Consider the following 72,089-nt stretch of genomic DNA (forward strand, 5'->3'; position numbering starts at 1 on the left):
TCACAGCAATAAAATACCCAGACACTTTATATTGGTATTGATTGTTTATTGTTCTCTTAGTAATACTAAGCTTAGTATTGTGAGAAAATCTAAGAAAACACCTATATGTTCACCGCCCGCCCACGTACTGTACAAAATGTTAAATGAGTCTTCAATTTGCATGAAAAGTTTCTTACCATTTGCAGGGGAAATGTATTTTCATTGCCAAAATATAGCTGAACATTCCCAAGAACAGCTGGGATGACATTTTTTTTAGGGTGTTTCAATAATACCATGCCCCTGCTGTTTTTTTCCTTTTCTTTATCACTCTGATTTTCTTTTCTTCCCTGTAGACAGAAATTTAATTTTAGTCCATTTCCTTGGTAGAAAAGTTATTTTATCAAAACACAACATTAATATTAAGCTATTCTCTCTTACCCAGTGCAGTGTTTTAAAGAACTTAATGGCTTCTCCATATTTTTAATGGCTCCAATATTATGCAGCTAACAAACAATTTCAGAATTAAGTTGCCACAATTAGGAATTAGAAGCAGGTGGCCCAATAATGTTGCTTTTTCATTTCATTTATTAGAAGGACGTGATGGCGGAAGAACCCGCCCCCCCCCACCTCAGCCAAATAAACAATGCAGAGCTTCAGTTATTTCATCAGCTCTGGGATAAGTGAGGCTCAGCAATTCACACTTCCCCCATTGATTCCAGTCAACTACATCCTGCCTTTCGTTTTCTGAGTTTGCAAAGCTTCTTAGCAGCCATCCCAAATGTAGAAGGGATACTTTCATTTCAGATTTACCAGCACAAATGTGGACGTCAGCTATTAGATTCCATTTACAATCCCTGTTTTGTCATTTCTAAATCTAAAAACAAAAACAGGAGCAGGAGCAGATGGGTTGTATTTTCCCTGCCAGGTGATCCCTGAGGTAGGTGTCTAAGTGAGACACACAAACACACACAGGCCTGTGTGTGCGTTAAAATCTTGCAAAGTGCTATAAGACAGCAGAGAGACATTCTTCTAGTTTGCTTGTTTCTGTGTTTCATTTCCTTTGCCTCTTTGCAAAAGAAGGTGTTAAACTGAACCTGCAGTTCTCCCCAGGTTCAGTGTTAAAAACGAGGCAATAAGCAAAGAAATATGACCTATAAATACATCGCTTATGTAAGGAGAAACTGTTGTCCCCAAGAATAGGAAAACGTGCAACACACCTCCCTCTCTCTCCTTCCCTGCGCGGTTACATTCATTCTTTCCGTAAGCAGGGCAGGAGACTGCAGTGGCCCTGGCACGCCCTCTAGCGGTCTGAAGCTCAGCAACATTGCTCTAGGTCTAGGCGCAATTCCTGAGAATTAAAGAGTCATGTGGGAAAGCTTGGCTTTCTTGAGAGAAATTCATGCTGACTTATTGTCCCAGGGGTAGACCTAAACTGCTTTTTAAAAATCCACTTTTCTTTTAGTTTTAAAAAATATCCATTGTTGCAATATTCCTTTTCCTTTGCTTTTAAAAACTCACTGTAACCTTATTTTTGGCACACATTACAGGAGAGATGTTCAAACTGTGGGTCATGACTCTGGGAGGTCAGAGTAACTTAGAGGAGGGCCTACAACATGTGTTTAAAGCTGAGTAGGCTTGCACAGAGAAAGTGGGAGTGCAGTCAAAAGGCACTCCTGTTTTGCTTGGGTGAGATCAATAGGTCCTGGAATGAGTTTTGAGAGATGGCTAAGCCCGCAAGCCTACCCATCGATCCCAATGATCCAGCAATCAAAGCAATGCCAGCTAGTGACTTTTGGTTTAATGGGTAGTAGTAGATTACTTTAAACATCTCACCTTCCAAAATGAAAAAGGGTTTACCGGGGGGGGGGGGGGGGGAGAAAAGGGAAAAAAAGACAAGAAATCAAGCACTGTCTTGTTTTTTTTTGGCACTTCTCAATGTGATGCAAAAAAGGCCTTTAAGGGCTCCATGTGAAGCTGGGCCTCAAGTTGTACCCACCTATTATGTCTTAGTTCTAAACACTTCCCACACCCTGTGTCTTACTGCACAAAGTGAGACTTACCACTCAGGAAGTAGGCAGAACATCATAGGAGTGCTTGGTATATGTCATCCTGAGTATTTGTGATGTGAATGCAAAACCAGTATCTGACTGAAGACACACTCAATTGTGCTTTGTCCTGTACTAATGATAATTGTAATACTTGCAAATTCGCAAAAGAGTGGCTCACCGTTTTTTTTTTAAACCTCAAGAGAAAATGTTCATCATTCATATCACTGATATCTGTTACGAGCTGTATCTGTAGGATGTGATCCAATGCCATTTTTTTGTATTGCTCCATTTTTCCTAATATTTCTTATTACAATTTTTTTTCAGCCCAGTCTTCCCCTTTTCCTAAGCTTGTTTCACACACAATGGTTCAACTGGTGCTTTGTATTAAGTCATAACTGTTACTTAACCATCACTGGTGGATGAACTGGGTTTGCAAAGCACACTAAGTTATGCATTAAAAGTACCTATCTTATTCTGGGCCAAGGGATGCAATCTGCTTTTGAGGAGTGTCTTGTGGGCTGCAACTAAAAACACAGGCTGATACAAAGAAGTGGGCAAGGACAATCATTATGTTTAATATAATCTAATTTAATGATACATTGTTTTAATAAAATAGAATAATGTGAAATGGGTGGTATAAAACACTGAAGGAGTGCTTTGCTTCACAGAAGATTTGAGCAGAGCAATCTTCTCTATTGTGGTGCATTCCAGATGTACAGTAATGCCCAGTCACATGGCCAAAATTAGTTCCGGATGGGTCTGTTGGGAATTGTGTTGCAAGTCTGGGGGTGGGGGTGGGCACCAGACTGGGGAATGCTAATCTGAAGGACTGTAGATAATGCCAGTACTGCATTACACTAGATTGTTCTCATCATTACTGTAGATAGTGAATTGCTATGAAAGGCATATGACCATTCCAGTAGCAAACTATGAGAACACAAGGGATAGTGACAAATAAAGAGGAAAAATAACACTTGGGATAAAAAGGGTTTCAGAAGATGGGGAAAATAGTTTGGTGTAAATCTGAGTCTTATTATTTTTTGTCAATTTGCATGGCAGAGTTCAATGGATATGTGTGTGGAGGGCTTTACTAAAACTCTTGGCATACCTTCTCTGGACAGTTTATTTCTGAACCTGTATGAGGTGGGTGATTTTCCCCCCTTTCTTTTCATAATAAAATTGCCATGTATACTCACTGCAGCAGGGGATCTGTGCAAAGACTGTTTCCATGATCTTCCTAGGCAGACCATGCAACTATACATTGTGTGATCAGTTTGTCATTCCAGGAAGTGCTGCAAAGGAGAAGTAGCCTGTTTGGAGAACTCTATGCTCAGCATTTTTGTTGTGGTGCACTTTTACTGTGAAAAGAAAAACCCAAGTGCCTCTGCTATATCATGTTGGATTTTCTCTCTCTCTCTCTCTAGATGGCAAGATGAATATTAGCAGGACTGATTCCTCCTACTGTTCATCCTGTCATGAACCTACTACAAGTGAAAACCAAATCTGCTCCCAGCAGGATCTTTGGCAAACTTTTCTATATCGCTATCAGGAGATGGAACTGACAGAAAGACAGCTTTTGGTAAATTAGTTAAGTATGTGACTTCTAGGTGTATAGGGCCTATGCACACCCATGCACACATGCACAGGTAATATGATACAATATCATGGGTTGGACCTCACTGGTTCCCATGATGGGGTCCCTAAATCCTTTACCCACAACTTCTGTGAAGAGCTACTTCAATAATGCTGCCACCACTTTTCTCCAGAGAAAATCCCTCTCTATCCTGGTTTATTTGGAAGGGGGCAAGCAATAATCCTTTCACATAGTGGCAGGGTGTAAGATGCAGGCAGGAACAGCGTACACTGAATGGCACAACCAAGTAGCTGGCATTGTCTACAGGAACATCTGCACAGTGTATGGGCTAGACCCTCCCAAGTCCAGATGGGAGATTCCACAGAAGGTTGTGGAGAAGGACAGGGCTAAGATCCTGTGGGACTTCCAGACAGGGAGGTACTGGCCAATCAACCAGACATTGTGGCAATAGACAAGGACCAGAAGACAGTAGTGGTGATAGATGTAGCAGTACCAAGTGACAGCAACTTCAGGAAGAAAGAGTATGAGAAGCTGGAGAAGTACCAGGGCCTGAAGGAAGAACTGGAGAGGATGTGGTAAGTGAAGGCCAAAGTGGTCCCAGTGGTGGTAGGGGCACTTGGGGCTGTGCCCCCCAAGCTGGGAGAGTGGCTCCAACAGATCCCAGGAACAACATCAGAGCTCTCTGTCCAGAAGAGTGCTGTGCTGGGAATAGCCAAGATACTGCACAGAACCCTCAAACTCTCAGGCCTCTGGTAGAGGACCCAAGGTTGAGGAAGACAGATACCACCCATAGGGGTGAGAAGGGAATTTTTTTATAGGAAGGAAGGAAGGAAGGAAAGAAGGAAGGAAGGGATTTTCCAAAAAAACAAATACTCCTCAAATTTGTACAAGACTCTTTTTTTTTTTAGATAAGCAGTCAAATAGTGGAAGCTTTCAGATGGATGACTTTTACTACTTCAAACCTTTAAGCCATTCTATGGCTGCTTGTCTTTTCCTCTTAAATGGGAATCTAGTGGAGAAAAAAGAGAAAATATAATGGTGCTTCTAAAGGCATATAACATCTGGATCCACCATAAAACTCCATGAATGAGACAGAGCACCTGCATCAGAAACACTTTATTTAGAAAATCCCATGGCTCTTTTCACAAACTATACTATGTCATGTTGTGATCTGTTTAGTTTTGGCTTAGCGTGTTGTGTGAATCCATTCATTGTGGTTTCCAAACTGTGGTAGATAATTTACCATCCATAATTGTGGAATTGTGGCTTATTCAAGAAGCCACTGTTAACAGATTAGGGCTACCTAGTGTAATCCATGAATCCAGCTTGCATTTCCGTACATGTACCCCACCTGAGCAAAACGTAAGTTTTATGCACATCTTATTCATTACACTCTGAATCATGGGTGCATACTCAACATCTGTCAGAGTGCAATGATTGATTATCTGCCCATCTCTTCTCCCCAGTTCTAGCATTCACAGACATTCATATTTTAGAATTTATATGTTACTGAAGTTGGATCAACACCTAAATAGTTGACAAAGAGAATGAGGTTATTGTGCCAGCTGCAAAATAAGTTCTTGCAGGAGAACATCAGGTATAATACAAAAGAAGAAATACTTCATTAAGTCAGGAGAGAAGTAAGTGCCATATTCACATATTACTTCTCTGCAGCTTTATATCTTGGCAGAAGCATTTCACACTCCTTTTAAGAGTACATTATTATTTTTGCTGTTTGCTAAAATAGACCCATATACAATGTAACATGTTTTTATATGGTGGCGGTGATACCAATTCAACACATTTAAAAATTGAAATTAGATTCCAGATCACTCTAGAATGGTTTCAAATGGATATGCCTACTTTTCAGAACAAGTTAAAGATCCCTTTCTTCTTCCTTCCTTTCTTCCTTCTTACATGTTGATGGCTGCAATTTGATTATTATTAGAGAAAAAAGCACAGATGGAAATGATATTTACATTTCAGCAATGTGTTGGTATTACCTGGGGGATGATAAAAATGTTTAGGGGACTGTTTTTGTAATATTGCCAGTTCTGTTTATTTATCCCACGTCAAAAATGCAATAGAAATTGTTTAAAAAATGGTAGCATAAACCTTCCCCAATCCTTTAAGGAAATAATAACTACTGCACTACAAGCCAGCTAATGTATTGTGCAGCTACTTTACATCAGAGGAACTGCATACGCAAAACATTTTCTTAAAAACAGAACTTATATAAAGGGTTGCACTAATCACATTCCAGTTTCTGAATTATACCAGGAATATCTTAGTTGGCTCTGGCCCACTTCTTTGCTGTACCACATTCTACACTTGTGGAAGAACTATGTATTGTAATCAGTAGTTACCTCCCCCAATTAGATTTTAGATCAGGCTTGGAAGATCACACTAACTCCCCTTCAAAAAAAGCCCCAGAAAATAGTTCAGTTTATTGCAAGCCAATATTGGGGCAATTTGGACATTATCACATCTCCCGATGATGATGTCATTGGGAGTGTAATGGAGTCTGATTTCTCTTGCAGCTCCATTTAGGTCTTGCCATGGAATTGGGGGAAGTGCATTTCCCCATGATCCTGGTACCTAAGTTCACAGCCATATTGGTATGTTAGATTCCAGAAAAGGAAAGGCATGAGAATTATCTGACTCTTTTGGGAAGACACTTAGCCCTCTCACTTACTCACCTAGTTCCAAGGCCCTAATGCTATCCTTGTATTCAAAGTGAGCCTTAAAAACCACAGGAAAGAGAAATTTATTTATAATACCCCTAAATGAGCAATGATGGTCTACGACAAACACATGAGTCGTCAAAGTGCACTTACTGAAGAACTTTAAATGTGCCAGTGCATGAATTCGTACATCACACATAATGATATTTGCTTGGCCTTCATTTGTGCGAACCCAAGCACTGTGGTTTGAAAACCTTAGTATAGCTTAGCATACTGCCACTTGCTGTGTAGAAAGAGATGAAATTTGCATACATTCAGTTTGTATTCATCCTGTTTTCTAGGAGATAATATACAATACTGCACTATTTCAAAATGATTGCTTTTTTCTGTTTAGTGTGATTGGTGTCTGAAGTCCTCTCCTACAGGCCATACTAGGGATGGAGTAATTAGATGTGATGGGCTAACCATTTGTCTTCATTTTCTGGATCTTATGCATTCCTGGTTAGCATACATTCTTTGTGATTTAGTAGATCCAGATTTAGAGTGAACTCAGAGAACTCAGTGGGATTTGGTTGTGACTAATAGAAGATCCACTGATTCAGTGAGTTTATTCTAAGCATAACTAAGTCTGGCTCCAATCAAAAGCAAAGTCTACCCTGAGTCATCTTAATTTATTACAACTTAATAAAATGAATAAATAAGAACCATGTGCTTAAGTAATTATTTGTCATTGCTTGTAATACTTCATCAATCAGTTAGGCAATTCTAAAGGGAACAAATATTATTTCCTATAGTATAACCAGTAGAATAATTCTCTTTGCATCTTCCTCCTTAAATCTCTATAATTTTGAAAAAAGGGCTGGATATTTACTTTAAAGAAAAAAGTAAGCTGAACATTTCAGAAAAGACCTGGAATATTCCAGAAGAGAATACAACCAGCTTCTGCAAATAACATGTAGGCAGGGGAAATATCTTCCTTCAAAAAAGAGTCTGGACATCGATCTCCAGTCTGTTCAGTACACAGCCTCTTTTGCAGGGAATGGCTGGAGTGCCAACAAGCACACCTCTGCCAACAATGACAGTTGCTGGTGTGAGAGGGGACATCTGTCTACAGAGAAATCTGGAGTGGGATGACAAAATTATTTCCTGGAGGCCACCAAAATGGTCATCAGATTGTAATAACTTCTTCCTATTACTTCTTCCTATTACTAGCTTGGTTCTGATGTGACCCATTGCCGCATCAGAGGAGAAAAAGTTCTAATCCTCTGAAAAGTGTACTGTAGTACATAGTGTAGGGGTTTTTTTTTCATTTTATTTTTTTGCTAACAGGGAAAGCAATCTCTTGGAAAGAGTCCCTCCTTGGGAGGGAGATGGGCAGTGATAAAGTTTGATAAATAAATAAAAAAACAAATAAAATAAGTCTCTTCATTGACAGATGGATAGCTGTGTCAACAGTGTTTTGCTTCTATATTTTTTCACGTACTGTGAAGTGTAGGGCATATGTATAATATATATGTTATATATGTAAAAGGATCCTGGACCATAAATTTCACTACTAAACACACACAAACACCGACAAAAATCCCGCCATGCAGTTCCTTGTTTTGGATGTGAATCCTATTGTACTTCTTGTGGTTTGTGATATCAGGGATATCCTAATCATTCTGGGGATCCTTTCAGAAGCTATTAATAGTTGGTATCCTGAACCAAGAAATTAAAGAATGCATTTCAAATTTTAAGAGGAGGTAAAATCTTGATTTAATTTATATACTTTCTTCCCAGCCCCCTCCCTAGGTGTGTGTATATTCATGTCTGATTTCAAAACAAAGTTAAAAATAGCAGAATAATAAACAGACTGAGCCAAAAATTACAGACACACTTTTCACTTGCTCAGAGCAAGAGGCACAGCAAGATCCAACATTCCGAAGGCCCATATTTAAAGAAAACACATTTTAAAGCTGTTCTCACAGCCAAATACAACTGAATTATATTAATCTTAGCCTGTTATATTAACCTAATCAGGGCAGTTGGCAAACCATAGTTTATAGCTTAGCATTGTAGCTTCTGCTTTAACGCAGAAGCCATCCTAAACTGGACTTGTGAGAAGCTAGCAATCCTACTTCCTTTACACACCCAAATGCACAACAGATTGACAGTCTCCTTAAAGGTGCAGTACATTTTAAACAAACAAACAACCAACACCCCCACCCTACCCCCAGCCTTGCCAAAAGCACAAGGCAACAGTTGGGCTGTATAACATCCTGACTTCCTTTGCCTGGCTGCTTGATCTTCCCTTCTGGGTCAGATCTCCCTCATCCTGGCCCTCTGATCCTTCCACTTCTCTTCTTGGCTTCTTAGATCTGACCCTTCCCCACTCCAGTCATTGGGTGATTTACAGCTTCTTTTCCTCCCCTGCCAGAGCACTGCCAATGGATCCTTCTGATCCCCTTGCATCCTCAGCTGCCTCTCTCTCTTTTATCGTGGCAGGGAGGGGAACCCTGGCTGGATGATGTGATGCAGGCAGAAAAGAACAGCCTTGTGCTTCCTTTTCCCCCTCTTTCTTGCTCAGAAGTAGTGTCTCTTTGGTTAGAGAACAGGCCATCCTTCCTATTCTTTAATTCCCCTTATCTCCTTAGGCTTCCCCTTTCTAGGCTAACCTTTACACATTGTTCTTTTTCCTAGCCATGACATCAGGATAAATTTATTCCACCCCATCCCTTTCTTTCCCTGCCCCCACACCCCTCTCAAACTTGGCTCCAAAGCTCATTTCAATACTCTTCCTAGCTCAGGCATTTTGCTTTCTGCCTCTCTGCTCCTTGGGACAAATCCCTGCTTCATCTGGAGGTCCCCTTTTTTCATTTCCTTCACTGGCTCCAAACTCTCTAACCTTTTCGGACATATCCACAGTGACCATTTAAGCTGCTCCTGCCAGATCAACTCAGACTCTGGGCCGAAACACTTTGGCAATAGTCCACAAGGGATTCAGTCTGGGCAGCAGGCTACCATGACTACTCATGGGACCAGTCCCTGGCTGCTGTGCCCTCTCACCTTCCCCAATTCTTTTCCTTCCTGTGGGTAGAACTTCCTGGACGTGTATACTTCTATATGTGCATGTGCATTAAATTTATATGTACTGAGTTAAAGCATCAAAATGCACATATATGCAGGCACAACAAACAGCTTTAAAATAAAAATTGCTTTCTTCCTGCCCTGTTTCTTTTTAGTGTCTTTTACAGCTGTTCTTATCATTAGTACTAAAACAGAACTGTTTATTTATTTAAAGAACTTATATGGCTACCTATCTCACACAGTGATTCTAGTTGGCTCATAGCAACCAGAAAAAAGAACAACATAAAACATATCATACCCTTCCCACCAAGGTGCCAGAAGCATCCATACTGTTGACCCCTGACTAACTCTAACCCTAGCCCAATGCTTGGGGGAAAAGCCAAATCTTCATGGCCTCCTGGTCCAGGAATGGGTGCAATTGGTACACAAGATGAATTTGTGCAAAGCCCCATGGCCACAGCTACCACTTGCTCTTCCAGTAGGAGCCATGTGTACAGGAGGACCCCCAAATTGTGCACCAGCTCTGTATGAGAGAGTGCTACACTGTAAATATGCCATCTCTCCTGACTCTGGGAGCCAAAAACTCACAACCATTCTAGAACTCATTCATTGTAAATAGAACAGGGCTAGTCTGAGACCTGGCAGAATAATTTTTAATTACTTTTTTTCTTTCCTAGAGCTTCCTACTTTTCTCTCTGCTTTTTTTTTTTTTGTTATTTGTTTTCAAGACTAGTGGTGCACCATTTCATTTTCCAGTTAGCCTTGTAGAGCACACCAGGCCAAAGGGACCACAACACTTGAAGTGATATAAGGGGAAAACAGTATTTTTGTGTTGCATTTGTGATGGGAGGGAGGTGAGTAAAGAGCAGTATCATTTGTTCCTGCCCTCAAAACTTGGTTGCTGACCTGTTCTGGCAATTGGGCCACCAGGCAATGCAGATAAGCTCAAAGTAACAGCAGTTACTGTTGGAACTATACAAGAGGCATGCACTTTAGTGTATAGAAAGGGATTTAAAAAAAAAAGATTGTAAGTCAGTAATAGAGCACATGTTTGGAGTTCAGGGGATTTGGTATTCCCAGTTAGGACACACAAAATATTTTTTTTTCTGAAACCTTGGAGAGCTATGATCAGTCAATCAATCTAGGCAAAACTTGAACAAGGTAGTCAAATGGCTTGGCTTGAAATACAACTGCTTCCAATTGAACTAAATGTGATAAAGTTCTTGATAATCTTGCAGTGCCACCCATTTATAGGGCAAAGATGCTAATACTTCCCAATCATCTTAGCATTTCTGAAGGGAGGCATCGGGGTTTTTTTTGTCAGTTCTCATTTTTGTAACACAATATCAATCTTTTCATCTCAGTGTTTTAGATGGGGGGGATTGTATTGTAATTCTGTCAAAAAAAATTGAAACACTTTAACATGTGATTGGCAGGTTGATTACAAAAGCGTATGTGATTAAACCCTTGGTGTGCTCCTAGAATGAATGAGAGGATATCAGTAGTGATTAACTAAGCATGTGTGTATCTGAGTGAGCTTGAACTTTAACTTTCTGAGTTGAGATAACCTGTGCACACATACCAGTAGGACACCTGTGGATGAGCTCTGCAGAGGTTTCATGTCTGGTTTATCTGAAAAAGAAAAAAATAAAGATGCCAAGAAACAAATCTGGTAATCAGAGAATCAGGAAATCAATGAAATGAGCATTAAGTAAGTAGAATACTTTATTTACATCGGATATAAATTATTGTGGGTGAAAATAGAATAATACAAGTTTACCTGCAGGCTATACTTGAGTGTAGGGGAAAGCAAAGTATTGGTATTTGTCCCAGGTCAGTCTGTTTTTCAAAGATTTCAATAGGATGCACCCATGTGGATGTTTTTTATGTGGTTGGACATCCAGTTGTGACACATTCAAGCCACAAGGTTTTAGTTCCTCTAAAACTGTGAGGCCACAAGCATGTGTTGCTGGAGGTGGCTGGCTGTTGCCACATTTTCATTGCAACTCTAGCTACCAAATGGGTAAATAGAAACAAGACAAAAAAGAAAGATAGCCTGGAGAGAAATACTCTAATCCTAGATTCTCAGTGGGGAAGCCTGGGATACTAACAACCTTACAAATACTTTCCTTGGCATATTAAAAAAAAGTGAGAGTCCAGCATACTGAAAGCAAAACACCAGGCTTCAGTACTGTATTCACTTCATTTCCAAGAATAATAGGGCTCCAACTAAAATGAAGTGTAACTATAGCCCATTGCTTTGCTGGGAAATGAGAGAAAAGCTAAACAAAGATGGTAGGTAGTGCTTGACAGATAACGTTTTGGGACAGTAATTGTTTTATATTCTGGTGGCAGCCATTTTGTGAAGTGGTAAGCCCCACCCCGCAGCTGCTTGCCTATTTACAAAATGGTTGCTCTGTTCTCAACATTCCAAACATACCCACCAGACAAAAACATTTAAGGAAGTTTTTTGCAATGAAATCAAGGCAAATATACTCCCTTCTTCAAGTAGACTTACAACTGAATGATCAACTTAAAAATAATTTGATCACTTAAAGAACAATCAGGATGCAGACTTTTTTGGACCTCCAAGTGGCTGAAGTAACCTCTATTAGCAAAAATTAAAAAAACAAACTCCCTTGCTGTATTGTGCTAGTCCTGATTATCTCAAGGAATCAGTCTTTGACCAGCAAAACTTTAGCACTGTAAGCCAAACACATTTCATTCAAGAGTTTTATTACTTCTCAGCTATAACACGTAGTACGTAATAATTTTTTTAAAAATAGCTTGTATAAAGAATACTGCTTGCATTAATATAGTGATGTGCAGAGGTATGGTAATGGCCACAAGGAATTTTTGAAACCTTCATTATATGCTTTAATCACTGGTTGGAGATCAAAAACCACCCTGTGATTTTATACAACATGGGCAGCTTCTAGGACTGTCTTACATGAAAACCAATCAATGGCAAAATTGGTAGATACAACAAAAGATTTGCAATAAAAGCATTTTATGTACCTTGTTCAAAGCATGCTAGTGCCTTTTAGATCACTGATTGAACTGTAGACAGTATGAAGTGGAACCTTTTAATACCAAAATAAACTTCCAGAGTAAAAATTCCATTATAAGAAAAAAGTGTTTTTGCTGCACTGGGATAGATAATAATTCTTTCATATGTAATGGGATTCATGAAATATTTGATGATAAGCAGAACTCGTTTGTACTTCCAGAGTGTGTCTGCATTGCTTGCGTGGGACTGTAGAAGATACATGCGAGTGCCTTTTTTGAGATGATTAGAGGAAATGACTAACAATGGGGCTGATAGGAGAATAAGAAACCAGTGTAATCAAGGCAAATCTGGAGCAGTAACCAAAAGCAAAACACCTTCCAAAGTTACTCCTCCACCCTTTAATTTGGATTCAATTTAATTTCACCAACTTCACCAAGAGAGCATGTCTGTTGGACTTGCTGTGCTTGAAGCCAACTTAGCTACCAACACTGATGCCTTTTGCTTCCAACGTGGCATATCTAGCCAGAGTTACCATCTCCAGCCTTCCTGTCCCCACTTCCCTTTAGCCTGCACTGCTTTCCTTGAGGTAGAAGAAGGAAAGGAAGCCCTGGGAAGATCAGAGGACAGAGGGGGCTGATCGGGTCTGCTGCTGTGCAAGCCGTGTTTTAATGGGAGAGAGGGAGGGTGGGTAAGTGGAGGTAGGCTGAAGAAAGCCATGGGGAGGTTGGTACATAAAAGCTAGTGCAGAGGCATGCAGAGAAGGAGGAGAAGAAAGAGGGGTATGAAACTTCAGCTACTCACTTCATAAGACCCCCATAGATTTTGTTTTGGCTGGAAACAGTTCTGACAAACCACAACCCCATCTGGAATGTTTTGGCAGAACTTCTAAAAGAGAATGTTTTGTAATACCTTCAGAACAATATACACTTTCCATTTCATGCACATAGCTACTTGAAACCCATTTCTAAACTTGTAATACTTAAAAAAGAACATCCAGTTGAAACTTTTGAAGGGAATCATTTATATATGATGATTACTCTGTTTCCTCCCTGCTTGTATAAACGTGCATAGAAACAAAAGTGGTGGTTTTGGGGCATCATTAGCTGAGTTCTAGTTCAAGGGTTTTGGGGTTTTTTTGGTCAACTTGTCTTTTTACAGTACCGCAAGGCAGACTACCATCCCAGGAATTTCCCCTTATAAAAATGTCCCTCAGGGATCAGTCCTGGATCCTATTTTGTTACCCTTTATGAGTGCCCTGATTCATGATCATGGTTTTTAGTTTCAGTGTTGTACTGATGATATTCAGGTCTTTGTTTTTGTGGTCCTTAATGATGATGTATGGTCAACTGTGAAGGAATGTCTTACTAGAATTTTGTCTTGGATGTCTTCTCATCACTTCAACTTGAATAAGGTATGTGGCCTTATCGGTGCATGCTTTAGTTTCATGCTTAGATTACTTCTGTAGTTTTCTGGCAGGTGTTGCTGATTCTTTCTTCATTACCTGATCCTAGTCTAGAACAGAGCTGTTCTGGACCTTCAACACTATTCCCCTGTTTTGTTACTTCTCAGTACCCTTCACTGGCTCCCAGTTTAAGCTATTGCCCTCCGGTGTCTGTCCTTATTGCTCCCTACAACCCTACTCATTTTCATATTCTTCTGGACAGAGTCTTTCTGTTTCTGATTCCAGGGTTGGGGTCTCCAGCTCTGGACTTTCAGGGAACTGGCCCTGTGATTTGGAATCAGCTCCCTCCTTCTCTTCACCTCTGTGATGGTCTGATGGCCTTTAAAAGGCGCTTCAAGATCTTTTTATAGGTAGGTTATTGCAGGGCTTGGTTATTTTATCCCAGCCTTTCTCAATCTTTTGACCCAGGAGGAACCCTTGAAATATTGTTCAGGCCTCAAGGAACCCCTGCACATTCAGGCTCAAAGGTAGGCCAGAAGTTACAAAATTATATTCTTTTCATGTGTAGGCCTGCTTATATGCATTAAAAGTGTTCTTAAACTAAAGAATGAGACTTACTTCTTTAATGTGAAGTTGCCCGAATTTGAAATACTTTTTAAAATAAATCATGATCTCCCAGGGAACCCCTAGTGACCTCTTGCGGAACCCTTGGGTTCCATGGAACCCTGGTGAGAAACCCTGTTTTATCTTACAAGTGTATCATTCATTTTGGTAGTTTTCAGATTGCATTTATTTTATATAAATTATGGTTGTACATGTACTCTACAATATCATAAAGTGTTTCTTTAAATAGGTATGGGTATTGTTGTTAAGTTGTAAATATTGGTTTTACTGGGTTTCTTGTTGTGAATTAATTTTACTGGAATTTTGTACCTAGTATGTCTCTCTCTTGATCCATATTGTTCCTTGGTAAAAGTGTCAACTAACTAACTAACTAATAAGAATCTCAGCAAATGGAAGACTGGGCTTTCACCATGCAAACCATCAATGGCTTGCTGCAATGTAGAAACTCAAGCATTATGACTTAAAGTTTACTATGTTGAACAATCCACCAACTGTGCTTAATTCAATAAACCAGTTTATTGGCATACATAAAATAGTGATGAAAGGATGTGGAGACCTGGAGTGCCTTACTGAGAACTGAGTGGGCAGCAATTGAGATGTAACCCTATCAGAAATATGCTTAGTTGGGCTTTAGTTCCTACAATCCCAAGGTTGAGGAGAAGAGGTTGCTATGATGGAGCATGAGAATTTAGCAGTTGTAGAGAGTACTGAACAGGAGATAACTGGTTATGTGCATTTATGCATGCAGCAGGGCTGTTCAGACAAGCTACGGCTGCTGTTGGTGTACCACCTGCCTACCTCCTAACAGCCCTCTGAGTCCTGATTCTGAATTCAGGGCTAGTATTTGAGTTCCCAAGGCTTCTAGTTTTCAGTGGTTTCAACCTCCTTGCAATGGAGGAGAGGTCCAGTGGAGCATGTGTGTTTATGGCTGCCAAAGCAACCATGGGCTTATAATAAATAATAGTATCTCAATTCATGTGGGAAGATCCAGAGCAGAGGAGTGATCTGAAGATGAAGGACATTAACTTCATTCTTTTGCCACGGTGAGTTCACTTCCTCATCAAATTGCAGATAATGAATATCCTGGTCCTCTAAAAGGGTGGAGAACCAATTATAATGGTCCACCCCAGGCACCATTATAAAATGTGATAGAAGTACAGTAATACATTATCTCAAGCAACAACCACAACATACAAACCCATACCAAGAGACTCCCCTCATCACTGGTCTACTCCTAAGTCTCTCTGGAGAAGCCAGGTTTCAGTGACTTGCAGTAAAACCAACAGGGTGGGAGTGAATCTAATCTCACGTAGAATGTTGCTCCAAAGCAGGGGGCAGCAACAGAAAGGCTTTCCTCTTTCCTGAAGAAGACATTCCATCATGGTCTAACTGCTTCATTTCCTTGGCTACTCAGTGAACCAAGGACCATTCTTATCCCCGAAATATATGGGGACTGGACTAGGTGGCAAGCTTTCTCCATTGTAGTCCCCACTTTGTGGAATGCTCTTTGCCCAGAGTTACACATGGCCCCTTCTTTGGTAGCCACATGTAAACAACTTAGCTGTTTTGTTTCCATGTGCCTTTAGCCTTGGGTGATTAAAAGGTGGTGTCTATCCATAAAAGTAGAAGTGCTGTGTTTACATAATATGTAATAATATACATAATATGCTATAAATAAATCATATTAGAGCTTAATGTGATGGCATGGTTTACACAATATAGTAAGACTAAGATTAGGTTTCCTACAATATACCGAACTACAAGCTACTCGATTCCATTTTAACCAGATCAATAGTATTGTGGAAATGCAACCACTGCGTCTGGTTTCCTTTATTATGTCAAGCCACAAATTATTTATTTCACTTACTTGTTAACAATATTTATAACGATATTTATGAACTCAACAGTACAAATTTCTAAGTGAATACCCATAATTTTATACCTCTATCTACTGTACCTTGCTGGTTTTGTATTGTGGAGAGATGCACATAAAATTATGTGCACACAGAGTGCTCCTTAGTTCTCTGGAGATTTTTTTCAAAGTCTTTGCATCAAGGCCATTCAGAGGGTATCTTCAAGTTTAAGGATAAACATTTGTTAGTGCTTCATAGAAATTACATGTAGACACCTTTTGATATAAAATGCAGAATGGGGTATTGGAAGAGCAAGATTTTTAAAAACTGTTTTGTAGTGAACTAATTCATGACTAGCTTTGCTGGATGACACTAAAGCAGTATCTTGCGTAGTGACATATCACTGTACTGTAAACTGTGATTGAAAGTTCATAACAGCTCTCAGCACTAGATACTTTGAAGATAAACTATCCTGAAGCATTTATTTAGCCAGCTGATAGCAAGCTTCTAAGCATATTTACTTATAAAAAAGGCCCATTAAGCCCATTAGGACTTTTACCATAATAGGAGTCTGTATTTAGAAAAGTTAAGTTGGTTGTAAACTACGTTGACTTCAAAAATAAGATTGCAACTTTATTGCACATCCATGAATAAGCCTCATTAAACTAAGAGGGAATTTATTTTTGTAGGATGATAGAGCTGAACTTAGTTACTTGATAATCTATTGCTTTCTGTTACTTATTTAGTGATGATGATGCTATCTGTTCAATCATGTCTGACCAGCTCTCTCCACATTTTCTGATCTTGTACGGCTTCTTTTAGTTGTTTTATGTTCTGGCTGGGGTTGGCTTTGATGGTGTCTAGCCATTTTGTTATTTTCTACTTCTAAAATATTAGATATTCTCACCTAATACATTCATTATCGTGTTATAAGAGCCAGTTTAGTCTAGTGGTTAAAGTGCGGGACTAGAAACCAGGTGACTTGAGAGTTCTAGTCCCGCCTTAAGCATGAAAGCAGGCTGGGTGACCTTGGGCCAGTCACTCTCTCTTAGCTCACCTCACCTCACAGGATTGTTGTTCTGGGGAAAATAGGAGAAGGAAGGAGTATTAGGTATGTTTGCTGCCTTGAGTTATTTATAAAAATAAAAAAGGTGCGATAAAAATTAAATAAATAATCATGGTTGTTAAAAGACAACATATTTCAGTTCTACATCCGGGGGAAAAAAAGAACACCATATACAATTTTTAGAAATTTTAATTTAACTATTAAACCTATCCCCTGCCTTCCCACCAAAAACTATATTCCTGGGGCAGAACAGTAGGAAGTAGATACAATGCAATCTAAGGACACAACTAAAATAAACCCACTTTAAAACACCAAGGAAAAAAACGGGTAGTTCACTTGCCTTGCAACAGATAAATCAGTGTAATTTTTCTGAAAACAGTAATAAAAATCAGGCGTTAATAGAAAATGATTGGTACATGAAGATTCCGGGTATAATAAATTAATTAGTGTAAAATATCTTTTTATTTCGCTTATCGTTACATCGTTCGCAAACAAGATTTAGAAAGAAGGGAAACTAAGGTCAGGGCAATAGAGAGGAAAAATGGAGGAACAGAGTCGAAACTGACAGGAACAAACTCGATTGAAAATAATGGGATTTACATCTTAGTACGCCAAGGAACTATGCAGATGATACCACTTTGATGGCTGAAAGTGAAGAGGAACTGAGGAGCCTTATGATGGTGAAAGAAGAAAGTGCAAAAGCTGGCTTGCAGCTAAACCTCAAAAAAACCAAGATTATGGCAACCAGCTTGATTGATAACTGGCAAATAGAGGGAGAAAATGTAGAAGCAGTGAAAGACTTTGTATTCCTAGGTGCAAAGATTACTGCAGATGCTGACTGCAGTCAGGAAATCAGAAGACGCTTAATCCTTGGGAGAAGAGCAATGACCAATCTCGATAAAATAGTTAAGAGCAGAGACATCACACTGACAACAAAGGCCCGCATAGTTAAAGCAATGGTGTTCCCTGTAGTAACATATGGCTGCGAGAGCTGGACCATAAGGAAGGCTGAGCGAAGGAAGATCGATGCTTTTGAACTGTGGTGTTGGAGGAAAATTCTGAGAGTGCCTTGGACTGCAAGAAGATCAAACCAGTCCATCCTCCAGGAAATTAAGCCAGACTGCTCACTTGAGGGAATGATATTCAAGGCAAAACTGAAATACTTTGGCCACATAATGAGAAGACAGGACACCCTGGAGAAGATGCTGATGCTGGGGAGAGTGGAGGGCAAAAGGAAGAGGGGCCGACCAAGGGCGAGGTGGATGGATGATATTCTAGAGGTGACGGACTCGTCCCTGGGGGAGCTGGGGGTGTTGACGACCGACAGGAAGCTCTGGCGTGGGCTGGTCCATGAAGTCACGAAGAGTCGGAAGCGACTAAACGAATAAACAACAAAACACGCCAAGGAACAAGAACCGGTTAATTCGCGGGCTGAAAGTAAGATGAAGCCATACGGCTGAAATAAACGTATGGAATCAGTATGAAGTTATGATTCGAGCTTGCACGGGAACAAACCCAGGAGCCGGCTCCCCCCACCCCCCCCGGCTGCTTTATCTAAACTCAAGCCTTTCGGGTCGAGCGTACTGACGGCAGCTGCAGAGACGCGCCTAAAGCCCTTCCCCCGGCGGCCATGCGGAACTCCGGTCCCGCGCGTAGCGTAGCCTGACACACGGGACCCAGCGCCAAGCTGAAGCCACGCCCACTTTTTGGCGCGCTCCAGGCGAGTCCTCTCCCTCGATTTGCAAATTATCGGATTGCACTCCGATAGGAAAGCGGAAGCTCTCTCTGCGCGGCAACTCCGAACTTCCGCCCTCCCACTTCCGGTGTGGATTGAGGACCTCAGTTTTGTCCGTGGCTGGTCGTGGTCGCGCTCAAGCTCTACCCGGTTGTGACCTTTTTTTGCCAGAGTCCGCTTGGCTGACGAGGTATGGCCCCGAAGCGCTCTCTCTCGCTGTGGCTCTGAGTGGCGAGAATTGCATCGCTTTCCCGCCCTGGGATGACAACTAGGGAAGCCCGCCGTGACCCATTTTCTTTGCCTCCTAGATGGGTCTTAACTGCTTTTCCCTATAGCTTCTCTCTTGCTGTTTGGGAGCCCTTTTTAGGAGGTGGTGGCCACAGAAGAATTTTGTGTGTTTCCTTTCTTCCGTCCTTAGCTGTGGAAGTCGATGTGAAAATAGTCAATTAGCAATATAATTGAAATATCCAAAGGTTAGTTTTTTCGCGATCTGGTGCGTCTTTCATCGCCTCTTTCTATTGGCTGTGCAACGTTGGGCGTGCTGATAGTCGATCCAGTACTGTACAAGAGATCTAGTCTAAACTGCATGCAGCTCCCATGAGCCCTAAGTCAGCTTGGCTAACAGTGAGAGCTAGGAAGAAGTCTAGTATAACAGCTGGAAGGTCCCAGAAAGGGAAAAACTGCCACAAACGTTTTTGTTTTCTCCAGTTTTGTAAATGGTGATCTCTTATTAAAATAAAGCAAGATGCACAGACTTTTGTTGCCAAGGGCAACATGTAACAATTGGGGGAAGCTAAGTGAGTAGGGCTACAATACAAGGGTGCACAGGCTGGTTGTGGGGGGTAGGTAATCCCACCTGAAGGTAGTGACAGACTTAGCCATTAGTTTTCAACAATCATGGTTAGAATTCTTCGATCTCTGCAGAGAGACTCTGTGACTGTAGGTTGGCTGAAGTAAAATATAAGCCAACTTTTCCTCCTCTTTTAGTTGGGGAGGTGGTATGTCCTCTCTTCAGTGAGGAATCTTGGATATTTTCAGGTATGCAGTCTTTTTCATTTCAAGCCTGTTTGACAGAAGGGAGCTGAAATTAGTAACAGTTTGTGATGTATTAGAGAACCATCAAATGAAGGACATACTGTAAATTGTTCGGGCATTCTTTGTTTCACACTGTAGAAACAATATGGTTGGAAACATTTAATAGGAAAAAGCTGTAAAGAAAGTGGGAGAGAAGGAAAAAAAATAATGGCAATAGCAGTGAAGCTCATAACCCTATTATGGACCAGCTAAACTAACAATTACCAACGATAATGATCAGAACTGTTTCTTGGTCTGAGAAATGCCAAATATATGTCTTCAGTGATATTCAACTATTAAAGTTGCTAAAGTTTCTTTGTTTACTCTTAAGCCTCCCTCATGCTCTCCAGGGTCTTAACATTTATCTTAAAAACCATCTGTTTAACAACCAGGGCTCTGTTGATATCTCCTCCTACCACACATGCAGGGAATTCTAGGTAGTGTCTGGAAGATACAGGATTGGTGAAAGCTGAACTAGGTCCTGGAACAGTGGCCCATAGAATTTATTTTAAGCTGCTGTGACTTTTCTTTCCTATTTGTATTATATTAATTAATTAAGCCACAGCTCATTAAAATATATCAGTTAATTATGGAAGCTGTCTTGAATGTTTTATAGAAAAATGTAATTTTTATTTTACTAAAATCATGTTGAAACTTGTAGTTTGGGTACTACAAGAAATTGGGGGAAGGATCAGCAGTGTGGTTTATTTTTATGCCACCTCAGGATAACTCTAGGTGGCTTAAATATTGTGGTTAAAACAACCATAGGAATTATTTTTAAAAGGCAAGCAAAAGAAGAGAAAGCTAAGGGGAGACATGATAGACTGCTATCTGCTGGTTTGCCAGTATTTGAAGGGATATCCCAGGGAAGAAGGTGTGGATTTATTTTCCAGAGCAGCTGAAGGTAAGCCAAAAATGAATGGGTGGAAGCTTAAAGAGATCCAAATTTGAAATAAAGAGGAATTTCCTGACTGTGAGATCTATTAAGCAGTGGAACAGCCTACCACCTGAAATGTAGGTGCTCTATCAGTGGAAGTGTTGAAGAAGATTGGACAGCCATTTTTCTGGGATGTTAATGAGGATTCCTGCTCTGGGCAGAGGGTTGGATGAAAAAGCTTCCAAAGTCTCTTCCAAGCCTATGTTTCTGTGGAAAAATCCAGACCATAGTACGTACTGTGCTGCTATTGTCTTTTTCTGTATGGATTCTACCCATGAAAGATGCTGAAAGAGGACTCAATTAGTCAGCTATCCTAAACCTTTACTTATTGATGCCCGTATATTTTTCTCAGTTAAAATTCTGTGAAGCACACCTTTTCTAGACACGAGAATGAGTAACTTAATGTCATTATTGTGCTAATTTTCAGGTAAGCAAAATAGCATCCTAACCATGTAGACATGTACATAGGAAAGAGAGTCTATATACCTGATGGAGAAAGATGAGGTTCAACTTTTCTTTTTTTCCTTTTTTTTTTCTTTTCTGCTTTTTCTTTGTTAACTCTCCTAAGCAAGCATTGATAGGTTTATAGTGTTTATGAATCAAATTAATGTCATCTCATTTAAATGATACTACAATACAGCAGTAGCTATTTCTGTTGTAAGACACCAGTAAGCAAATAGGGTATGCAGTTCATTATATACTGCACTCTCTTTTTGTTGAACAGTTTCAAAGCAGCGTTGAGATCCTTACCTAGTCAAAGGATAAGGTCATCTGGCAGGCTTGGTGCATTCTGGGTTCCATTGATTAAACAATGCCACCTATCGGGACACTAGAAGCACGCCTCCCCGTAGCAGTGCCAGCCCTCTGAAATGAGGTCCAAGATTTGAATGGCTCCCACACTATTGGTATTTTGAAAGGCTGTGAAGACCTGCCTCTTCGCCCAGGCCTTTGACAGTGACAGTTGATACCCTTTCTTTCTTTTCCATGTTACCAACCAGGTCTATTTCCTGTGCTGTCTCTGCTGTTTTGTGTTGTTTTTGTTTTGTTCCTTGATTTTAGATGTTTTAAACAATTTGTATACTGCCCAGAGTCGCTGAGAGTCAAGTGGCTTATAAATTTAATAAATTATATTATTTTTATATTTATATTTATTATTATTATTATTACAAATTCTTATATTTTTAGGGGCAATGCATCATCTTCATCAGCCCAAATCAGTTCACTGCAGGAAGGAGTCTTCAACTTCTTTCCAATTTCACCTGCACATTTGCCTAGCATTTCTTTGGGTGTTTTATGGGTTTTTACATGTCAAATGATATCCAGCCAAGGATTGTGTTGTCCTGCTTTGATCTGTTCATTGTGCAATATGGCTAGCCCATTGCATTTCTGAGGAAATTGTTTAATTGGTATACTGTGCCGACATACAGTTGTGATGCTTGGACATTAAATGCAAAAGCAGTACAGAAATTGAAAGTTACATGAAGAAGCATGGAATGGCAAATGCTTAACATAATGTGATATGATCAAAAAAAAAAGGGTCTGCCAAGAGAAAAAAGTCTGAGCAATGTATGGCCCTCCAGATGTTATTGAATTCTTGCTCTCATCAACCTCTTTAATATAACTAATGGTGAGAGAAGGTGGAAGTATCAATTCAACATCAAGAGGCCTCTGTGTTTCACAGCCTCTGTTTCAATAGTAAGGATGGTTACTATTGTCATGAATAATATTAGGACAGAAAAAACTTGATCTCTTTGAATGATGAATGGTTCTGCCAAAAATTAGGAAGTCTTGCTATTTATGATGAGTAATTTGCTTTTCATACTTATCAGAAGTGCTAGTATGAAACATTAAGAATTCTGGAAAGCAAAGCTCGTTTGCCTGCCTGATTGTATATGATTGAACTGAGACTGTCAGCCATGCTTTGGAAGAGTTGGTATTGCATGTTAATGGCAATAGTAGGGGTAAAACTCATCACTGACTCTCAGCTTAAAAGACTCAACTCAAAAATGGCAAAGATGAGAGAAGACAGTTTTTGCTAATTTCTCCTTTGTATGAGAAATGCCTCAATTGAAAGGCACATCAAAATAAAGAAAAGCTGTTATAAAAGAAGAGTATAATTTGTGAGATTTTCTTTTTCCAGAGATTGAAAAAAGAGAAAGTAAACACTTTTGTGCTGCATTTCTGTGACATAGCTTATACCAAGATAGGTAATCCGTGGTCCTGTAGGTATGGCTGAATTACAATTCTCAGTAGCCTAGACCGAACGGCTAATATTGAGAAATGTAGTTTAGCAACATTTGGAAGGCTACAAGTTCTCTATCTTAGTAATAGTCCTGTGGACATGGCCGTCTTTTAAATACAGAAATGTAATTACTTGCTACAATATGAATGATTACAGCAAGAGAGATTAGTAAGGATATATACAGTATGTTATTTTCAAACTGCAGAGCCTTTAATGCCTTTCGTATAGGAAGTAAAATAATACATTTTCCGGTTTATATTTTGATCGATTTTGTCCCAGAAGAAGAATTCAGTACTGGAAATCATCAGAATTCCAGGATCAGAACTTGTTTGGTGCTAATTTTAGTCCTTCTGTTTTGTATGTTGACAAATGGAAAAGGCAATGGAGAACTTATAGATCTAAAAATAAGTCAGATTTATCCTATTACTAATTACTTTGTTTTTAAAATTTTCTTTAGTGAATATGCCTAATATCAAAAAGTCAACAGGAAAAAGAGGCCCAAGAAAACGGAAACTTGCAGAAGAATTTCCTCCTGGAGAAGTTTTTACTGACCTTTTAAAGCAAAAATGGAAGCTTGGTCCAGTTATAGGCAAAGGTGGTTTTGGCTGTCTGTATCTTGGTAAGAAGAATATTCCAAGATTGCTAAAATATAGGGACCAGTATATATTTATTTAAGAATCTATATTTCTAACACATATGCATAAACCATGTGAACAGTAAATGGATATAATTTCCTAGAGAAGGGGAGGGTTCTTGTTTCAAAATACTCAACTAGTAGGGTTGCTGGGAGGAAAACCTTGTCTCCTTTCTCAGCATTTAGTCTACAGATCGCAGCTTCTCTGCTTCCTGCAGCAGTAGAAAAGCTGTGATCTTGAAAAGGAAGGGGATAAGACTTTTATCTTTTTCCCTTCCAGCAATTATATTTGTAGGAAGTTTGCTATGTTGTTGTATAGCACTCCTCAAGGTTCTCCAGCTCTAGTCAGCTTGCCAATCAATTGACAGGCAGTTGCTGTAGAATGCATGGTTATCATGCTGTGGAAAGGATGTCCACAGGCCAAATAGTGTTCTTGGGATTCTGCCATTCAGCTGATTAGCAGATTGATGAGGGGAGTGCAGGGTTGGTGACAGCATCTGGTGGACTGAATAGAAAGCAGTTGGGGGTGTGCCTGATTCTACGGCTTATCCTGATTTCCTTCATTGCTTTCATACTCCCTTTACAAGAGGGGTTGTTCTATGTATGCTGGGCCTTTGTTTGTGGTGACAGTACTTTTTGTTGGTATTTGATCTAGTGATGCTGCCAGTAGAATGGATTCTTCTAACATAATGGGTTCCCCCCTCATCCCCTGTGTTCCCCAGTCTGCTCCAGCAGATAAATGTAAAAAATGAAATCTTTTTTGGGGGGCAATGTGGCTATGGGCTGACTGCTAATTCGAAATCTCTGTTATGGATGTTGCTTCCATGTTCCTATTAGGACTTGGTGCTTATACTCTTGATCTTTAGGAAGGGCTTTGTTGCTTCAGTTCACCAACCAAAATCACTGAATGTTCCACTGGTGGAACATTTAAATTGGCCTTACTTGGAAGTTTTCCAAAAGTACCGGGCTGGTTGCTCTTAAAGAAGAATACTGTGCTTGATTGACTGGTCAGGTTTGGCAAGTTAGTTCTTACAGTTTTTAAAAATGGAATGTAACATTGATCATTTACATGCAAAATTGAAATATTAAATGCAAAATGTATCACTCTGTATTATTGTAGGGGTATTTGTGCTATGGAAGTAGGCTTGTGCAAGAACATGTAAGGCTCCACCATACAATATTCTTAAATATACTCATGAACTTGTATTTGGTTTTCATCCAATTAGTCAATATTTGTTGGTTATGTAAAAATTGCTACTGAGATATTAAGACAGTTTTCAATCCTGTTGATAAAAACTACTTATATTTTAACAGCTGATATTAATTCATCTGAATCAGTTACCAGTGATGCACCCTATGTTATAAAAGTGGTAAGTTTATTTTATTATTCACTCATTCAGTTTTGATGTTGCCTGACTCTAGACCAACTCTGGAAATAATTTCTTTCTTTTGAAATAATCTGCATTTGAAGAATGAAATGGAAAAGACAGACTTTTCCGCTTGTAGGTTTGTGACATTCTAGAGAGAAAGTCATCAGGCAATCAGTGTTGTATGAATTATTTAAGTAGATTAAATTAAACTAAAAATGTATTTAAGCTTCTGTGCTATATCATTTTTCATAAAAATAAATACTTTTGTCATCTTGCTGAAATAATCTCTAATTTTCTATTTATTGCTTGGATTTGGTTTTGAATAGTAGAATAACATATATGTGCTTTATACTGGTTTTCTTTGAGGTATTCAAAAATTACATAGGAAATGAATTTTCAGTAAAGTTGGGACAGACTGAATCTGGAATTTGAGCCTATAACTTGTGTATATTTCTCTATGGCAGGCAATGTACATTTTTTGTTTTTATTTTACAACTATTTAAGTTATGAGCTATTTTACTTTAGGGGTCTGTGGTAGAGAAGCAGAACCTATTATGTACCCTCATGAATTTTGTATTTGGAAAATTATAGGGCCTAAGGAAGGTAGGCATGGGCATATAAGGCATTTGGAGCTCAAGTGTGCTACCAAACCTTTGAACTATTAAGGATCATTCTGATCATGAGTTCATTAATAACAGGAATTGGGATCATGTAATGCTTCCCATATAGCTAGTGATAATGCATGCAGGGTTCCTTAAAGATGTTGGGACATATCCTGTGCCCTTTCCCCTCTCATCTGTCTTTCATTGCCCCCTTTTATATTCCCATTATCCATTGTGGATGAGTGGGCAGTTAGGGCCATGATTTTGTGGTCCCTTGATTTTGATATTCTGAATACTTCAATGATATCAGGGAAGCCTATTGATTGAAAAAAGCCAACTTATAGAGTCCAATTTAGTATTGCTGCAAATATTATTGTTTGATATTTGTTGCAGGTGGATTTTGCCTTTTTCTGCCTACTTTCTACATATACTATTAATTACAATTATGCTAGTAAAAATAGCCTATATGTCACATTTTTACTCTTAAATGTATTGAGAAGTATTATGCATAATGGTTCATCTTGGTGATGTACATGCAGTAGAAGAGGTTGCTAATATATTTATATAGATAGTACTTTGTGATATAATTTAGAATTTAAATATAATTGTGATAAATTGTATTTATACATGAATAGACACCCTGAAAAAGTATCTCTTGGAGATAGTGACATTTGACACCAGCTATAGATATAAAGGATAGACTTAAATATGTTGATATTTAAGTCTGTCCTGGATCAAGATTACAGTCACTTACTGTAAGTCAGGGTCATCTGAACAAGATAGCCTGGGAAAGGGCTAGCACAAAGGACACATGGATTGTCCATGACCAAAACTCTTAATGGTTCTATGAAAACAAAAATAAAACTATTGATTCAGTCTTGATATAATCCACTATATTATTTTGGTTTACTTAAAATGTGACACCAATTTCAAAATGAGATGATCAGAAAAAAATTGCATAAGCCATGTAAACCAACAGGGTTTCATGTTATTCAGTCCTTTGGCAGGTTGCTTTATGTAAAAACTTGTTTCTATTCATGCCAAGGAGCCTCTATTCTTTTCCTAATAATAATTGTTCTGATTAAAACATGTATGGAGAAACCATAATTAACTATTATATCCCATAATTTAGCTGTGTAAAATCCCAGGTCCATTCCCTAGTTGGGATGAACTCTATCTGAGGTCATAGAGAGGTGTTGTTAGGCAGAATAGATAGCACAGTGGTAGACAGACCACTAGCTTGACCTGGTATGAGACAACCAGGTAAGTTTATGTCTACAAAAAGCACCATCTTAAAAATAAATTTTGTCTGAGCCAACAAAACTTGTTGAAATTTTGTATGCTAATATATTTAGTAGATTAATTATTATTCAGATACTGAAAATAAGAGTGCTTTGTGAAGCACATTGGCAGGAGCAAAGCAGTGAGGCAGCCTCATCCTCCGGAAAGTTTTCTGTGGCTGCTTCAAAGCCTTTCCCAAGTTGTCTCTGCATGTATGTGCGTAGACAGCTGCTTTGCTTTGTTCACAGTGCCTGCAGAAGTGTGTATACAACTTTGGAAAGTTCATAAGGCAACTGTGGTAAGTCTTCTGGAGGATGTGGGTGCCTCAGTACTAGTTGGTAGATTGCTGTCCTTGGGCCCTTCAAACGCTTTACCCAGCTGTACTGAATACTATTTAGGTTTTCAGATCCCAACATTTTTACTATATAGAAATGTTTCATTTTTAAATTTATCCCTTTCCCAGTTATATAACAATCATCAAGGAACTGAATTACAAGGAAGAAAAATTAAGTGATTAAGTTAACAGTTTTTATAGGACAATAGAAGAATGCTTTATATATTAGCAAAATCTTTGCTTGAGAGAAGTGGAATAAATCAAGTTTGAAACATTGTGTTTATTTATAAATGTTATTTAAAGGAGCCCAGTGACAATGGACCACTCTTTACTGAGTTAAGTTTCTACATGCGAGCTGCTAAACCAGAACTAAGTAAGTAACTTAATCCACTTTTATTCAGTAAAACAATTTAATCATTTTTAAATACAAGAAAAATATGGGGAAGGTATAGTAATGTATTATCTATTGAGTTACAGGCAGCTACTGTTGTAATTCATACAGGATTCTAAGTAGTTATTTTAAGAATATTAATTATAACTGTGTTTCTTTATAATAATGCAGTATTGGATATTTATTGGAAGTAAATTTTATAAACTGGATCTAACACTGTTGTCCTTTTTAATACTAGAAATTTGAAGCTGCTTGAAAAATGAGGGAATAATAAGCAACGGTATCTACATGATATGCTAAACATGCTAATACAACATTTGTTGGCCTTTTGCTCATGCAGGAAGAGTTTGTTGTATTTAAATCGCTAAAATATAGAAGGAATAGTAAGGATAAAATGCATAAACATTAAAGAAAATGCAGTACATCTAAACTTTTCAATTCCATTAATTTCAGTGAGAGAGAGGGTCTCTGATTAAAAAAAATAAATCTACATCTACCTCTTTTGGTATTATTTAATATTTAATAGACAGTAATAATAGACAGTTTTCTATCTTACTTGGTAACAAATTATTTAGCAAAAACTGACTGCATATTGGAAATTTGTTTCTTTCCAGTTAAGAAATGGATTTCTTCTCACAAACTGAAATATTTAGGCGTACCAAACTATTGGGGTTCTGGCTTGCATCAAAAGAATGGCAAAAGGTATAAATCATTTGTTATTTTAGAATATAAGAGATTTTTATAGCTTAACTTCCATTAATTACTATTTTACAAACCCTACAGTATTTCTTAAAATGAATTTTAGCAATAATGTCAAGTGATGGCCTTTGCCATTTAAGTTTATCATGATCAATATATTGAGGAATTGGTACATGAAAAAAATACATACTGTGAAGTTAAATCTGCAGTGACCCTTATATGCATTTTATTGGAGAACTTGGAAATACGCACTATGGTCAATATTAAGTGAATCTTAAGCAATTTTATGCTGTCCCATTGAATTTAATGAATATATTTGGTAGTTCTCGGGAAGTATAAGATAGAGTATTGAAATCTTCCAAGTTAACTTTATTCCATCAGAGTTTAAAGGGTTCAGACCAAGTAGCAGGAAGTCAACACCAGCTGCTGCTCTCTTGCTTTTCATCCCATGGCCAGAACAGAGTAAATAGGTAGTAGTCCATTCTATTACTTACCAACTAAATTACAAAAATATTTGGCCAAAGGGATAATTGAAAATACCAGTGGAGTAACAAAAAACTAACAAAACATTGGCCAACATTAAACAAATCCAGACCATTAAGAAAATGTCATACAGGAGATGTGCTAGTTGAAAGGGATGTTAATGAGATTAACTCTTCTCTTTGGCTTGTAGTTTTGTGGCTGTGAAGTGTCAAGTGTTTGTTTAAAGAAACTGAAAATACTTCTTTTCTCTCTATTGAAAAGTTTTTTGATAACAAATTATTTAGTGAGTGAAACAGTTTGGTGTTTTTATTGTTTCTTAAGGGGGAGGGTATTTAGATGAGATCCTGCTCTAGGTCCCAAAGAAGTATGGCACAGAGTTTTAGTTACTTAGAACAGCACAGATTTTGCATCTCCTTCAATCAGGAGGCACACTTGATCCCTTCTCTGCTAACCTTCAGAAATTTGCCTTTAGTGTTAGTTGAATTGCTTTCCTGTTCTGATTTCATTTGTTCCTGCATTCTTTCCTGAAGTTATGGAAAATACAGAAGGGGTTGTTTGGTAATTTTCAGCAGTTTTTAAATTTCTGTATTTCTTTTGTATGCCATTGCACTGCCAGGTGGCAGCACCTAGCCAACCTTTGTCATCTTAAAAGCTAATCAGAGTTCAGCTTGCTTAGTATGTAGATGGGAGACCATTAAGAAATACCAGGCCTGGATATTAGACAGGGAAGTCAAAAAAGACCTGGAAGAAGTTAATGCCAAACCATTTTTTGCTATTGTTGCTAAAAAACCCCTCCATGTCTATATAGTCATCAAGAGTTGAATGCTACTTTTGTATGACATTACAAAGTTTTGAATTTCCTTACATTTATTTTTTGAAATCAGTTATAGATTTATGGTGATGGACAGATTTGGGAAAGATCTTCAGAAGGTATTTGAAGAACAAGGAAAGCAGTTTTCACGCAAAACGGTGTTACAGTTGGGATTGAGAATAGTAAGTTAACATTTTTCTATGCTAATGTTAATCTGTAATAAGTAGAGACCCCTGCTAGATGAAGTTAATTTTGTTGAAGGTTTTTTTCTGACATTATTCTGTGCTATGCTTTTTTTAGCTTGATGTTTTGGAATACGTTCATGAACATGAATATGTGCATGGAGACATCAAGGCCTCAAATCTTCTCCTGGGCTACAAGGTTCCAAATCAGGTAACTTTCAGTCTTTTCTTCCTATAGTGTTTAACCTATTGTTTTAAAGAAAATGGAACTGCTGTGAACCTCAGCAGAAATCTTGCCTTTATGAATGTGTACAGCGTTAATATTTCTGCTTGACATTTATATCTAGTTAATGTTGTACATTTTTTATTCACTTTGCTGGCAGTTGATCAAATTGGCTATTCTGCCCTGAATAATATTCAAGAGAATGCTTGCCATACAAAATGAATTTCAAATAGCTGTTTGGGGGTGGAAGTTTAAAATTATATAGTACACCAGTGAATTACGTTTGCTTGTCTGCTTTGTCAATTTTTTATTTCCTTTGTTTGAAGAATCCATCAAGCATAAGTGTTCTGTTACTTGAAAACCTGATTTCTTAACATATTAGTTCAAATCAAATGGTTTATAGAAATATCTCTAGCTGTCTATTTTTTATTATTATTATTATTATTATTATTATTATTATGTAGCAGTCATCATTAGCAAATGCACAATTTCTAGCTTCAGGTACTTTTCTTGAGGCAAATAAGTGAATTGTAGTACTTTTAAAGGAGCTCATCTGTTTTTGAAAATGAATCCATAGAACATACTCGTCCACAAGAACTTTCACTTGTCTTCTTTTCACACTCCCATATGAATTTACAGAAGCATTGAGAGGGTTACTTTGTCTCTTCCTTTGGCAAGTGGTCCGAGAGTCACTGGATGGTTGCGTTGCTTTTGCTCAAGCAGGGATGTCAGTAAAAGAAGATCAGCCCCTAGATTCATCTGGATTAAATAGTCTATTTGTTCATGTTATTTTAGACATTATCAGACTGATTCATCTACCCCTCACTTTAGATTTCTTTTTGTTGTTGTTTGTAAACCTGAGGTCAAAGTTTTTGTCTTACATCCACAGCTTTTTATCAACATTGCATGAATTGTGGATGAAGAGCACTATTTTGGAAGATGAGAATTATCTAAAAATGAAAATAATGTCATAATTCAAAGTGGGGAAATATTGACTGGGTTGAAGTGGGATAGCAGAATTTCAGTACTAGAGCAACATATACACATACATGTATTGCATGCTATAAAGACAAAAATTTAGTTGCTTAAATTGATACTATTTGCATTGAAAACAAGGAACTATTCATAGCAGGAACTCACTCTTCAAAGGCACCTTGCCCATCTTAATGTTGCATATACCCTCTTAGTTTGATGCAGGATTATAATATATCTGACAGTACAAATATGCTCAGTATTACTGATTTATTTCTCATATAATACATTTATGGGAATACATTTCATACAGAATACCTTTATTTTTTTAAAACAAAATTGTGTAAAACCCGGCTTTCCAGCATGGTACCTGTGGGCATCAATGTATTTACAGAGATCTCTCTTGGCCTTAGCCGAACCCCCTGATTCAGCTGACTTAATTTTTTACATTCTTCTAATGAAAGTAAAATGGAAGCTGGCATCGTGCAAAGCAAAAACATTGTTATTGAGCCTTACAGTTACTCCCAGTGGGAATAAAACCTAGTGTTTTGTTTAGAAATTTGCCCATAGGCTCAGAACAGGCACATTAGGCAGAATTTTGGGGGAACAGCTTCCTGGTTAATGGGTATTTTGTGGCTAGCTAACCTTACAATTGATAAAAAGACATGGCCCCTTCTTTCATGGTAACTCTTCTGTAAATACCCATAACATGCTCAGTAAATTCCAGGGGTGCCCGTCGACCCAGAAATTTTAGCAGCCCCTGGTCTAAGAAATTTTTCCGTAGGCACAAACTGAATCCTCCATAGTTTTTAACTTCCTATATTAATTTCCAGTTATCCAGATTTGGAGCCAGGGAATGAATTTACTTACTTACTTATTTGATTTAGAGGCTACCAAATTCCAGAATTACTTTGGGTGGTTTATACTTTAAAAAACAGAAAACAGTAAAGAGAAAACCCTATGGTCTGAACAACCAGACTCCATATACCGAAACCCATAACCAACAGGCTTCACAAGCACCCTAGCCCAAGTCCTGGGAGAATAGCCAAGTTTTTAAAGCCTTTCAGAACATCATCAGCGTGGGAGCTACGCAAATCCAGAGGGCAGGTGCTGCAACAAAGAAGGCACACTTCCTGGGTCCTGATAGATGGAGTTGTTTGAGTGAGGGGGCACCAACTCTGTCCAGTCTTACTGGATGGGCAGAAACCATGGCAGATAGGTGGTCCGTCAGATAACCTGACCCTATGCCATGAAGGGCTTTATAGCCAGCACTTTGAATTGGAAAGGAAAGAGGATAAGGCTGGTGCTGACTTTTCAGTTTCTGTAACAGTTTGTGAGTCTTAGATCTAAATGAAGTAGAGGCTGGCGGTAAAAGCAGCATGAGACTTCAGGTGGGAATTGAAAGCATTCACTGCTATATTGAGCCTTGGTTATTAAAAATAATTGTGAATTAGGTTTGTACTGGTAATATGATGTTTAGAATCACCATCTACACCCCTGAGAAAATTTGTTCTATCTCTGTTCAATCAGGAACTGGTTAATTTTAAGCCAGGGTGCAGGTAATATTTTACTAGGTGGTTCTTTTAACACCAATATTAGATTAATATTATTGGATTGCAGGTAGACTTTAACTTGCTTGGGTGTCCTGTTAAATTTAATAATACAATGTTTTGCTTTTATTGGAGTATATGGAATGAATGATTAGGCTTTTAATATTAGGAAGAATCCTTGAACAAAAAGAGAATACATACTTATACTAGAATGTAGTTTTCTGAGAATAATGGGGGTTATTGCCATTATTGTAGCAATAAGAGCACAAAATGCCAGTGTTTCTCCACTGTTATTGTGTCTGCGGAGTGCTGCCTGGCAGCCCTGTTTAAGGTTACCCAGACCCTCCTTGGTAAGGGGCATTCAGAGGTTTACCTCCAGGGACATGCAGAGGAATTTGCTGTGCATCTGGTGGATAAAATCACTTGGATTTGTTCCCAGTTGGAGGCCAGGCGTGGTGCAGGTCCTTTGGAGATGCCTGGGAAATGGACTTACCCAGTTATCTGGGAACAGTTTGATGCTGTTGGACCTGAGGAAGTGGACAGGGTCTTTGGGATGGTGAACGCAGCCATCTGTATATTAGATCCATGCCCCTCCTGGCTGGTCAAGTCCCCCTGGGAGGTGACATGTGGGTGGGATTCAGTGATGGTTAATTCATCCTTGGGTGAAGGGGTGTTTCTGGCACCATTTAAGAGGCACTGGTTCACCCTCTCCTCAAGAAGCCATCGCTGGACCCCACCATCTTGAACAGTTTTCATCCAGTTTCTCACCTTCCCTTCCTAGGGAAAGTGATAGAGAAGGTGGTTGCGCTGCAACTCCAGAGGATCCTGGATGAAATGGATTATCTGGACCCCTTCCAATTGGGTTTCAGGCCCAGGTATAGGACAGAAATGGCATTGGTTGCACTTTTAGATGATCTCTGGCAACAACAGGATGGGGCAGTGCATCCATCCTGGCTCTTCTTGACCTCTCTGTGGCCTTCAGTACCATCAACCATGATACCTTTTGGGTCAGCTCTGGGAGTTGAGGGTAGGTGACACAGTTTTGTGCTGGTTGATCTCCTTCCTCTGAGACCAGTCCCAATCAGTGTTGATAGGGAGCGAGAGGTCCAACCAATGGCCCCTGCTCTGTGGGATGGCTCAGGGTTTGTTGCTCTCTCTGCGCCTTTTTAACATCTACATGAAGCTGCTGGGTGAGCAGCTTCATGTAGATGATATGTCATGGGATGATGATACCCAATTTTACATCTCTGTCCTGGGTGAACTAAATGATTCTGTGAATGTTCTTTCGCGGTGCCTGGAGTCTGTGGGGGTCTGGATGGGGAACAACAGGCTTCAGCTGAACCCTGGTAAAACGGAGTGGCTGTGGGTGTGGGGCTTCTCTTTATTTGGGGATTTACCATCTTGAGGTTGCACTGCCCCAGACAGACCTGGTGCACAATTTGGAGGTCCTCCTGGAGTCACGACTCCTGCCTGAGGAGTAGGTAGCAGTCGTGGCTAGGAGGGCCTTTGCTCAACTTCGTATTGTGTGCCAGTTGCACCCTTTCCTGGATTGGGAAGCCCTTCTTTCAGTCATTCATGCCTTGATCAACTGCTGTATAGACTACTGCAATGCACTGTACATGGGGCTACCTTGAAAAGTATCCGGAAACTGTAGCTGGTGCAGAATGCGGTGGTGTGGGCAGTTATAGGTACCTCTAGGGCTGCGCATGTAACACCTCTGTGTGAGTTGTATTGGGTGCCGGTGTGCTTCTGGGTCCAAGTCAAGGTGTTGGTTATGACCTTTAAAGCCCTTCATGTCATGGGCCCATGTAACCATCTCGTCCAATTACATCGACCCATCCCACCTGGTCTGGCAGGAAGTGCATGTTACAGACTCCATCGACTGGCAGGGTTGAGGAGGAGAGCCTTTTCTGCCATTGCCCCTGCCCTGTGGTGAGATTGGCCCCCAGTCTTCTGGCCTTCCAGAAGAGCATTAAGACCTGGCTCTGCCAACTAGCTTGGGGATCCAAGAGTGGTAGGCAGCCCTGGGGGTGGTTGGTGTTTTGAAGATGCTCTCTGTACCTTTTAATTTTAGTTTTTCTCTATTACCTTTATATTTCTTGTATTTTTTTTTTCTTCTATAATGGTTTTTATGACCTTTTATTTGTAAGCTGCCCAGAGTCACTTTCCAGAGTGAGATGGGCAGTGTATTAAATAAAAAGATAAGATAAGATAAGATAAGATAAGATAAGATAAGATAGAATGAGCACTTGTCAGTATTATATAAATAAAGTACATTTTCTCATATGGTTTTTAATTCTTGGATTAAGTTGATTTTATTGTGCTTGACATCTGCATAGGTATACTTGGTAGATTATGGTCTTGCTTTTCGATACTCTCCGGAAGGCAATCACAAGGATTACAAAGAAAACCCTAAACGGTGTCATGATGGAACTCTTGAATTTACTAGTATTGATGCACACAAGGGAGTGGGTAAGATTGTTTTTTATTTTTGTTTTTATACATATTCCTTCTTCTGATAAATATAAGGTAACAAAGTTGAATATGTTAAATTATTGACCTAAATAATTCTACTTACATCTAAAAGTACATAGATGGAGGAGCAAAGCAGTGAATAATAGAGTACAGGTAGTCCTTGCTCACTGACCGCTAGTTCAGTGACCGTTCAAAGTTGCGATGGTACAGAACAAGTGGTACTTAACGACTGTTCCTCGAAGTTCCAGCTGTCGCAGCGCCCCCTTAATCGCAATTTGGGCACTTGGCAACGGGCTCACACGACCACTGCAGTTTCCCACGCCCCGCTGTGCCCTCCATCCCCTGGCTGTCCTGCGCTTGCTGCATTCTAGAAAGTGACCAGGTGTGAGTGACCATGAGCGAGTCCTCCTGATCCAGAAAACTGCACAATTAGCATACAAGATTTATCTGTGCAAAGGATCCCTTAGTCCCAGCTGCAACCTGCTCCTTGAGTAGGAGCCATGAATATAGGACGACCCCCAAATTATGCACCAACTCTGTCTAGGGGAGTGCCACCCCATCTAGAGTCAAATATGACACATCACCAAACCCTGGGAGACCCCAAACCCAAACCCACTACCTCTTGCCAGGGTTGAGTTGGAGCCAGTTCCTCCTCATCCAGACCCTCATAGCCTTCAGGGGTTGGGCCAGCCCTGCAACAGCATCACCTGCCTGGCCCAGGGTGGAGATGCATAACTGGGTTTCATCAGCATATTAATGATACTTCACCCTGTGCCATTGAATGACTGCACCCAGCAGTTTCATGAAGAGTGGTGAGAGATCTGAGGCACCCCATACTGCAGGGCGCCTAGGGCTCAACCTCCCCCCCCCAACACTGACTAGAATCAGCCATGGAGAAAGGTGAAGAGCCACTGCAAACCAGTGCCTCCCACTCCCAGTCCCCAGAGCCAGTCCAGAAGGAAAGCATGGTTGATGGTATCAAAAACTGCCAAGAGATCCAGGTCAGCCATAACAGTTGTTGTTATTATAAAACAGAAGGTGAAGGGATGTTAATGGTAATGGAGCCATCTCACTAATTCACTAGGCCTGCTGACACAACCAGGTCTTGAGGGACCTTTGGAAGGTCAGAAGCAATGAGGCCAGCCTCACCTCAGGGGGAAGAAGATTCCACAATGCAGGCGCCACCACAGAAAAGGCCCACTGCCTAGGGCCTGCTAAATGTAGCTCCCTAGATGACAGAACCTGTAACATGCCCTCTCTGCTGGATCTTCCACCACCTCTCCAAGGGTCATCCATAAGTATGACCAATGCTATCTCAGGACTATACCCTGGCCTGAACTGAAAAGGCCTAGATAAACCACTTTATCCAGGTCCCTCTGTGGCTGAGCGGCAGCTACCCTCTCATTGACCTTCTCTAAAAAGGGAAGGTTGGAGACTGTACAAAAGTTGGCCAACATTGTTGGGTCTAATGATAGCCTCTTAAGATGGCCTCTGATTCATGATATGGGATGGCCTCTTAAGAATGTACTGTCATGATACAGCTTGGGATCTGCGTTAGAAAAAAAAATGTTCTACTAGACAGTTACACTGTAAGGTCCTTCATAACTTGGAAAGCTCTTTCAGTCAAAACCTCAATCATGTCTCACTCCATTAAAAATTTCATTTTTTACATACTGAACTACTTTTCCCTATGGAGTTAAATCTACTGTAATGGCAGTCTGGGACTCTCCATCCAGTAACTCCTTTTTAGTGAAACTAAATTATAATCCATACTGTCTTTATAGGCCTGTAACAATGCAATAAACTTGACATCTTTTCCTCTTTAAAAAACATACTGGTATTAAGTTAATTATTCCTTTTGTTCTTTAACTATATTTTTTAACTTGTCTTCACTATGAATTTATCACTTTTTTTTTTAGCTCCATCCAGGCGTGGTGACTTGGAAATTTTGGGTTATTGTATGATCTGCTGGCTTAGTGGTAAACTGCCTTGGGAAGATAATCTGAAAAATCCAGATTATGTCAAAGAGTCAAAAATTAGGTAAATTTAACATCTTTAACAACAATACTCTTGGATGTACTCAAACTCTGTTCAAAATATATGTGCTTAGGTGAGACTAAGTATCACTTTTTCATCTTACAAATCCAGGTGCTGAGGTAAGACAGGTTTGGCGGGTTTAACTGAAATTGAATTATTGGGTGGAAGTTGGATGACATTCTTGTTTCTGCTATGCAATTACATATTACAGTAATGCACTCCAAGACTGATTGGTTGATTGGATTTATATACCACCTTTCCTTCTGGAAATCAAGGTGGTGTACAAAGCACTGTCTCTTCCCATTTTCCCCATAACAACACTCAGTGAGATAGGTTGAGCTGAGAAGGAGCAATTGACCCGGAGTCAGCCAGTGAGCCTTTGTGGTTGAGGGTAGAGCTGAAGGGGCAAGAATTGGAGAATTACAAGAAGGGACAAGAATGCCTAATATGAAGGGGAAAAAAAGAGGTAAACAAACAAAGGAATGCATGTTGAACTAATACAACAGAATTTTCCATAGATGATATCACACTTGCTACTGAAATTTAGGGTTCTTGTTACATATACACACCTGCACACAATTGATTTTTGTACTGTTTCAACTGCAGTCTGAGATAAAGCCAGGAACAATGGAACTAGAAATAGTGTAAAGTCTTAATGCTGAAAATTATTATATTATTCTTAAGTGGTACATGCTTTTTGCTGTCCTAACTTTCCAATGCTTATTTTATATCAGCTTGCAACAGAATTTTAATATAAACAGAAGTATAATTGTTTATTAACTATATGCTATTTTTACTAACTCTGCTGAATCCACATAGACCTTAGATAAACAGTACTGTATTCCTTTGACAGCTGCAAACATGAGAAGTGAACATGGTCCTAGCTTTCTTATCCTATTGTGCAATCTTCCACATATAATCTCCATAGAGCCAAATGCCAATGTCATTTTAGTTTGCCAGTCATCATTCTATTTATCCAAAACAAAATGTCATATTAAAGATACTCACTTCCCTAACATTTCCATCAGAAACAGAATAGTATTTCTATACTTCCAACATTTTAATTATCAGAATGTTTTCAATCCATGTTACTAACAATACTCATAGCAGCGTGATTGTAGCATATTTTATTCACTGGTGAAGTCTAATATTTAAAAGCTAGGATAGCTTCATTACTGCTGTCATCAGTGTGTGTGTGTTGTGTTTATGCATGTATATTTGTATTACATATTTGAAAGGGATCAGAATCTAGTAAAAAAATATTGATCTGTTAAACACAATTTGGCATCTTCTTTCTTCTCTCAGGTATACAGATAACATTTCAGAATTGATGTATGAATGTTTCACTAAAGAAGATAAACCAGGTAGGAAGAGTCAGATTAAATTAGTTCATCAAATGAATGTATTTGCTTAATGTAAAGGAAGAAGATTGAAGATATTGAGGGATTCGTTGAAACAAAATTGACCAGTGTCTTTTTGTGGAGTATTCAAATAAATTGTCCAAAGAAGTCCTGGCGTGCATTTTCCAAGCCGAATTAAAAAAAAAAAAGCCTAATACTTGTGGATGATACTGAACATCCTGGAAACAGGCTTTTTCTTACCTCCCTTGCAATATACTTTCTTTGAGGTTTTAGAGAAAGTAGAAAGGGAAAGCAACCCATTCTGCCAACAATATCTGTTTCACCAGCACTGATGCCATGGTGGTCTATAAGTTTGCAGGTTTCTAATTGCACAGAAAAGAGTCATAAATGAAACTAAATGTCATGAAATTGAGTAAAGATAATTTGCTTGCTAGGAAATAATTTTCTTTTCAGAAAAGGTCAGTCAAAAAAATCTGACTAACGCTATTGTAAATTTCCCTGTTTAAATCTATTTGATGACCTTGTTTATTTTTAAAAGTGTATCAACTACCATTAAATATAGTTTGTTTTTAATGTTTACTTTGATTATTTATGCTACTGTAATTATTTTCGTTTTTAGATGTTGTCAAAAGATTAAGAAATTGTTAACAGTGGGTTCTGTATATTCAGAATCATACTAGGTCTTCCTAACATGTATATTTGGGCCTGTAAACAAAATTCACATTTTATGTCTACTATGGAATTTAAGATTATTTCTGTGAAAATTCAATATTCCTGAATAAAACAAGCCTAAGTGACTGGCTCAGGTCTGTACTCTGGGTTGGATCCTGACTAATCTGGAAGAAGATGCCGTCAGTCATTTGATGGACCTTTCCCCTCCAAAGTTTTTCTAAAAAAGTGGAATTATCAGGAAAGCTCTCCTTCTTGGCACTTCTATCCTATTTATCTGGATCTAACCTATTACACTGAATGTCCCAAGAACAACTTTATGTATTTTATAAATTTTGTTTCCAGAAACCAAATAGTTTCTATGAGCAGAGAAGAAAATATTTTTATTACTATATTTGTATGATAGCTATGACTTTGTAGTAGTATCTGAGTTTTATAGATACTATATTGCTATATTAGAATATAATTCAATTAACTTAGACTTTTAATTGCTTTCTTTAGATGAAGTAGCCAAATATATGGAAAAAGTGATGGCTTTGTCCTACACTGACAATCCACCATATCAGGAGTTACGAGAAATATTTCTTCAAGGTCTGCAAGCCATTGGTCACAAAGATGATGGCATACTGGATTTTGAAGTTTCAGTGAATGGTGATGTTCCAGCAGAGGTTGAGCTTAAGGTCTTCTTAATTCAAATCTATATTTAATGTCTCTTGTTTTCAGTTGAAATAAGAGTGAATGGTGTTGGAAATGGGTATCGCATAGGTTAAATCATGACTGGAAAAGGAAAGAAAAAACATGTGTATGAGACTTGGCTGTGCCAAAGGCTTGTTTAATTTTCCTGTGGCTGCCTGCAATCCAAAGAACTAATTCAAGTGTGGTTGAGAGGGTGCACACACCTCTGAGGCTCTTCTTTGGTTTTTTTATTTTAAAATTTGGGGGAGATCTCCATACCATATTATAAGCTGCTTTTGAAATACCATTTCACTCAGTAAGAATACTCTGGTGGCAGAAGCATTTGCCACAGAATTCTCTTAAGCAGATGTAAAATGGCTTTTTTGAATATTAAAAAAAAACATCCCGCCCGCATCTTCCAAGGCCACCCTCACATTCCATCACATATCCATTTTACATAATAATTTTTTATCCATGCATTTTGTATTGGATATCAGGATTAATTGATCAGCCTAATTATTACACTTCATGGATAGTGATAAAATAATGTAACTGATTTTGTGTTTTTAAATATTAGGCATTCTTGAAATGATAAATCTCTTTGTATAATATCTCTTTGGTCACATCAGATAGATAAAATACTACTGCACAATGAATGTAGGTCATTCTTTTTAAAATTAAGGCATTATAAACACTGATTTAACATCCCAAGTTAAATTTCATCTATTATATATAGTACTGCTACTACTTGGCCAATTTGTGTGAAAACAAGACTTACCAGTTTTTATTATTCACAAAGAGGGAGATCTACAGTAAATATATTTATTAACATAGATGTCATTAAATGATATTATTTGACATGAAATTATTTGGAATGAAAAAATGCTTCTGTGTAAACTCACAAAGCAATTTTCCTACTAGTAGTGTAGTATTGTCACAAGGAACATGGTCCATGATGCTCACTAATATACTCAAAGTTAATGGCTTGTGCCTGATGTAACCTATCTGCATAATCATTGGGTTCTTAATCATTCAATTTAAGTATGCCTTAACAGAAGATTTAAAGATGACATGAAATAAGAAGCTGTGATACACACAGACACACACATTTATATGGAACAATATTTCAAGAAGTAAATAGGTTTGATTAACATAAACTGAACAACAGTGGAAGAGTTGAATATTTCTAAAAAATGCATTGAAATATTGAATGTATACATTGGCCTGCGTTGCTGTGATGATGCATCTTAGAGCTGTATGTTGGATATTATGATGTTGCACTGCTGTGTTATTCCTATCAGGTGATTCTGCCAATTTCATACAAAATACTGATACTATGTTGCTAGTTGCTTAGAGTATATCCCATGATTTTGTCTTCAGTGTAAACTAGCATATTTAGCTCTGGGCTGAATCAGCCTTGGCTTTTCAAAATGCCTACATCTGCCAAGAATTAATCTCGGCTTGTGACTTCTCATTTCCTTTGTTTTTAATGATATAGATGGTTAGCTAATTAATGTTTAATTAATTGAAACTATAAATTGTGCTGAATAATTGTTCTTGCTAGTTTTGATCATAGAATTGATCTTTCCTTGTAAGTGAATTAAATTATAGGTGTTGGTCCACATTCTTCCCCAGTCCCTTGTGCTGAATGAAGAAATCTCATCATCAAAAAATAATTCTGAATTTAAACAAAGGTTCATAGATGATCCTTAGCATTGATAATTTTTCAAAAATATTTTTTTTATATGCAGTTCAGAGAAACATCCGCATTTCAGTTAATTGAACCAATTAATTTATTAATGACTCAGCTCTACTCTCTTTTGAAAGTTTCCATTGGTTTGACTGAATTCAGTTGGAACTCACCTATTTGTTATGGCAATTTATTCAGTAGGAGAAAAAAAATACACACCCATAACTTAAGATATCTGTATGTTTAGAATGCTGTTTGAATATCTAAGAAACTATGGTTCACATCCCACTCAACCATGAAGTTCATTATATAGATACAAAACGAGACTTTTGGGGAAGTGTATTTCATGATATGAGCAGCAAAATCAAGTAGGCACTTCCAGTAACCAGCTCTTATGTTTTATAAGGTAATAGGATGCCGAAAGAAGGATTTTAAAAAAAATCATGTTGTATAGATAGCCACATACATCTTTCAAGAATTCTGGTCCCAAGTTATGTAGAATTTAAACGGTCAAAAGCTGCACTTTAGATGAAGGCTGAAAATAAGTTAGGAAGTTGGCAAAGTACAGATGAAAAGTGATGATAATACCTGTTTTCATTAATGGCTACTCAATTATTTTGCACCGATTGGTTAATCCAATCATATTCAAGGGTATTTTCATCATGAGAAATACACTATAGGGCCCCACCATAGGGTTTACAAGGGAATGGATTGCTGAGGCTAGGCTGTCAAGGTAGCTTTGCTTCTAGTATAGCCATTTCCAGTAAGAACACAGATGAAAGAATTGAATGTCTGCACTTCTCTGATCTCTGATCTCAAATGTTGTGTGTAGGTGTCAGAAAACAAGGAATACCTTGTGAGCCTAATGGGATTGCAGCTCTGCTGTCCTGATTACCAGGAAACACACTGAGACAATGACTTGGTCTCTAATATTTATTAGTAGTACTTAACAAGAATCCTAACAAACTGAGGAAGCGTGGGAAAAACCCAGCCATATAAACCCCAAAGGTTAAGGCGGTCCCGATCTGTGTCTCTTAGAATGGCTGAACAGTTCCTCAGTGCTACGCATGCGCTTGACAGTCTGGGTGGGAGCCCCCTGCTCGCCATCCTTACTCATGACATCTGCAATCAAATGAATAGACTTACTTTTTCAGATGAAAATTTGAATTACAAGGAGCTAGCTAGTAACATGAATCCTCTTAAGCATCCCAAGGAACTTGCAGCTTGCTTCCTATCCTTACTTTACACTTTTGGCTCTCTGTATTTTTGGTTAGCATGTGAAACGAAGAAATAGAAATAGTTGTCTTAATAGGTTCCAAGATGGATAGATTTTACGTATAGCTCAGCATTGAGGTTTCTATTTCTACTGTGTCAATTTAATTGTGCTTTGTAGAAAGAAAATCCCAAGCTAGAAGCATTTGTCCAGTTTATAATTAGAAAAGAGACTCCAGTTAATAAAAACTGGGATTCTGAAGAGTAAGTTCCTAATACATAAAATATAACTCTCTTTATAATGATGCTGAAATAATAAAAACCTTATGTATCATAATGCTCCTTTTCAGATGAGGCAGGCTATTACAAAGGTAGATAGAAAGGACTGATAAGACTTGTAGCACTTAATTAGAAAGAATTATTTTGACTATTCTGACGATCCTCATGCTACTAAGAGCAGGATGCTCATGATCTTAACTCAGTAAGAAATTGAGTAGATTACCATATTCGTCAGCCCTCAGACAAGTACAAGATGAACTATCCTTTCTTCTCAAAACAAGTTCCTGTAGAAAATGATGGTTCTAATCTGTATACAGCTACAGTCTTATATATACCTGCTAGGGAATAAACTCCAGTAGTGACATATTTTTAATTGTGCATAGGATTGCACAATACATTTTTCAATTTCAGTATTGGCTAGGAATTGATTCCAAGTTGAATCTCAAAACCAGATTCTGTTGGGGATATATGATGCCATATCATAATGGCTAGTAAATTGTGAAGTAGTAGAAACAGTTGCTGCCCAGCTAATTGAATTTGGTTACACAGGGAGTTATTTATCTTCTCTATTATACAGTTTAAGAGATTCTAGTTCTGGAATTTATTAATGAGAGAGCCTCATTCCCTACTAGGCTTAAATCTAATTCACTTTTATATGAAATAGATGATGTTACTGTAACATTTCGTTCAGTTAACTTCTGCCAAAAGAGAAGTTACTCTCATTTCCATATAGTGAAAACATCCATTATTGAGTCTGTAAACTACTCAAGCCATGGGATGTGCTTAGTGATGAGCTCATTGATGACATTTGATAACAGCTAGAAAACATTTGAACTGAAATAAATATGAATTAGTGATTCATAGTTCGCTGTGCACCCTGCATCAGACTTGAGTATTTTCTCTGTCAGAGAATGATGCATAGCTTCTCTTGCCATGTAACTCACCTGCATCAAGATTAAGAATGTGCATTTTATTATATAAACTTGGAAACAATTTGTCTGTGTGGAAATATTGGGTAGCTGCTTTCACAATAAGACTTTTAATAAGCGCAACTCTATTCCTTTAGCCAGGAAGAATGCATTTATATCCTGTATATAAAAGCAATATAATGGTGAAATATTCCTTCTTAATTTTGGTCAGAACGAACAAAAGTGTCTGTTTATTCCTGCCTAATGCATCACAAATCTGCTGACATGCTATCCTTGGAGTTTGGGTTGGTGTTAATCAGGCCTGTGCACCGGCAAGAAAGATGTACCTAATGCACTCCATCAGTGCAGTTTGCATATGGAAGTTCTCACAGGGGAGCTGCCCTGTGCCAGCCGAGGGTTACCTGCCCACTGCAGTTATTGTATGTAATTATCGAACCAATCTGCTCAGCCCAGCAGGGTTTAGATGGTAATCATGAAGCAACACTTTGGAAAGATGTAATGCACTCTCCCCTTTCCTCATCAGCTATAGAAGCTTGTAACCACTTCAGCAGCTATTTCAGTATGGATACACTTTTATCAAACTTACCAAAAGAGTGAGTGAAAGTTTAGCGGTTATTTTTATGCTTGTAGGCTATGGTATGAGCATTGAAAAATATTCTGGCTTCTTAACTTTCATAGTAAAACAGAGGGAAAATATACACAGTTCCAGTTTTTTTTAAAATATGTTGTCCTGTCTGCAGCATTTATAATAGGTATAACCTGATGCATCTCTGGTTGAGAAGCAGTTCTTGCTGTGGAGGGTAAGGGAATAACAACATTTTAACCAAATAAGGCTGAAAGCATTTAGAAATATCTTCTAAAATAAAAAATGAATCCCAATAACAATCAGAATTTTATTTATTTGTATTTCTAATTGGCATGCTTTCAAACTATAAAAAACCAGTATGCCTTTTATTTAAATGTGAGTAATTTAGGTTACTACAGTACAACTGGGTTCCGAAGTTAAGGAAAGGAGGCTGACAACGGTAGGTAAAGGTAAAGGTTTCCCTTGACATGAAGTCCAGTCGTGTCTGACTCTAGGGGGCGGTGCTCATCTCCGTTTCAAAGCCGAAGAGCCGGTGTTTGTCCGTAGACACTTCCGTGATCATGTGGCCGGCATGACTAAACGGAATGCCGTTACCTGCCTGCCGAAGCGGTACCTATTAATCTACTCACATTGGCATGTTTTCAAACTGCTAGGTTGGCAGGAGCTGGGACTAGCAACGGGAGCTCACCCCATCACACGGATTCGAACTGCCGACCTTCCGATTGGCAAGCTCGGCAGCTCAGCGGTTTAACCCGCAGCGCCACTGCGTCCCCCTGACAACGGTGGCTGTTCGAAATTCAATTTTTCACAAGCTGTAGCTTAAATTTTGATCCTAAATAATAAGAAATTAATATTTCCAGTTTGTGTGGTTTTTACATGATTTCCCATAATTCTGCACTAATTGTATATTAATCTGTATTCTTTTAAAAATGCATTTTTATGCATTTTTCTCATTGTCTTAGCACTGCATTTCACTATTCTGAAAAAAACAGGAAATATAGCAAATACCTAAATTCCTATAGCAATATGTGTAGAGGCTGAATTTCTCAGGCAACCTTAGCTGAGAGCATCTACAAGTTGTACAAGTCAAGTATCCTTCCAGTTCCACATCTTGAACACTAGCAACTTTAAAATAAATTTTCAAAATAAAAAGCAAGCTGCTTAGGCAATGCAAGAAGTCAATTTTATAATTCATGCATAAGAAATATTGTCTGGAAGTAACATGCATTCAATGTGCTGTTGCATTATTTGTAGATTGTACCTGATTACTGTAAACTACAGTCTTGCTGCTGAAAAGACTAAAATGGATTCATGCAGCAACCTATACAAAATAAGATACTGAAAATCATAGCATGATACCTAAGATAAAATGCTTTTTTGTTAAAAGTGTTTTGAGTTAATTACTCAGAGGATAGGGAACTTTGATAGAGAAATATGGTTAGCAGTTTTATGTATGGTATTATCATTTGTTGTTTAACTTGCCTATGTGCATTTTTCTGTTTTGATTTGGATGATAGACAAAAAGAAAATTAGTTGCTGCATCAGGGTCAGCCACTGCTGATGAGGACAATGCCGAAATAGCTGTTGATGGTGTGAAAAGTACCAAAAAAAGAAAACATGCATCACCCAGTAAGTTAAACACTCTTATTAGTATTTGTCATTGATCTATCCCTTAGAAGAATTCAAAGATGTTTAAATTCTGCAGTAAATGAGGCCATTTTGTTGGGTAACTTGGAAAAGGAAGATTGTCAGCTATCTGCCAGCAGCAAATGTGAAATATATTTATTGCTCATCATATAAAACTGATGACAGTTAGTTGATGAAAATTGTTGGCAGTGGTTCCCTGTCCCTTTTCCCACCATTTATTTTCCTCTCTGTTTTCATTTTTATCCTCACCTATCTTGTCCAAGTCACTGTCAGGAAGTGCTGACTCCCCATGACCAATTCATCACAGCAGGTTGCAGCCAGAGGCTAGCAGCAGCAGCAGAATCAATTGCAACAGTGAGTGCAGTTACTTTAAGAAAAGGGAGTTATCCAGATAGACTATAAAATCTTGGTAGTATTTTGGCATAATCTGTAGTTTATGACCAGCAGATGCACATCAGCAGGACTACTGAAAGGAAGGCTTGCCAGTTCTTTTAGCAGGAAATGCCAGGAATTAGTTTGGACCTCACACATTTGCTGCCTGTGAGTTATAGCCTGTCTCCAAAAGGCACTGTGGCAGATGGCATCATTTCCAAGTTAGGACTGTGCAAAGCATCAAAGGATTGCTTCACTTCGAAAGAAACCTCAATCAAGGTGCCCTTTCCAGGCAGTTCTGTGAAATGTAGTGGCACCTGGTATACATCAAAACAACCACTTCAAAGGCCTACAACAGTTTTCATGCCCAGAAGACACTTGGATCAGCAGTTCCAGCCTACCTCAATGTTTCTGTTAAAGGTGTTGAAGCAGAGTGTCCTGCTTTCTTGAGTTAAGGCTTGTCTTCAATTACAGTATATTGCTTTGATCTGACTGAGTTGGCTCCACAAAATGAAGTGGTACTGCTTTGGACAGCAAATATTACTGGCATTTTTATTTTTATGTATTTAAAACATTTATAGCCAGCCTACTATTCAGAGGATCTTGTGGTAAATTACAATCTATAAGAAAGAAAGGAAAAATAATAAACCAAGTTAAATAACTAAAGCCAAATTAAAACACAATAGCAACAACCTGGACAAAGATACAGCTAAAGGTCAGAAGTAATAAACAGGCTGTGGGCACTAATGCCAAATAATATTGAAAGGCAGAAAATGTTGGCATGAACCTGGCCTCAAGAGGAAAGGCATTACACACCCACAGCCACAGACTACTATGACTCCTCATCCAGGTTTTAATATTTGAGCATTTAGATACTGGGAGATATGCTCTTCAAATATCAGTACTAATCACTTAAAGGCCTTGAATATCATTACAAGTAGTTCTCACTTATCATCCATTCATTCAGCAACTGTTTGAAGTTACAGCAGTGCTGAACAAATGGTAGTTACACCTGGTCCCTGAAGTTATGGCCGTTGCAGCGCCCCCAACGATCATGTGATCAAAATTTGGGCACTTGGCATCCCACCTGCACTTACAACTGCAGGAGCACTTCAACTCCCCCCCTCCAGCCAACCCCCCATCTCTGCCCTTTTGACCACCTTGCACCTCTGCCTGCCTGAGCCTTGTCCAAATCATGTGCAACCTTCTCATGAGGCTGTACAATTGGACAAGGGCTGCAAGCAATTTTGAAAGCCTCATGAAAAGGCTGCATGCAATTTGGGCAAGGCCGCATGCAGCCTTGGGAGGAAGGCCTGGCATGGCCAGCAGCTGCCTTGCGAAGGGCCAGGCCAGGTGCGCCTCAGAATCAGGAGAAAGAAGACGGCGAAGTTCAGTAGGGGGTGGCAGGGCCAGTGGAGCACAGGGCCAGTTGAATGTAGGGCGGCAGAGTCAGTGCAGAGCAGGGCTGGCAGAGGTGGCAGAGTGCAGGGCCACCAAAAGGGCAGCGATGGGGGAGAGAGAGTTGGGTGGGTAGAACTGAAGAGAAGGCGGTTCCTTACCTTACCGAGGCTCAGGGCTAGGGAGGACCAAGCTGGGAGTGGCTTGGAATGGGGTGGGTCCTCACCTAATGACCGGGTGGGATTTGGTTAACAATGGCAACCAGGACTGCGGGGATTACCGTCACTAAGGGATATGGTCAGATGATGTCGCGCTTTACAGCAACATCACTTAGTAATGGAAATTCCGGTCCATCATAACCTGAGGACTATTTGCGGTAAAATTAGTAAAGTCTGACTGCTAACATATTATTAGATGTTTATCCTGCCTTTTTCATATATATAACTCAAGGTGGTGAACATACCTAATATTCCTTCCTCCTATTTTCTCCACCACATTCCTGTCAGGTGGGTTGGGCTGAGAGAGAGTGACTGGCCCAAGGTCACCCAGCTGGCTTTCATGCCTAAGGTGGGACTAGAACTCTCAGTCTCCTGGTTTCTAGACCAGCACCTGAACCACTATATAAGACTGGCTTTCACATTAGGCAGGCAGTGCACTTACTTTAGGTTCAGCATTATATAATCTCTGAAGAATGTACCAGCAGTGTTCTGTACTTTATAGCAAAGCTGCATACATGCACCTTCAGAGAGAATGCAACCAGATTCCTGTTGCTAGTCAATTCACAATGCCTCAGTCTTCTTAGGATTCGTCTTCAGTTCACTGGCCATCAGCTGGCTCATAGGGTATCACCTGACTGAGTGTTAACGTACTGGTGGCGCTTAGTCCTAGACTCTAATGAACTCATTGAGTTGTTTCATAAAGATGTTGAACAACAAGGATGACCAAATGGATTCCTGTGGAATCCCACAGTTTAGTAACCTTGAAGCCAAGTAGAAACACCTGAAAACCATCCTCTGGAATTGATCATAAATATGAATACAACCAATGGAGAAAAGTGCTTCCTACTCTAGCCCCAGAGAGTAAGCTCATCAGTCAGATCCATCATATTTGTGGAGTAGGGTGATAGCTCTAAAATACTTTTTGATGGAAGTTCTCTTTAGGAGGGGCTATACCACTGTTTCTTCAAGGCAGGGAAATTACCTCTAGTGTAATGAGAAATTTATCACACACTGGATGCACCCCATCAGTCCTCTTTTGCTTGATCGTAGTCAATCTTGGGCAATATATTACCAAGGCATTATTACATCCCTAAAGCCCACATGAGGAATAACTGTCTAATGGTTTTAGTCACAGGCATATCAGAAAATTGCAGAGATGTTATTTGAACATGGTGCTAACTTAGGTGTCTGATTATGTTCTGGAATTACAAGTGAAACACAGATCTCATAGCAGGCAAGATGAGAGGCTTGTGAATTTTAGTGATTATTAAAGTGATTTAGATACTGAGACAATGCAAGCATTATTAATGCTCATTAATGCACTTTCTGAATCACCCCTTTAATTTCCTATTATTGCTCTGGAAGATAGTGACTTACTGTACGTATGTGTTAAGAATGTACCTCAAATTCTTTAAAATCAGATTTAAGAAAAATCTCCCTACCTTAGCTACAAGTAAAATGTATATTTTTCTGTCTATTCATCTAACATTAATAACATGCATGTAAAACTAGACACTTCTGTCTAGATGCAGAGTTCATGTAAGGATAGAGAACTCAACTGAAGTATATCAACATCACTTCAAGCTGGATTATATTTTTTTCAGTATGTATATCTTCCTCTCAATTTCAAGGCTGATAGTTTATGGATGCATAGGAAGCACCCTTTTGTTGTTGTGGCTATAGACAAATGTTCCCTATGCTTCCATTTGTGCAATCAGACTGAAAGCACAGCTGTGTACTTCATTTTCCACATCAGTTGCTGGATGTAAGACTTAAAAGTTGGGTACGAGCAACGTAAGTCAGGAGGTGAGGATGAGCAACTCCACTATTGCTTGTCTTCAAAATCAGTTTTTCCTTCTTGAGATTTTGTCCCTTCAAGAACTTTATTTTGTTGGAGCCAGAGAAAGTTGGCTAGATATTTACTGCCGATAGGTTGCCAGTTCCCTGTTCCAGTCAAATATTCAATTCAATTCAATGTTTATTGTTTTGACCGCTGGTCATACCAAATAAGATAAAACCTACATAAAAGTGCCCAAACATTAATGAAATACATTAAAATGTGCAAAATCAGTAAGAATATTAAAACATTGTTATTACAGCAGATAAAATAATGGAGAAATATTAGGAACTTTTTATAAAATCATCTCTCTGTTTAGCAGCAGCCTGCGCAAAGCTTGCTAACCTCCATAGCAGTGTCTCCTTGTCTAAATTAATTAAATATTCAATTTTATGTGACTCAGGTCAAAATGAGTTTTCTATCAAGAGGAGCTCCAAATATTTTCCACATGCTGAAGCAGAAATGGGACAGTACAATAATTTTTGTGTAAAATCTGTAATTGCTTTGGAATGTGGAGAGAAGCGCATATTATATGGTATATTAAGAAATCAGCCCTCTCTAGTTGCTGACGCCATTTGCTGGAACTGTAGTCTTGTAAGTGCCTCTCAGAAGGATGGTACTGTAACACGCACCACAGATAATGTTCACATTCAATTTTAGTTTTATTAAGTGCATGCCAAGAGGCAATTTTATTTTGTGATAGTTTAAACAACTTTCTTTAGCCAAAGACTTCCAGCACCCTGCTTTGAAATAGCAGATTATTTGCATTACTTAAATTTAAAGAGAATTCTGGAGAAAAACCAAAAGTATGTATGTGATTGGATAAGAATGTAAACCAACTGGTGCAAGAAGGAGTGGAGAAATTCATTTCCTCCAGAAGGCATAATCAAATATAGTTTGTGTAGCTTGGGATAACATTTCTGTGAACTTTACTACTATAAATTATATAAGAGTCAGTTCCTGAATTTGATATGGATTGTAAAGTACAGTATTAGTACATTCTTGCAGATTTCATTTTTTAAACTTAGTACTACAAAGTGGTTTGATTATATTCAGATTTTCTGTGAACTGTCTTTTTAATAATGAAATTGCCTTTATTTATAATAACTATAGAGATGGGAGCCACCGAACCCAAATTACAGAAGATCTCACCCCAAACCAAGACAAACTTGAAACCAAGGAAGAAAGTTCAGAAGTAAAAAAAACAAAAACAGAATAATATGAGCTTCCTACTTGCACTGAGTAGTGGGTGGTTGTTTTTTTTTCCTTTTAATTTTACTTTATTGCAGTAGCAATTGGCTTTTTTCCCTTTTGTACATGTGTTTAAGTAGTCGACTCTTGCAGTGTAGTGCTGGCTTGGAAGAGTAAAGATTTTAAATCTTATACATAGAATGTACAGTTTAGTATGATTAACAAAAGTTTCAAAGTGCCTAAATGGCATTTTTTTTTGCACATTCTTGCATTCAGTCATTTTCTATAAACTTGAATAAAAATGAAATAATGTCTGTGTAAAATAAATCTCAAATATTTAATTACGTGTTGTTGGTGGCATGTGTATGTGTGTGTGTATATGTGTATAATCACAGTCTACGACATAGCATTTGGCTCAAACCCCTATACTAAGGGTTTTATAGTCTAAAGACTAATAAAAAGAAACAACCAAATAAAAATTGACTGGAGAGAGATAAACAAGAATATACTGTTAGTTCAAACATACATACTTTGGCTTAATGAGGATAGGGTATCACTTTTCCCAATGCTTCCTTGAAAATTTGAGATTTGAGCAGTTGGTTAGTAGAAGAGAAATAGTTGCCTTGGCAGGCAGTTCCTAGTGTATGGATTAGCAAGGGAAAATCCTCTAAATCATTTCAAGAGACAGAAGACCGTAGGATGGGAAAATATATTAGAACTAGATGAGTGAAAATCATAAGAAAGGGAATTTTGTGATACAAGAGAGATCCAGGGGAATATGATTTTGAAGATAAAGACTAGGAAGGTTGTCTACCCGCAAAGAAGCTCCAAGACCAAGCAAATGTGTTTCCTAGGAGCTCTGATGCTTTAAAGAAGAGAGGAGAGAATGGAAAAGCATATGACAATGTTAAAAAATATTGCAGTAACCTGTGTTTTTGAGTAGGGGGAGAAGGGGTGGCAGCTCTTGAGAGTCCTGATTTGAATGCAAAGTCCCTTACACAAAGAAAGTAAGCTTTCCTTATAGCCTGCATTTAGTGCTCTTGATGACTCCAGTTGTGTGTAAATATTAGAAAACAGCAGGGTCCTGCATTCCAAGAATCACTTGAGCACTGCCATGAAGACAAGAGTCCTTACCGGTATTGTAGTCATATTCCCAAGCTCTCCTGCTGTTTCTAATCTGTGCACGCAGCCATGAAAAAACTGGACTGACATTTACAGGCACAGCAGGGAGACACTTGAGTCAGGGAATATTAAAGACAACACTACATACTTGGGATTTTTTTCCTTGTCCCTTTTCGTAGTGGTCACCATAGATGAGAATTTTTCACGGGAGAGCTAGTTTGCTCTTCAACTGATGGTGTAATGAGAGTATTGATAATGAATCGTTCAACAGTTCTTTTAGTGGCAAACATTCAGCAGATAGATCCTTGTTTACTCCCCTACCCCCTCTAATCTAAAATATCTGCAGGGAGAATCCAATTTAATTATAGGCATAGTTTAGTTTCTTCTTGATTTTATTTAACCGCATGCAAACCTGCTTGCTTTATAGTTGTATTTCCTTCATTTGTATTGACTTAACGATAATTAAAGCAGTGAGATAAATACATACAGATATATGCTGTGATACAAACCGAGTAATTTTGCATACACACACAAACATACAATTCAGTGTTTGTGTATATAAATTCTTATTCAGTTTGTGCTACCTCCTCTGAAACGCTAAAATGGTTTCTTAAACCAAGTTTGAATAAGCTGCCAGATTTGACATGCTATAACACCAATAATACCAGTAGAATTAGCGGAGGGTGGGGGAGAAGGTTGTGTATAGTCTGGTTGACTTCTCAGTTAAAAGTTTCATCTCCTTGAGAATAAGACTAGACAGACTGTCATTTGCTATTACTTACTCTGCTTAGCATTATCACTAGAGCTTGCTCTTCCTCTTATTTTTTGTAATTAGCTATCTAAGTTGGCTCTTAAATTTTAATAGCCAATTGAAGCTACGTTTTAGCCAAGTTCTATATCTAAATTGTATTCAGTCCATTAAGAAAGTTGGTTAAAAGGCTATTAAAGCAAAAAGGCAATATATGGCTCTTAGCAGTTATGTTTGCAACACTAGCAATGGCAGCCTTCAGTGGTGTTTTCAAAAAGAACGTGTTCCATGTTGCTTTGAAAATGTTCAAAGAATTACCAAACCAGGGCTGCAATTTTATCTATGTTCATTTGGGAATAAGCCATTTTGAATATAAAATTGCATGTTAGTTTAGGAAATCCAATAACTACACATGAGATCCTAGCTTCTCAGCTTTTAGTTAATTTTTTAAACCACATTATTTCCTCTAGTTTATCTGTCTAAGTGAAATTGTTAGCAAAAACATCTGAAGCATCTTCTGATGGAACTGTAAAAACTAAAAACAAATAAAATTCATTTATAAAATATTCTGCCGGACACCATTTTAAGGTGAGAAGGGAAACATATAATGCCAATGTGGGTCGTGAACACCGCTTGTAATTGAAGGCTTTAGCTACAGACACAAGTCGTGGGAAAAAGAAAGTACACCCTCTTTGAGTTCTATGGTTTTACGTATCAGGACATAATAAAAATCATCTGGTCCTGAACAGGTCTTAAAATTAGGTAAAGGCAACCTCAGATGAACAACAGCACATGACATATTACACCGTGTCATTATTTATTTTACAAAAATAAAGCCAGAATAGAGAAGCCATGTGTGAAAAACTAAGTACACCCTTACTGCTTCCATAGGTATTAAGAGGCTAAGTAGCAGCCAGGTGCTGCTAATCAAATGCCCTTGATTAATTATCATCAGCAAGTGTGCCCACCTCTATAAAAGCCAAAGTTTTAGGGGTGTGCTGATCTCGAGCATTCAGGTGTTGTTAACACAATGCCAGAGAGTAAAGACATCAGCAATGATCTCAGAGAAGCAATTGTTGCTGCCCATCAATCTGGGAAGGGTTATAAGGCCGTTTCCAAACAATTTAAAGTCCATCATTCTATAGTGAGGAAGATTATTCACAAGTGGAAAACATTCAAGACAGTTGCCAATCTTCTCAGGAGTCCCAGTAAATTCACCCCAAGGTCAGACCGTGCAATGCTCAGAAAAATTGCAAAAAATCCAGGAGTTACATCTCAGACTCTGCAGGCCTTAGTATGTTAAATGTTAACATACAGTACAATTAGAAAAAGACTGTACCAGTATGGTTTCTTTGGAAGGGTTGCCAGGAGAAAGCCTCTTCTCTCTAAAAAGAACATGGCAGCATGGCTTAGGTTTGCAAAGTTGCATCTGAACAAATCACAAGACTTCTGGAACAATGTCCTTTGGACAGACGAGACCAAAGTGGAGATATCTGGCTATGATGCACAGCACCACGTTTGGCAAAAACCAAACAGCATATCAGCACAAACCTCTCATACCAACTGTCAAGTACGGTGGTGGAGGGGTGATGATTTGGGCTTGTTTTGCAGCCACAGGACCTGGGCACCTTGCACTCATTGAGTCGACCATGAACTCCTCTGTATACCAAAGTATTCTAGAGTCAAATGTGAGGCCATCTGTCTGACAGCTGAAGCTTGGCCAAAATTGGGTCATGCAACAGGACAAGGATCCCAAGCACACTAGCAAATCTAGAACAGAATGGCTGAAAAAGGAAAGAATCAAGGTGTTGCAATGGCCCAGTCAAAGTCCAGACCTCAACCCGATTGAAATGCTGTGGTGGGACCTTAAGAGAGCTGTATATAAACAAATGTCCACAAACCACAATGAACTGAAGCCATGCTGTAAAGAAGAGTGGGCCTGCTAAGGACCAGATGATTTTTATTATGTCCTGATACGTAAAACTATAGAACTCAAAAGAGGGTGTACTTTCTTTTTCCCACGACTATACACCTTCCCATCACCTTAGTTATTTGGATTTAGTTGAGTGGGAAACAAAGCATCTTCTGAACTGTGCATGAAGTTCTTCAACCCGTGGATCTCACTTCTTAGTTTGGGACAATTAGCAAGTTGTCCTGAAGATCAATTCTTCTAAAAGAAGAGGAAGGGTGTTTAGCTGTTTGAATGTCAAATCCAATTACTCCAACAATCCATCAGAGCAAAGTCAAGCAATATCTGAAGGACCAAAAATATATGCAATATTTTGATACAATAGGTTCATTAAGACAGAATTACTAATTCAATTGTGTTGTTTAGTACAAATACAACCATTTTGGGAAAACTTAACGGCCTGTACGTGCAATTTTTTCTTAAAAGCATAATGACTTACGATGCTTCTTTCCATCACACTCCAAAATATAAAGGCCCTGTTTTCTGTGATGTATGAATCACTCTGTTTTATTCCTGGAATGCTGGAAATCTCCAAATTGTGAACGTGACCAAATTACATCACATGTTCCCATCACTTTGAAATTCCACCTGCAAAAATGCACATTGTAAAGTAGGTCACAGAAGTCAACTACTGAAATGAAATCATTGCAGACTAAAGAAGACTGGCAAATGACAAACTGCAATTAACTAAATTTCCATAGCCTTGCTTGCCTGCTGCTGCTGCTGCTGCTGCTAAGACTGGAGTGTGATTTGAAATAGGCAGTATTCTGGCCTGATGTTAGCATATTGCTTTGTTGCTCCTTGTGCCACCGATTGTGAAGTGCCAGGAATCATTTGGGAATGTCTATTCCTGATAGCTTTAAATTCTGCAATCAAGCTTTAAACTGTGCAATTGGCTTCAAGTATGATACACTGATAGGGAGTAATTCCCTCAGCTGCCAATAGATGCATCTGAAAACTCCAGGGACTTCTCATTTGAATTAAAACTTCGGCTGGAGTTCACACACAATATATGAGAGGACTGTGCAAAAGGAGTCATAAAGCATAGGAGCTGCAAGTCTGAAATAGATGTCCTAAACCACCATTTTAAAATCTGGTGGCCTCCAGATAATTGGAAATACAAATTCTACAATTTCCAATCACTAGCCAGCAGCTATACTGGCTAAGACCTCTGGCAGATGTATCATTTTAAATATCTGTAAGGCACTCTTGCATGATAGACAGCAGTTGAGTCAAACTGCATCATAGGCTACCTTGTGCAAAGACGAGGAACCCAAAGCCTCTTAAATGTTACTGAACTGAAACTGCCAATAGCATCAACCAGCTTGGCCGATGTTGAGGAACACATGAATCAGAGCAACTTCTGGAGAGGTAGAAGATGGTGCTGCCTGTACTTGGGAGTAAGTCTCACTGAATTCAGTGGAGTATATTTCTGAGTAGTCATCCTTAGAATGGCACCACCAACTTTTTTCGTGGTGCAATCAACAGGAGCCGTAGTATTCAACACTCTTAAGGAACATTAAGCGTACACCCCCAAATCTAGCAGCTTAAATGTATATCTCTGTATGCTGACAAGTACTTTTTTGTAATGGCATGCACACATCACAGTCAAGACTGTGGAGAGACTAGTCTTGCATCATGGATGGGATGATCCACATGTCTTTTTTGGGCTCTTTCAAGTTTGGAATCTACTACCTCTTTAGAGATGTCTGCAAGGAGTTTTTCCTTTAAACCATATTCTGATCCCCTGATCAAATTATTTTGGCTTCTGATTTTCAAAAAGAAAATTGAGGTGAGGGGGAAAGTGGTCATGTCCTAACATTTCCATGAATCCTACACATTTTTTATAAATGCAAAGGTGTTAATGATTTAGGATTGGTTGATTGGTTTTGGTTCTGTAAGACTTTACAGCTTCATCCTAGGCATATTCCTTTGGAAATAAGTCCCACTGAATTAAATAGGTATTACTCTCAAGTCTGTGTGCAGAAAGTTGCATACTAAAGACCAGATTTAGTCCAACCCCACTTTGGTGCTTTGGAGTGTGGATTAATGTAACTTGGGATATTTTGGATACAAAAGACTGGCTCAGTTCTGAGCCATTTTGGGAAGTGTGGAGGATTGCATGTAGAGGGATGTTGCTGTAGAGACTTTGGGGTGCTACCTTGCAATTCACAGTAGCCAATTTTTAATATTCCCTGTGCCTGAGTGTGTGTGTGTGGGGAGAGAGATACTGATTTACTACAGATAGTTACAGAACCAAAGAAAGAACTGTCCCTGGTAAACAGAGACTACATCAATACATAATTTATCCACAGTCCATGAGGTAAAGTGGGTTATAAAATGTAAGTATTAATTCATGTTTAAATGGAAACAGAAATTGCCACACTGTGATATACCTGGACAGAAGAGTATGTTGTTACATTGCTCCACTTTCAGCCATTTGGTTTATTCTCCAATATGATTGTGGCTCCAGTAAGTTCATTTGTTTGGGCAAAAAGAAAATAAAAATATCAGCAAGATACTCAATGTATTACAAAAAATATAAACTATAACCAACAATATTGAGCATAATGGCAGGTAAAGGCACAATGGTTTCTAGTTGTTTATACAAGTTAGGTTTCAAATGGAAAGTGCTTTGTTCATAATGCTAATAAAATAGCTGCATTTCCTTTCCTTTTTCTTTCTTTTTGAGAAATAAATATTATGCTACATTTCTTCAAATTGCATGGAAAAAATTAGATTGCTGGCAAATAGCTTCCACTAGATGCAGCTGGAAAGGGAACAGCAATACCCAGCATTTCTAGATCTATCAACATTGAATGTAACCTCTGCAAGTGTATATTCCGTGCTGCTGGGCAGGAGGTAATCAAGCCGAATAATTGCTATGCATGGCAAAGTGTTCCATCTTTACCTTTCCATTGCTTTTCATGGCAGAGGAGGATAATGAAGTCGACCTTGTTGTCATTGGCCTGTCTTTTATTATGTGATTTTTTTCTTAATCTTAAATATTGTTTTGTATGAAAACATTCTGCTGTTTGTTGCAGAAGCAAGCATTGATGCACATCATACAAATCTACTCTGCCTGCAAGGTTCAAGAGATTCTGCTACAAGGCCAATCAGAGTTTTATATAACTATAATGCACTTGGTGTGGGACTGCCCTAAAAAAAGCATTTAGCTGGTGCAAAAAGTCACTCTCCGATGACCAACTAGACCAGAGCGTATGGTTCTGTTTTCGCCTAATCTGTACCAGTTGCTTGTTTCTGGGTTCTGTTTTGAGCTATAAATATTCTGAGATACTTTAAAGAACGTATAATTAGTTTCATTTAGTAACCTGGCAGTTGCATTTGGGACTAATTTAAGTTTTTGATCTATTCTTCAAAGGCAGTCCTATACCTAGACAATTGCTGTAAAGTTTATCAGAGCACCTACTCAGCTGGAAATAGGAACATCCTTGGCTTCTGGGCCACATTCCTTAGGACAGGGATGAGCAAGCTACTAAGGGCTGGAGCTGCAGGGATATCACGGCAGTGGGATTTAACAGATTTGTTAAATGTGAGTGAGAGCCCTCTGGGAGGCAAACTGCTTCCATTCCTACCAAAAATATGAAAATCATGCTGTTGATTTGGTCAATTTTTCATAATTCCAGGCTATTTTGGAGGGCTTCAGGGGAGGTTTCAAGGGTAGGAATGGTTTGCTTCCTGGGTGGGTGGGAGGAGATCACAGACAGCTTAAAATACAGCCTTGCCACAAAATTTTAGCAGCATACACTTCTGGTGCTGGGTGTTCTGTTCACACAGTGGTGAGCCAAGAGTTGCCCATCCCAGCTTTACAAACAGGTTGCACATTCTCTCTGGGCAGATGAAGACAGGAGGGCCCCAGTTTATTGACCAAGTAGTGCTACTGGTTCCAGAGCTGCTTTTATAAAAACTGGTGGAGTTGCATATCGGACCAAACATTTGGAGGCTTTAGGTGTTTTTCAACAAGTTCTTCCAAGTGTTCAGTTTACAAACGGAAGTAGGAGCAGAGACATTTCCTGAGGGCTTTTTCCCTTTTATTTTCCTGAACAGCCGAGAAAGAGAAACTTTTCCTAATAGTTTTATTTCAAATGACATGTAAAATAGTTACCATATAAAAGAAGGTGGCCTGTATTTGGAAATGTTTACAACAAATCAAGCACTAAATTTACAGGTAAAATGATACAGCTTGCCTCAATACAGGGAAGCCTTCAGTTTACAGAAGTCCATGAAAATGAGAAAATGCTAAAGAAAAAAAGTAGAAATTATTAAGAGTTATGGTTCAAAGATTGAGAGTGATTATACAGTGTTTCAGATGGCATAATGCATGTTCTGAACCTTGTCTCCCTCCCCAATCCTACCTGCTTTTTTCAGCTTTATTGAAAAGAAGAGAAAAAGAAAAGGAAAAGAAATAGTGCTTTTTGTATCTTGTTGAAGAGTGGAAAACAAAAGTCACAGTACAAAATTTCTTTGTTTAACCACAGTGTGAATTATTTTTCTCTTTCGATTAGTATTTTTTCCTGTTTTCAGGGTTAACTTTCATAGTAAGCAGATAACAATAACAATATTATTGTTTGAGCCAGTTTGGTCAAGTGGGTACACAGTGGCGCAGCGGCTTAATGATGCTGGGGTTTGCCAGCCAGAAATGGTCGACACTCCAACGGTTTGAGCCCAGCTCCGCATGACGGAGCTGAGCTCCCATCATTTTGTCCCTAGGTCCTGCCCACCTAGCAGTTCGAAAGCATACCATCTGTGAGTAGATAAATAGGTGCCCCCATTTTGGTGGGGGCAAATGCTGGGGGTGCTGTGCGCAGGAGCAGGAACCAGCGCTGGATCTGCCTGGACACGAACAACGGAGGATTGGTGGAGAAAAAGCCCCGGATGAGCCGACTTCCCTAGGAATGCTGTTGGCCAGCTGGTGCAAAGCTAGCCCTCCCTCTTGTGGTACACCGGTGCAACAAAGAACTAGCAACTATTAGTGCCATAACATCTACTGTGTGTAAAAACGTTGTAGACTCCCTGGAATTGCATGCCATACACTAAACAAACAAACAAACAAATGGTCTAGTGGTTAAGGCAATGGGCTAGAATCCAGGAGACAGTGAGTTCTAGTCCCACCTTAGGCATGAAGGCTGGCTGGGTGACCTTGGGCCAGTCCCTCTCTCTCAGCCCAACCCACCTCACAGGGTTGTTGTTGTGGGGAAAATAGGAGGAGGCAGGAGTATTAGCTATGTTCACCACCTGGAGTTATTTATAAAAATAATAAAGGTGGGAAAGAAAATAAATAAAATAAATATCCATGAAATATTTCATCATAAACTGGTGAGAGGCTGCAGTTAGCACTATGACAAGTTTAATAAGATAGCAACAAATGAATGAGGAGCCAGAAGCAGGATCCACCTCACTTCTCTCCATATAGCGTGGTCATATGGGGGGGGGGGATTGGAAGTGATTATAAGGATGACATTTTATTAACTTTAGTGCACTTTTGCAGTGCATCCTATATATGGTGTATTTCTTAAAGGACTCATGTAGTATGGGGAATATCTTGGATATATGTGGAATACTTCTCACCTTCTCTTGTTTAAGCAAATGCTTAAACCCCTCAAGAGGGTCTTGGTCCAGGCAGTAGGGATAGGAATAACCCATATCTTAAAATAACTTTCCTTCCCTTCATTAGATTTTTTAACAATGTCGAGCTTCTCAAAGACTCTGGCCAACATACAAAATATCAAACATATAATTAAAACACAGTTAAAAATATAACAAAACAGGACAGGACAGCAAAATAATTGATTAGGCTGTATTACAAATTGCTACTTAAATATGATACAGACTGAACAAATTTAAAAAAACTATAATTAAAATGGATGCAAAATTTCAAAGAAGTAGTAACAGTGGATCAATGGGAAAATCTATGGAAAAAATCAATAAAATTTACACCAAGCTACAATCTGAAGGAAAATTGTTAGAAAACGTTCTACAGATGGTATATAATTCTATCAACAATTGCCAAGATACATAATTTGTACAACAATAAATGTTGGAAATGCCACAACAAAAAAAGAAAAATTTATCATATGTGGGTAGTTATGTAAAAAACCTCAAAAGCACTGGAAAGAAATGTACCCAAACATTCAGAAAATTCTGAAAATAAAATTTGAATTAAACTCAGAAATATTTTTATTAGATGTGATCCCACAGAACATAGATTAAAGTTAACCACAATAACTTTAATTTATGTTCTGTGGGATCACATCTAATAAAAATATTTCTGATATATGCTGACAGCGGCAAGAGACAATGTGGCACAACATTGGAAAAGAGAAACCTTGCCGTCCATAAAGAACAGGGAGACTAAAATTAAAGAATATGTGGCAATGGAAAAAACCGATGGAATACATTCACAGCAGAAGTCTAACCAACCAAATTTAAGCTGGAACGGCTCTCATATACAACATATCACAGAGCAAGGCAAGCTAAGACACTGAGAATGTGTTTTTTTTTAAATAACCACTCTTTTAATAACAATACTTAGAATAGAAATGAGTAATAATATCCAAAATAAAGTATAAAAATATTCAGGTGGTAATTGGTGGCTGGGGAAAAAAAAAAAATGGGGAGAGGGAGAAAGAAAGAGGAGGGGGGTTACTAGAATGCCCTTTTATACTTTTTAAAAATATTTTTGTTTTGCCTTTTTTAACCTTTCTTTTCAAAATCCCTTAAGTATGTACGTGTGTGTGTATTTGTGTATTCTTTTCCTTTTTCCTTTTTTGCTTGCATGTTTTACTTAACGAATAAAAAAGGAAAGATGTTAAAAAAAACACCAAAAATTCAAAAGATTTTTAGATTACTCCTTTTCAACAAGAAATAATATTTTAGAAATGACCTCATTGCATTTATGTTGTTAGAGATGCAGTTAAATTAATGCTTTATTTAAATATATTGTTCCATTTCGGTAAGAAGCAATTATATGCATTAACTCAACTTTAGGATTAAATATTTTCAGTTCTGGACAAAGAAAATGGATTTAGAATCAAAAGACTTACTGTTCAGCCTTGAAAAGACAAACATATGGCTCCAGCTAGTCAGTGGCTTTCAGAACTGATTAATATAGGTCAGCTATGAATGACTATAATGAATTATGGCTTCAGTTTATTGATGTCTCTAAATATATATCTTGTATGCTTTTGTTTCTTACTTTTAGCTTTTTTCCTGTCTTTTATAATTTTGTGCATTTATTTATTTATTTATTGGTATTTAGTTAATACAAAACTCTCTCTAAACAAAACACAACAGGGGCTCCACAAATACCCTGATGATTTCCCATTTGTCCTGATCCACATATTCTTGCATGCAATAAGAGGCTACAAGTTACTATATCTGATAATTTATATTTCTTCTGAATTACCAAATAAATTGTTGGCATGGGATATGACTAGAGTAGCAGAGACGAAAGTTAAGAGTGGTATAGCCATCTTTCCAACAGTGACAAGACCCAATCTCAAACAATTGCCTTGCACATAAATACTATATTCTAAATAGATATTAATAGATTGTCCCTTTATAAGTTTATTGAGTTCTTTCTGAAAACCATCTTGGATCTTGTAACACTGAATTCAGTTTAGCAGTGTAATAATATGGTATTCTGGAAAATATAGTTAGCATAGAAGATAGAAGGGGAAAAGATCGAAATATTGTGAAGCAGTTATATAAGTATAGGAAAACATTGTCCAATTTGAAGATTTAAAGCAATGAAAAACCAGCATCACATCAAAATACTTTCAGCCAGGGCATCTTCAAAGATTCCAGGAGTTAATATTGATTTTGTTTTAACCCTTGTTTAGGGCTACTTGACATGTATTAATTTGCTATGGCCCAATCTATGCCCCAGTCACTTTTGCTTCATCTTTTCACTGGACACAAGAAGGGCATTTTGCTGGCCTCCCTTTCCGTATTCTATTTCTTCTAAGAGATCCAGATGGAGCAACAAAGTGAAATAGGCCCTGGTCCTCCATCTGTTGGTGGGAAATTGAATACAGAGTTTTATTGTTCTGTAAGTAGGAACAGATATAGCCTGTACATCAAGGCCAAGCTATATACTATAAAATCTACCCTTTGAAGTCCTTCACTGGGCTGACCAATGACAGATGGTAAACTGGTACCAATTGATACTGGCTTAGGTCAAGTCGAAGTTCAAGATTAAAGGTAACAAGAGCTTCCATTTAGCTGTCAAAAGAGTCATTCTATATACCAAATATCGTCTAGTCATCTTTGGTACAGCAGGTCAAAAAGGACATTTCAGCGAACTTATTTGCTAGTTCTTTTCAATTTGGAGCTCTTGAATCTGAAAATAAATGAAACATTAGAAAAAATACCCTGGTAAATAAAGATTTTGATACTAATGCTTGCATTTGTATCATTTCCTGTCTTCAGATATTAGTACGGTTGTCAAAAATCATATATCTCTTGTCATAAGCCTTTAGCCAAAAATATTCATTTGATTTGCTTTAATACTATGGATTTGATTCAATTGTGTATGTCCACCAGAAAAGATACCATCTGATAGCAAAATCAATTATTTTGCAGTATTTTTACAAATTACTGGAAAACTCTCCAGTACTATTATGTAAGCTTGTGGGAAGTGCATTGGATTGGAAGGGAAAATCCCATTGGATGAATGAAAAGGTATTCCCCTAACACCAAAAGTGGGTCTATCTTTGCATTGTCATTCACATAAACAAAAGTAGTATTTCTTCCTGCACTAGAATGTTTAACTGAATTTGAAAGGGCTTCTGTAGTAAACAAAACAAAACAAATTAATATCTATCATATGACAAAGGTATCATAGCCCAAAATGTGCTTTACAGGGATGAAACAATGCAGAATAAATTCTAGAGCTTCATGTTTTTGACTACAGTAATATGTTTAATTTTCATAATATTAATATCAGGTTTCCTTGGTTTTGTTCGTTGTTTCTTGCTTTCTTTATTATAGACCTTTCTGTCGCTCTATTCTTCCAAGTTGACTAAAACCATCAGTTTTTTCCCAATTCTGAAACTGTTCTTTTGGTGTTGCTCCTATACAGCAGCAATGCCATTAAGGTCAGTCTTCTGGGAAGAAATCCTGGAGCCCTACAGCCTAGGGGTGGCTGAAAGTGAAGAGGAACTGAGGAGCCTTATGATGAAGGTGAAAGAAGAAAGTGCAAAAGCTGGCTTGCAGCTAAACCTCAAAAAAAAAAAACCAAGATCATGGCAACCAGCTTGATTGATAACTGGCAAATAGAGGGAGAAAATGTAGAAGCAGTGAAAGACCTTGTATTTCTAGGTGCGAAGATTACTGCACATGCTGACTGCAGTCAGGAAATCAGAAGACGCTTAATCCTTGGGAGAAGAGCAATGACAAATCTCGATAAAATAGTTAAGAGCAGAGACATCACACTGACAACAAAGGTCCGCATAGTTAAAGCAATGGTGTTCCCCGTAGTAACATATGGCTGCGAGAGCTGGACCATAAGGAAGGCTGAGAGAAGGAAGATAGATGCTTTTGAACTGTGGTGTTGGAGGAAAATTCTGAGAGTACCTTGGACTGCAAGAAGATCAAACCAGTCCATCCTCCAGGAAATTAAGCCAGACTGCTCACTTGAGGGAATGATATTAAAGGCAAAACTGAAATACTTTGGCCACATAATGAGAAGACAGGACACCCTGGAGAAGATGCTGTTGCTAGGGAGAGTGGAAGGCAAAAGGAAGAGGGGCCAACCAAGGGCAAGATGGATGGATGATATTCTAGAGGTGACGGACTCGTCCCTGGGGGAGCTGGGGGTGTTGACGACTGACAGGAAGCTCTGGCGTGGGCTGGTCCATGAAGTCACAAAGAGTTGGAAGCAACTAAACGAATAAACAACAACAGCCTAGGGGCCTCCAAAAACCACAGGCAGTGATAACAGAGGATGAGGGAAGTTGGTTGTTTTCTTTATTTACAGCATTTATATGGCTGTCCAACTCAAGCAAAGTAACTCTGGGCAGCATACAAAAAAGTCAGCTACAAATACAACTGCCAAAGAAAGCAATATAATACATTTTTTGCAGAAATCCCTGGCATGTTATGAGTGCATAATGCTGTCCAGCTTGTAATTTTAATTTTCTCCAAATGTCACTAACTCCTTGCATGACTGATTTGGGGGGAAAAAATATCCAGCATAGGGAAGCTTAAATTAGATCATGACTAGAGAAAAAGGGGGGTTTAGGTCTTTGCTTCTGCCATCATTGCAACCTAGACTGAGGAGCAAGATAATGGTATTATTTCAAACAAGAATTCCCTCTGCCAGCTGAGGGGCTCTTGTCATGCTTACTCATGTCCAGGACACCTCACATGTGGACTATTGCAATGCACTCTACCTATGGCTGCCCTTGGAGACCACTCAGAAGCCACAGCTGGTTCCAAATACAGCAGTGTGAACAGTAATAGATGTGTATGCCCATGTAACACCTCTGTTATGTGAGCTGTGCTGGTTACCAATGAACTTCTGGGTACAATTCAAGGTGCTAGTTGGCACCTACAAAACCTTACCTGGCATTTTCTCCCTGGGTTGATATGCTTTGGGTCCCATTTCTTAAGCAATGCCATCTTATGGGATCAGGAGACAGCTTTCTCTATCACGGGGCCTGCCCTTTGGAATTGCATTTTCCCCCAAATCTAGGCAGCCACAATCCTGCTGTCCCTTATGAGAACCTTGAAGGCCTGGCTTTTTATCTAGGCTCTTGGCTAGTATGAGGTGTGTACTCATTATGGAGGTATGGATATAAACGTCTTTTATTTGGGGTTTTAAAGTATTGTTTTTCTCCACATTTTACCCTTGTATGTTGCCCAGAGTCATTGGCAAATGGATGGCCTTAGGAATATGAATATATACATATATATACACACACACAGACACATACACACACACACAGTATGTACATATATATGTATGTGTGTGTGTATGTGTGTGTGTGTGTGTGTATGTGTATGTGTGTATGTATGCGTGTGTATGTATGTATGTATGTGTATGTGTGTTTGTGTGTATGTATGTATGTATATATGTATATATGTGTGTGTGTGTGTGTGTGTGTGTATATATAGTATTAACAATAGAAGGAAAGCTCATACTAATGCCAGTGGGAACTTTTCTTCCATTGCAAATAGCTGATCTTAGTCTCCAATTTGAATCAATTCTGTGCTGTAGGGAATATATTAAAGCCTCCCTGCTTCATGACATCTATCTTTTATCCTCTACATAGTTTATTTATAAAAGGAAAATATCAACCAAGAGAGGACAGCAGATATCAGATCCCTTCTCGCTGCCAGCCTCTTTTCTCAAATCAGAAAATTCTCACTTGAAAAGCCCCCAGAGAAGAGATGTCACAGGATGGGTCGGGCTAGGTTGGATCTGCTGCATGCCCCTCTTCTATCTGGATGGGGAATCAAGACATAAGCTTAAATGGTTTAGATATTTTCTCATCTTGCATGCAATGGGAAGAGTAGAAAGAAAAAAATCCATTGATTTTTGTGTAACTTATAATTGTTCACTCCATCTTCCCAGTCAAACACAATCACCTTAGTCTTTATACATTAATGTTCAACAGCTTCTTTGTCTTTTTCTGAAAATGCATGATTTCAGATGTGGACAAATAACACATATCAATAATCTAGTACTTCTATCATGTGTAGATTTCTCCTTTCAGTATGGTTTCATAATTATGACCAGTTAATACTACTATTATTGGAATTTATGCACCAACCACAAATGCTGAAGATGAAGAAAGTGAAAACTTTTATGAAATGTTGCAATCTGAAATTGATCAAATATGCAGTCAAGATGCTTTGTTAATTATTGGTGACTGGAACGCTAAAGTTGGAAATAAAGAAGAAGGATCTGTAGCTGGAAAATATGGCCTTAGTGACAGAAATGATGCTGGAGATCACATGATAGAATTGTGTAAGACCAATGTTTTCTTTATGTGCAACACCACAGTCAACAACTATATACATGGACCTCGCCAGATGGATTACACAGAAATCAAATTGATTACATTTGTGGAAGGAGACAATGGAGAAACTCAATACTATCAGTTAAGACAAAGTCAGGAGCTGACTGTGGGACAGATCATCAACTGCTCATGTGCAAGTTCAAGCTGAAGCTGAAGAAAATTAAAGCAAGTCCAAGAGTGCCAAACTATGATCTAGAAAACATCCCACCTGAATTCAGAGATCATCTCAAAAATAGATTCAATGCACTAAACACTGATGACTGAAGACCAGAAGAGTTGTGGGAAGACATTAAGAATATAATATGCAAAGAAAGTGAAAGATCATTAAAAAGGCAGGAAAGAAGGAAAAGATCCAAATGGATGTCAGATGAGACTCTGGAACTTGCTCTTAAACGCCGAGTAGCTTAAGCTAATGGAAGAAAAAATGAAGTAAGAGAGCTAAATAGAAAATTGCAAAGGGCAGCTTGAAAAGTTAAGAAAAAATATTATGATGAAATATGCAAAGACCTAGAGCTAGAATATCAAAGAGGAAGAACATGATCAGCATTTCTCAAGCTGAAAGAGCTGAAGAGAAAATTCAAGCCCTGAGCTGCTATCCTTAAAGATTCTATGGGCAATACATTAAATGACATGGGTAGGATTAAGAGAAGATGGAAGGAATATACAGAATCACTGTATAAAAAAGAGTTAGTCGATGTTCAGCTATTTAGGAGGTAGAATATGATCAAGAACCATCGGTACTGAAGGAAGAAGTTCAAGCTGCACTGAAGGCATTGGCGAAAAACAAGGCTCCAGGAATTGATGGATTACCAATTGAGATATTTCAACCATCAGTTGCAGCAGTGGAAGCACTTACTCTTCTATGTCAAGGAGTTTGGAAGACAACGACCTGGCCAGCTGACTGGAGGAGATCCATATTCATGCCCATTCCAAAGAAAGGAGATCAAACAGAATGTGGAAAGTATCGAACAATTTCATTGATTTCACATGCTAGCAAAATTTTGCTGAAAATAATTCAACAACGTTTGCAGCCTTACATCAACAGAGAACTACCAGAAGTCCAAGCTGGATTTAGAAGAGGACGCAGTATGAGGGATATCATTGCTAATGTCAGATGGATCTTGGCTGAATGTAAAGAATACCAGAAAGATGTTTACCTTTGTTTCATTGATTATGCAAAGGCATTTGACTGTATGGACCATAACAAGTTATGGTTAATGTTATGAAGAATGGGAATTCTAGAGCACTTAATTGTTCTCGTGCAGAACCTGTACACGGATCAAGAGGCAGTCGTTAGAAAGAAAATGGTGATACTAATTTAAGCTTCCATATGCTGGATATTTTTTCCCCCAAAATCAGTCATGCAAGGAGTTAGTGACATTTGGAGAAAATTAAAATTACAAGCTGGACAGCATTATGCACTCATAACATGCCAGGGATTTCTGCAACTTACTTTTGAAAAAATGTATTATATTGCTTTCTTTGGCGGTTGTATTTGTAGCTGACTTTTTTGTATGCTGCCCAGAGTCACTTTGCTTGAGTTGGACAGCCATATAAATGCTGTAAATAAAGAAACCAACCAACTTCCCTCATCCTTTGTTATCACTGCCTGTGGTTTTTGGAGGCCCCTAGGCTGTTGTTGTTTATTCGTTTAGTCGCTTCCGACTCTTTGTGACTTCATGGACCAGCCCACGCCAGAGCTTCCTGTCGGTTGTCAACACCCCCAGCTCCCCCAGGGATGAGTCCATCACCTCTAGAATATCATCCATCCACCTTGCCCTTGGTCGGCCCCTCTTCCTTTTGCCTTCCACTCTCCCTAGCATCAGCATCTTCTCCAGGGTGTCCTGTCTTCTCATTATGTGGCCAAAGTATTTCAGTTTTGCCTTGAATATCATTCCCTCAAGTGAGCAGTCTGGCTTCATTTCCTGGAGGATGGACCAGTTTGATCTTCTTGCAGTCCAAGGCACTCTCAGAATTTTCCTCCAACACCACAGTTCAAAAGCATCTGTCTTCCTTCTCTCAGCCTTCCTTATGGTCCAGCTCTCGCAGCCATATGTTACTACGGGGAACACCATTGCTTTAACTATGCGGACCTTTGTTGTCAGTGTGATGTCTCTGCTCTTAACTATTTTATCGAGATTTGTCATTGCTCTTCTCCCAAGGATTAAGCGTCTTCTGATTTCCTGACTGCAGTCAGCATCTGCAGTAATCTTTGCACCTAGAAATACAAAGTCTTTCACTGCTTCTACATTTTCTCCCTCTATTTGCCAGTTATCAATCAAGCTGGTTGCCATAATCTTGGTTTTTTTGAGGTTTAGCTGCAAGCCAGCTTTTGCACTTTCTTCTTTCACCTTCATCATAAGGCTCCTCAGTTCCTCTTTGCTTTCAGCCATCAAAGTGGTATCATCTGCATATCTGAGATTGTTAATGTTTCTTCCAGCATTTTTAACTCCAGCCTTGGATTCCTCAAGCCCAGCATGTTGCATGATGTGTTCTGCGTACAAGTTGAATAGGTAGGGTGAGAGTATACAGCCCTGCCGTACTCCTTTCCCTATCTTAAACCAGTCCGTTGTTCCGTGGTCTGTTCTTACTGTTGCTACTTGGTCGTTATACAGATTCTTCAGGAGGCATACAAGATGACTTGGTATCCCCATACTGCTAAGAACTTGCCACAATTTGTTGTTGCTTTCAAATACCAGAACGTATTTGAACAAATTTTATTAAAATGCAAAAACTATCACAAACTACATCACTTCATCACTCCATCTGATGAAATGTAGTTTACAAAAACTTATGCCTTTTAATAAAACTTTATTTGTCTTAAAAGGTGCTACCAGACTCCTCCTGATTTTTGGCTACCATAGACTAGCACAGCTCTCTCCTACAATGCTTTCAAATACCTGTTTTAAATGGCTTGCTTGTGAACTTCTTTCTCTTAAGTTCCAGCACCCTCAAATGCTTTCCATACTCAATTAGCTTTTAGTATCATATTTTATTTTTGAAGGGTTGGATGATGCAGTTCACTTCAGTGAAATTTACTTAAATGCCTTCAAATCCATGAATATAACCATTCCTTAAACTGTAAGTAATAGATGCATATAAAAATTAAGAAACCCATTGTGCTTCAGATAAATTACATTCAAATTAGCTCTTATTATAAATGGGCTAGAAAATGGATTTTTTAACTCTGGCTGGCCAAAGAACCAACATTTGTCTCTAGTTCATTTGTTTAAATATATTCAGGCCAGATTGAAATCCATATTGCTTGACATTAATTGAGTACTGAAGCATCAGTGTACCCAAGTTTCATAAACCACTGATGACTGAGTTTTTACAGGCATGATTTAAAAATATACCATCCCTTTTGTAGAAGAATAATGCTCAGTTTATAAAGTCATTTTCAGACCCCACCATTAAATGCCATACATCTTAATAGAATGAATTTAAATATGACATTTGTACTATTGCAGTGACATCTTGTTTGTTAAGAAAATTATATTTTTCTCCATTTGATAATGTATTTTTACAGAGCCTTCTGTGCTACCCTAAGTAAACATGCTTCTCTTTTCCAAGAAGGCTTGAACTCAGAAATAAGCCAACTGCAACATACAGACAAAAATCCGCTGAAGTTTTGCAGTACAGATCTGGGAAAATAGTTTTCAGTTAATATAGCAAAACAAGAGGGCTGGGCAGAGGTTAAATGATCTCATTCAAAGGTACATTGATTAAACCATCCCATTGCAGCAGTTTCACAAAGTAAAAGGGCACCACATTTTTACTTACCATATCCGAGCAGTAGATTTTCTGGTCCTTCACTGGTCTTCTATGCATGTGCATAGAAACTGCTTGCTTCAGAGAGAAGCAAAATCACAACGGGGACACATAAAACGTTGCAATGTAATATCTATTCCACTCTTCTCCAAACTGGTCTTTCTAGATGTGTTTGGCTTAATCTCCAATATTCTAAGCCTGCATGGGCATCTAAATGATATGTATTGTGGCTTTTTAATGCAGGAGCGGTAAATTTTAGGAGGATGAAAAGTTGGTTTTTGAGGGCCCCACTCAATCTTTTCAGATGCATTGTTTACTTACATAAATATACTCCCACATGTCTCTTACACACATAGCAACACTCCAAATCATCTGTAGAAACTGGGTAAATAACTGTAGAAAGACACAAATTAGCCTGGGACAACAGCAGGAGTTAAGGGTTAAATCCTGATTCCAATTTAGAATCCCCTCTTCCCCAGGCCATCATCATCATGCCCACCACCATCACTGTAATAATTTTTAAAAGCATGCAAAACCAACCATGTGCTTAATACTATGTCTAGTTTGGTCCTAAGTGACTCAAAATGGCTCAGATGTGAGCATTCTGTAGATGAAGCTGGTGGTTGAAAGCTGGTGTTCCAAGTATTCCCAATTAAGAGTTCCTGCAAATAATGACTCCTGTTTCCTCCCTTCCAATGGGAGCTGGGAGCATCTGTCTGGCCAGAACTAAGAAGGGATGTAGGACTGGAAGCAAAGAGACTTTAATGAAGGTGGGGTTTTTCCTCCCTGAAGACCAACCCCCATAAAGACCTATCTCCATCCTCGTCTGCGGAAATCAAGGGATGGCCCCAGTTTTGGAACCAGATTTATTTCCTTGTTTTTATTATATTCCTAAGTGTCCACAGGTAACTGCAATGTTGAACAAGGGATGACTTGCATCTGGTGACATCCTGATAGAAATTCCAGCCTTTATACTTGCATCTCAATGTCACAAGGGTTTGAATTAT

The 72,089-nt window shown here is 38.6% G+C and overlaps 1 protein-coding gene across 2 annotated transcripts; it reads left to right on the forward strand.

Moving 5' to 3' along the window:
• Positions 1-19,122: 19,122 nt before the first annotated feature.
• Positions 19,123-51,770, forward strand: VRK1 (VRK serine/threonine kinase 1). 2 transcript variants are annotated; one of them, XM_063290294.1, is made up of 13 exons: positions 19,123-19,254; positions 23,775-23,936; positions 25,266-25,321; positions 27,842-27,911; positions 28,544-28,631; positions 29,996-30,104; positions 30,223-30,315; positions 35,189-35,321; positions 37,244-37,364; positions 38,667-38,725; positions 39,893-40,071; positions 46,280-46,391; positions 51,348-51,770. In XM_063290294.1, exons 2-13 carry the CDS (start codon positions 23,780-23,782, stop codon positions 51,431-51,433), a joined length of 1,263 nt encoding a protein of 420 aa, XP_063146364.1. In that variant the 5' UTR covers positions 19,123-19,254; positions 23,775-23,779; the 3' UTR covers positions 51,434-51,770. The 2 variants fall into 2 exon arrangements, with proteins under 2 accessions (XP_063146364.1, XP_063146365.1); XM_063290295.1 differs by having other exon boundaries at positions 39,893-40,059.
• Positions 51,771-72,089: the final 20,319 nt, after the last annotated feature.

Source organism: Candoia aspera, chromosome 1, assembly GCF_035149785.1.
Source record: "Candoia aspera isolate rCanAsp1 chromosome 1, rCanAsp1.hap2, whole genome shotgun sequence".
In the NCBI taxonomy this organism is placed as follows: domain Eukaryota; kingdom Metazoa; phylum Chordata; class Lepidosauria; order Squamata; family Boidae; genus Candoia; species Candoia aspera.

Coding starts and splice junctions, on each gene's coding strand:
- VRK1 (XM_063290294.1), top strand. CDS start 23,780: ATGCCTAATATCAAAAAGTCAACAGGAAAAAGAGGCCCAAGAAAACGG. Junction 30,105..30,222: donor TACAGTTGGGATTGAGAATA/GTAAGTTAACAT, acceptor TGCTTTTTTTAG/CTTGATGTTTTGGAATACGT. Junction 46,392..51,347: donor AAGAAAACATGCATCACCCA/GTAAGTTAAACA, acceptor TAATAACTATAG/AGATGGGAGCCACCGAACCC.